At 35.5% G+C, this 72,089-nt stretch overlaps 2 protein-coding genes, 3 long non-coding RNA genes and 2 pseudogenes across 5 annotated transcripts; 4 read left to right on the top strand and 3 right to left on the bottom strand.

The window, feature by feature from the left end:
• Positions 1-12,858: 12,858 nt before the first annotated feature.
• On the top strand, positions 12,859-15,651 carry LOC113303941. Its single transcript, XR_003337923.1, has 2 exons — positions 12,859-14,374; positions 15,184-15,651. It is a non-coding gene; the product is annotated as an uncharacterized LOC113303941 (long non-coding RNA).
• Positions 15,652-25,782: 10,131 nt separating this feature from the next.
• On the top strand, positions 25,783-28,591 carry LOC113306450. Its single transcript, XM_026555385.1, has 10 exons — positions 25,783-25,892; positions 25,974-26,198; positions 26,388-26,407; positions 26,855-26,922; positions 27,017-27,094; positions 27,183-27,263; positions 27,381-27,446; positions 27,546-27,696; positions 27,999-28,092; positions 28,216-28,591. Exons 1-8 carry the CDS (start codon positions 25,783-25,785, stop codon positions 27,672-27,674), a joined length of 777 nt encoding a protein of 258 aa, XP_026411170.1. The 3' UTR covers positions 27,675-27,696; positions 27,999-28,092; positions 28,216-28,591.
• Positions 28,592-32,063: 3,472 nt separating this feature from the next.
• On the bottom strand, positions 32,064-44,534 carry LOC113306449 (annotated as a pseudogene).
• Positions 44,535-47,089: 2,555 nt separating this feature from the next.
• Positions 47,090-48,911, bottom strand: LOC113303940 (methionine gamma-lyase-like). The gene is made up of 2 exons (XM_026553025.1): positions 47,999-48,911; positions 47,090-47,897 (listed from the first exon to the last, which is right to left on the bottom strand). The coding sequence occupies exons 1-2, from the start codon at positions 48,798-48,800 to the stop codon at positions 47,332-47,334; spliced, it is 1,368 nt and encodes a 455-aa protein (XP_026408810.1). The 5' UTR covers positions 48,801-48,911; the 3' UTR covers positions 47,090-47,331.
• A 1,114-nt stretch (positions 48,912-50,025) lies between these two features.
• Positions 50,026-53,289, bottom strand: LOC113302683. The gene is made up of 3 exons (XR_003337020.1): positions 52,812-53,289; positions 50,692-50,838; positions 50,026-50,409 (listed from the first exon to the last, which is right to left on the bottom strand). It is a non-coding gene; the product is annotated as an uncharacterized LOC113302683 (long non-coding RNA).
• Positions 53,290-53,689: 400 nt separating this feature from the next.
• LOC113301634 lies at positions 53,690-55,221 on the top strand. Its single transcript, XR_003336399.1, has 5 exons — positions 53,690-53,841; positions 54,062-54,275; positions 54,381-54,486; positions 54,590-54,793; positions 54,907-55,221. It is a non-coding gene; the product is annotated as an uncharacterized LOC113301634 (long non-coding RNA).
• A 6,882-nt stretch (positions 55,222-62,103) lies between these two features.
• On the top strand, positions 62,104-62,222 carry LOC113306998 (annotated as a pseudogene).
• The last annotated feature ends 9,867 nt before the right edge of the window (positions 62,223-72,089 follow it).

Here is a 72,089-nt window from a genome sequence, read left to right as displayed (position 1 = left end):
AAATCCCTAGTATCACCGGATACGGAAGTTCTCGACTATCGGATTCTATTCACCAAACCACCTAGTAGTAGCTCACTCAAGATGTAATTTAGTTAAACGCATTAAGATTTATGAATTTATTAGGTTGATATTAGTAGTTAGACTCTTAGCTCAAGGTCTACTTGCTAACGTTGTTTTCACACACAATTGCTCCACGGAATCCCTCCGCAAGGTCTCGTGTTTGCCACTTGTGTAAGCAGTCAAGAAACGATTACTTATCCCCTAACTTTCACTAGCTTTAGATCAATTAACAAATCAATTTAGTATGCATCCTAAACGACCTATCAATCAACCATGAATGTATAAACATTCCTATTAGTAAAAACAAACGATAATCATGTGAAAACTTCAAAGTAGATTTAAAACAAAACTCAAAACATGTTAAGAACTAGGAATTCATTCTCAATCAATAAAATTAGCTACTCATGCTAAGGAGTTCACACAAAAAATAAAGAAAAGAGAAGTGTTGTGTGTGTAAAAGGTGTGTAAAAGTTGTGTAGAGAACTTCTCTATTTAGAGGCTTCAATTTCCTAGCAGTCCTCTTAGGAATAGAATCCTCATTCCATAATAACACCACTTTCCCAATTTGAGCCTAATTCCAATTTTAAGTCCAATTCTCCAAATCTTCCATCTTCTCTTTCCATATCCAAGCCCAATTCTTCATCTAATTTCAAGTCTAAGTCTTCACACCCATGAGAAGAATCCACACAAAAAAGCTACAATTTTGGGTCGCCGGAATAGTTCTTAGGATCACCGGAAACCGGACTGAAATGGCACCGGAATAGTGCTGCCGGTCGCCAGAATCTTCTTCTCAGTCACGGAATATTCCGTCAGAGGACGTTAAAGTTAACAGCTGACCTAACGGTCTTCTGTTAGTCAACTTGGTCAAAGAAAGGGGAAGTCAGACACCGAGTCAGCATCTTACTCGGTCTTACTGGATACTAACTCAACTGAGCCACAAGCTGGATCGGTCATCGCCGGTCTGAGTTGACTCGCCGGAGGAAAGATTTAGACAAAGTTTCCTCTGTTTTCTGGACATTTCCAGGCAAGTTTCAGGCCATTACTTCTGGTCTTCATCCTGTGACAATCCGAACATTCATCTAGTTAGTTTCAAACTGTATTCAATCATTCCCTGTAACAGCAACACCATGACAAACCCAATTCCGTTCTCTTCATCCTGATTCATTTCAGCACCATCATTTGTCACAGCTAAAGCAGAAGGACCATCCATCAAATCCCAATTCTTCTTCATCTCTTCTTAACAGCAACCACAGGACCCATTTTATCACATATTCAAACCCATCTCAACACTCAGCAAAACCGATGTCTTTGTTGAACACGGCTTCAATTCATCTCAGAGATCACCACCATATCTCATCAATTCACATCTGACTGCAACTCATTCTTCAGAAATCAACAGCAACAACTCATTTCTCTCTACCAGCTTCCATTCCTTCTTCTTATCCGTTCATCTCGATCATCTTCTATGGATCTCAAACACCATCATAGTTCATCCCTTCAATCCACCATCAATAGCAGAATCACTTCTCTCAATTCAACAACAGTATCACGCAAATCTAAACCCATCAATTCAATCGACTATCTTCACTGCAGCCAATTCATCTCCATTTAGTTGCTTTGCCTCTCAAAAACGCCACCATCTTTAATTTCTCGATCTGATTTACCAAAACCCATATGATTCATAGAAACGGCAAACCCTAACTGCAATTTCGAATTTAAACTGAACCCAGCTCCAATTTCATGTTCTTTAAACAGATTCTTTCATCTTCAATTTCTTGTTCTTCTTCCTGAGACCAACAACAACATCACCATCATCTTCTCATCATCTCTGTTTGTCTCTCGAATTCTGAGTTCCTCTTAATTTCTCAGTTTCAGCATCCATAGCTGCTTGCGCAGCTTTTCTCTTTTCTCAATTTCAAGTGAAAATAATGATGATTGAGAGAGAACTCAATTTTAGGTTATACAAATTGGGTCCGAACTTGGGCACTAATATGGGCCGACCAATAACATCCCAAGCTAGCTTTAGGTGCCTTGAGTGTCTAGCCGGGTGCTTTAAACACTTAAGTGGGTTTCCCCTTAACATTGAATGGACTCCAGATAGTGTTCGTCTATGAAATGACAATATTTCCCATTTCGCACAAATTGGGTGATTTTTTCTTCTTTTCCTCCGTGCGACTCCAAAATACCTAATAACTCAAAAACATGCGTAAAATACATAATTTACAAGAAAAATAGCAGAGAAAGCATAAACAATAGATAATAAATAGGATGTATTCTACACCCTATCAGTCTTGTAGGTGCAATCCATCAAAAGAACATCAAAACATGTATTATCCAACTGTGAAAGAAAATGATGTGAAATAAATATTTGAAGGGGCTTATTGTCCAGCCCTCTTTTAATGATACGCGGGTAGTTGTGATCCCAAACTATCTTCTCAAATTCTTGCATAACGGTCCTCCCTTCCTATTCGACCCTTCTAATACTTGATTGTGCGCTATAGATTATACTTAGAGAAGACAGGTTCGTCTCATCCTTTTCCTTGAAGCCTCTGAGAATTTGTCTCGGTTTGATAAGTGTTTTAGTCAATATCTTTACATCCTCCATTTCATTAGGTTTTAGCTTTGCAACTAGGGAGTGACCAACAAAATCTTTCGGATCCCGGTGGTTATGACGGTCGAACCAAACCGCACAATCCCATTCATTTTTCTTGTCATTTAGATGGAATACAAGCTTAATGGGTCAGTTATCCTTCCTCGTATGAGTCTTGTATTCCCTATTATTCTTCTTTGGATATACATAATCCCTTCTCTTGTGGCTATTTTTTTTCTTGTATTCCCCACTTCTCTCGCAAACCATCTCAAAATGGCTTTTTGAACCTCGGGTATTCCTCACCAACACACACATGTTCTTAAGAGCCGTCTCTTTAGCCCAAGGGATTGCTTCATTTGGATCTTTTATTCCCTACATAAGGACAACAGTGGGAGATTAGAAGGTTCACCACAAGCAATCCATTAGTAAAATTCAAGATACTAGGTGAAAAGTATTCCTTGGTAACATACATGAGGCATTTTATAGTATTCCGACGTATCCCGACCAAGGGGCTTTGCATTTGTTGGATCAATATATGTCACCACCTAAGGATCGAATGAAAATAAAATAAATTAGTTCCAAAATAAATCAAAACACTATGCCGGACCACAATTTCGGCATGCTCGACCAATGTTTCGGCATGGTCGAACTGAACCGAAACTTAAAACCAAATTCAAAACTTGTTCTGGCATTCAAATTTCATTTGAACTCAACGCCGGAAACATAGGTGCCGGCATTCTCGTAATCTATGGTTTCACGGAGGTACCTAGTTCTGGCATAACCCATTATTACTATACTACGCCGACATTTAGCTTTGGAGAAAACTCCTTCCTGTATGTTTTTTCTGGAAAGTACCGGCATGGTAACGTTATAATCGAACAATGCTGGTTTTAGTGTTGGCATGCTCGTTTTCTATGATTCCACGCCGGTATACAGTTCCGGCGTCGTTGTTAATTAATTGTCCATGCCGGTATTTGGTTTTGGAAGGCACTGCTTCCTGTATTTTTTTCATGCAGTGCCGGCATGGTAACCTTAGAATAAAACAATGCCGGTAGAATATTTCGTAGGATATTCCTTGGTAGGTAAAAAGTAGTTTTTGTACCGGCATAGTTTTTTGGTTGAATACTATGCCGGAATGATATTCAAAATGGAGGATATCGGGCTGCCGGCATGGCGACAATATGAATACCATGCCGGCATCCTAGCAGCTTTACCTTTGTATTGGGGATGCCTGTATGTTGTGCAAGTTTACTTTCTTGTGTAGGTTCTTCAAAAAACTCTTCATGCTCGTAAGAATCATCATTCAAGGGTGTTGGCTCAACAAAGAGTTGCAATTGTGAGTTGTTGTCATTAGCTGAAGATTCAAGATATGATCCTTGTTTTAGTTGAGTTAAAGATTCAGCAGCAGCAATTCTCTCTTCACAATCATCCTCCATTTTCACCAAAAAAAGTTCCCTCCAAAATATTTATTCCCTCCTTCTACTCTCACCTCACACACCTAAATACAAATAAAAATACACACTAAACTTTTAACAAATACTTAAGATTTTTAATAATTATAATTATGCACTAATCCTGATCAGTGAGGGATAGATTAGGTATTAAGTAAAATACTTAGATAATGAGTGACCCTGATTTGATATTTGGATCCAGTTTTTGTCTTTTTCCTCTATCCCCAACCGTGGGTTCTAAAAAAATCAAAGTATTGAAACTACATATATCGATGATCATATATCCCCAAAATTTGTCTAATACGGTCTTTTGAACTTAATAAAGATCTAAACAACTGAAAAATCCAATTCATGGTTTTAATAAAAATGTTAATCTTTTGGACCCATCATTGTTTCTCATTTTTGCAAAATAATAACTTCCTCTAAATTTTCTATGGTATATCCAACGTCTTTTGATTTACTTTTTCTTTTAATGATGTTATGAAGGATAAAGGATCGCGTCACACATTATAAAAAAATTATAGATAGATAAAAACAAAGGAAAAAAAATAAGGAAATTGAAAGACAATATTATAAAAAGTTTTAATCTTGGAAACAATAAGATTTGATGAAAATAAAGGGTGTGTATATGGGAAGTATGGGATGGATCAACCATAAAAATTTGGGATGATAAAAATTTAGGAACATCAACAACACACATCGAACACTTGTGATGGATCTCATAGATCCAATCACCAAAAATTGGAACTTAACTTTAATTCTCCTATCTTTCCCCTCAAATATCGCATAAAGATTATGTGGAATCAGACTCACTCAACATGTGCAGTGTAGCATTAAATATGATAAGTTAAGATGGCTTCTTACTCCTTCTGGAACATTCTCTGTGAAATCTCTGCATAGGAAATTGAATGAATATACAAAAAATGCTAACAACCTAAATATGCCAGATTCCTTTTGGGGAAAACTTTGGAACCTGAATCCACCACAAAGAATAAAAAAATTTGCTTGGAAATGTCTACAAAATGAAGTTTCAACCAATATCAAACTAGCTAGATTCATGGGATAGGTTTCACCCAAATGTCCCTTTGGCTATAATTCTAATGAAACTATTGAACATCTTTTATTCCATTGCACTTTCTCAAAATATGTATGGGAAACTAGTCTTAATCAAGTACAAGTGAACTTTGACATTTCTGCCACTTTTTTAGATATTTGCAGAACTTGTCTAGAAAATCCTACTGTAGACATTCCTTTAGAGATAATTCTGACAAAAAATTGGTTTATCTGGAAAGAAAGGTGTAACTGGGTTTTAGAAGAAAAAAATAGAAAAGTAGTCCAAAATTAGCTCTAGAAATCCAAAGACTGGCACTTAGAAAAGCAGATGAACATCCAGGCTTAGGATAACTCAGAAAAAAGGACACAAGAATCATGGAAACTACCTTCATTTTCTCGGCTAAAAATTAACGTGGATGCAACATGGACTTGTAAAACTAACCTTGAAGGTGTATCTCTAATTTTAAGAAAGGATACATGTGACTTTGAACAAGGAAGAGCATGACCAATCTCAGCCTCATCCCCAGAATAAGCAGAAGCATTAGGTCTCTTACAAGCAACTCATTGGGCAAAGGAGATGGATTTCACCAACTTCAACATAGAGGGTAATTGCAGGAATCTTTTTGGCTTTCTGAATGGGATCTTCATAGACACATTTTTTGTGTCCGATTTGTCTCGATTCTATATATTGTTAAGGCTCATTTTTGTACTTATTATGGTGTTTTATTTATTTGTAGGTATTTTTGGCTAATAAACATTTTTGGAAAAAAATTGGCTCGAAAAGTTGTCGAAAAGCACCCAGAGGACATTTGATATTCAGACTCTCACTTTGGATAAGGGGTAACCTAATTACTAAGGGGCATCCCATTTCCAGGCAATTGCTAATCGCACCCCTACTCTGGATAAGGGGCAACCATCTTCAACATTCAAAAACCAGGATTTTGGCGGGAAAAAAATGCAGTTAAAGAAAAGTTTTGGAAATCGTGATTTGGAGGAGTTTGAGGTCGATTAAACCTCTGATTTTCATAGGATAGACTCCTTATGGGTCTAGGAATCTGATATGGGTGTTTAAATCGATTAGACTGGGCTCAATCGACGGATTTTTCTCACAACAGAAAATATGGAAAGTCACGTGTTTGACCTGTTTTAGGGAATTTTAGAGAGATTAAAACGTTGTAAACCTTCCCAAAGATTTTTATCTATCTAAGGAAGAGTTTAGAATAAAAAGGAAAGCTCGGAAACGCGTAGAAATCCTAAAACAAGAAATTACCGCAACTTGGCCATGAAGAGAAGGAAAGAGATTTTGGAAGATTTGGGAGAGATTTTATCGGTATTTTTGATATAAATAGATGTCTTGGGTCATATAGAAGAGGTGTCGAGAGTTTGGGAACCTAAGGAGAGCAAGAGAAGAAGAAATCAGAGCTTTACCAAACTCTGTTTTTGTTGCTGCTGCTGCTGAAGAAGAAGAACGCGAAGAGCATTGACGCTCGGTAAACAGTCGCAGAACAGTGTCGTTGTTTAACAACTGAAGAACATTAAGCTGTTCAGGGCAGTCTTATTTTAGGGTCTTAAAATCAGCGACAAAGCAACAGTTTTTCTGTAACAGTTCCATTGTAACAGCTGTTTTGCAACACCAATACACTGTTGCAAACAGTCTGTGTTATTACTTTTCACTCTTTTAATCATCTTTTGAGCAACAAACACACATTTTGAGATCATGATTAATATGAGGAGCTAAACCCCATTGCTGAGGCGATAGAGGAAGCTATTTTTCCAACAAAAAGTGGTATATTCTATTTTATCTTTTTATTTGCAATAATTATATGATTATTTGCCTTGAACTATTATTGAATATGATTTTATTTGAGTGATTGTGATCTATTTTGATAAAGTATGCTTAGTTTTAAGACTTTTGATGCTTCATACTTGGTATTTACAATTATTACTTTTGAAAATCTACTTGTTGCAATATTTTAGAATCAAATTAAACAAGAAAATTGCATAAATATAAGTATTGGTTTAATCACTTTGAACTTGGAAAATAGTGGAATCTTAGCTTCAGTGTTTCTTTTAGTATTGATATCATCTTTGATTGAGTTTGCTATAATTTTTAGTGAGTTTTTTATTTTAATATTATAATTTAAGTCTAATTAATATCCTTCACAAGTCTGAGAATCGAACCCCTTTTACCACTATCTACAAATCACATCATATCTCTACTCCAATCACTTGGCAAAATTAAGCTATAATGGAGGAAGTAAAACATGAAATCAGTTTTTTTTTCCAGACTTTTTAGGTTTCTTTTCAATTTCTAGATCATCAAACAATGCTGCGGATGTCCTAGCTAAAGAGGCAAAACATTTTACTCATTTCCTGTACTGGGAGAACTTCCCACCATTTTGTATTATTAAGTCCTTACAAGTAGATAAATCAACTGTCCGGAACACCTCACAGGCAACAAATGGATCTACTTCTTTTGTACCACGGGTTTTTAACACCCAAAGTTAGTCTTTCTTAATGAAATCAATTTGAAAAAAAAAATGTTTGAAATTATTGTAATATCCGTTGATCGAGTTGTATTCAATAATTACCTTGATGGGTTTCTAGATGATTTATAGAAATATGATTTATCAACTATATATTTATACTTATCAAAAAAATAAATAAAATAATCACAAATTCAATGAAACGTTTGCATGAGCCACAAAAGATTGGGTTAAATTTTTTGAAGGTGCTCAACCCAGAACTATAACAAAAACAGAAAGATAAAGAATCCAGCAAAGAAGATGAGGCTGCCACAAAAATGCTTCATGTTACTTTGGCTGCTTAAGAAATACACATGGTAAATATCAATATAAATTATTATTCTCATCCTGACGGGTATTGAAACTTACTAAAGAGGACTATTCCATATTTAAAAAAATAGTTACACAGTTTCATAAACCATGATCAATGTTTATTATATCTTGTATTATACTTGAAGTCTTTTATACGTAAATAGTTTTTTTTACTAAAACCATGGAAGAACATTTTGAAATTTGGATGTCATGGCTTGATTCCTAATCATAACAATGAACAATTGAGTTACAACATACAAAATTCAGAATATGCATCAAGATAAATAATAGGTATCCTTGTGATCAAATACGATATTAGTTTTATATTTTTCTTACAGAGATGACATCAAAAAAGGGAAATCGTACACCTGATCACTGGTCGTCTTCAATTTAAAAAAGTGTCGTACTATCACCAAATGTTTCATCAACGTATTTGGAGAATATACAAATGGTAGGAATGTATAACTTTGTAAGAGGAACATATCACCTAAAAACTAGCTTCAAGTTCGTCATCGTTCGGGTTTTATTAAAAATTTGACGCTGAAACTGTGAGATAATATGAGAATAACCATGTCAACGTATCCGCTGTCATACATAATTCCATAAAAATAGAAAACATATATTATTTATATTCTTAGAAGTATTATAAAGTGTAAGTCCTAGAAAATGTCTAGTTATGACATTTCCTTGGACATTTTCTAAGAAAAACATCTAATTTTATGTACACATATAAATTTTAATAGATTATCATTACAGTATCTTATATAAAAGAGGGAAAATAGGTATACGGACTTGGAAGAACCATATTGTATACCGCTTCAAAGCCATAGATTTGATCATCTATGAATGGTAAACCTAATCAGAAAAAACACCAAAACCACTAACAATAATCGGTTATGGTTCCTTGTATGAACCTCTTACTATTATTCTAACTCCAACCAGAAGAAAAAGTTTGTCTCCCGTTGTCACTTTCTTTAAAGAAATTCGAAGAAATACCCAAATACTAGAATGAGATTATAAAATGGTTGGTTATTTAATAGGGTAATGGATGAGAAAATACGGATCCAAGAAGTAGCAATCATCATCGTTAATACCCTTTTCCTCCAAATTTCAATCAAACCCCAATTTATTCAAATCCTTATTTTGCGTTAGATTTAACAATGGATTTTTTTTATTTATTTTGATCGATTTTCAAAGATACTTTCACGGTCTGTTAGAGCAATGCTCGGTCAAACTCTCAAGTTTTGTTATTTCTATCAATGTTAGAAGCACAAAACTATATCTTGATTTCTAGTCTACTAAATTCAATTCTCGAACTAGGATTGGAATGTGGTAGTTGAATATCATATATTACTGAATAACCCTCAAAGATTGAAGACTGATGATCAAACGAAGACATTTGAAGATATACATTGACAAAGAGGTACATAAAGACTGAACCATCATATTTAATCAAGACATTTAACATTATATCTTATGAGAGTATGTCGTATGATTTTAGTAGATTTATATTACAAAGAAGAAATTTCAAGTCAAGCTTGTCTTGATAAACCTCTCAAAATACGATTCAAGCAATGTATGTTCTAAATCCTTAACAATCATGGTTAAGAACAATTTATTGTTCATGAACTATTTTTGTTTCAAGTTTATCATTTGGAAATTTCCTAAGAAACAATATCAACTATCCACAACAATTGAGAATGTTTCGAATTGTTTAAGGAGAGTTTTCAGAACTTACAGAAATTCTGGATATAGGGTAGGTATGTATACCCAGTATGTGTACCCTAGTGATCTGAGTTCCGGAAAGGGGTATGTACGCATACCAATTATACGTACCATAAGGTTCTGAGTTCGTGAATGACGTAAACCAGTATGCGTACCCCTGGGATATGAGTTCGTGAATGGCTAAGGGTACATATACCCAGTACGCGTACCCAAAAACCTAAGTTCACGGACTAGTACATGGGTATACGTACCCCTACACATACCTACCCAGTATCGAACTAATAAAATGATCATAAGCTATTTTAAAAATACGTTTGATGTTGTTGAAACTCTGATAAAAAATTCTAAGACACCTTTGTTCACTAAACGACTCTGTGTTTGTGAATCATGGTTTATGTCTTGAGTGTTAATGAACTGACTTTTGCTTGAAAGTTCAGAAGGTATATTTATCAATACGAACTATCTTCATTGTACACGATTTCAGAACCTTGGATCGTAATACATATTATTCTGTGTAACTTTAAGGCGAACTTCTCACATGCTTATATGAATATATAAAAGGATTTCTATCCAAAATGTATTGTTTGAATCTCAAGTTATCTTATCTTGAATTCAAAGTTACCCAGAGCCTTAAAATTTTATAAATAGAGAGACTCATACAACATGTTTGCTTAATCCCTGAAAAATTTATGTCCTAGTTTCTTGCCAGAGTCGTCCTTTAAAAACATAGGTTTCCTTTGAGAAACATAATTAGGTTACAACTTAAATACTTCACTTAGAGATTCATGGAGACTGGTCCGACTATTTTTTTGCATGATAGTTGGTGTATCATGATCTTGTTCTTATTGATCATTGAGGTTCCAAGCGAACACGTTGTGCGTGAAAAATATATTTAACCAAAAATTCCCTTTCTCGTCTGGTAAGGAAAAAATCCAAGCGATGCCGAATCTTAATCGTCTTAGGGATTAACTCAATTGGTGCATAAAACTGAGCCAAATGATGCCCCACAACTTCGTATTAAAATGATGCACATTAGTGCACTTGTTCTCAACCAACATCTCATATATATATATATATATATTTATCTTATTGGCATTCATCTCCTTGATGGGAAATACGTGTTGGCATATGAGTGGTTCGGTTCTTTTGTGCTGGTTGGCTATCCGCTCGGCATGGCGAATGACAAGCCCGATTACCTCTTCATTCCCATCCCATGTTTTCCTTCGGGAAAGACCCATTTGGTTACTGTGTTTCCTACCAACCGAGAAGTTATTGATGATGTACCTCGTTTGTATTGCCTTTTGAATGCTCTTGGGAGGCGCGATATGGTACTCGACATGCGTCTCGTGTTCCCATAGCTTGGTGATATTTTTTTATCTCGCTCTCATAACGCACGAGATTTTATTGTTTCCTTGGGTACCGATGATTCCGTTAGGATCTCGGAGTATATCTGATCCAAAAAAAAAAACGATTTCCGAAATCGACTGCTGTCTTCTTCTGACTAATGTAAGGTAAAATTCTGACGACAGTCTGGGCCAGAAAATGACTTCATTGAGGAATGCTACCTGGTTGATCATGCCGATAGTCATATGCTTGTCTCAAAGATTAAGTCGGCATGCATGTGTAAGTATGAACTAAATAGATAAAAATATGTAGAAATCAGGAACCAAATAGATAGAAATCACAAAGTTCTCTTCGTATCAGATTATGTGATTCCTCAATATAGATATTTAAACTCTTCTTTGATTTGTTTGAATTGTTCTTGAGAGGTAGTTAGTTATCCAAGCTTCTTAGCTAACTCAGTATAAGTTTTCCAGATTCATGAGGTTTGATGGACTTTGTCTATTGTAAACAGATTTCCAAACCTAGATCGAAAGATCAAAAGTGAAATTAAATAGACTTATCTATCAGAGGCATATTGGTATCAAAATTTTTCACTTAGGTTAAAGAAACTCTTAGGCTGTAAAGGATGTCAGCTAAGGAAATCAATTGTGTAGAGCCTTGTGAGGTCCAAAAGATGTAATTAGCACGACTGCAGCTGAATTAGTTAGAGGGTAATTTGGTTTTGATTACATTCTAGTTCGAAGTCTGATAGTAGGCTAGTGTTTGTAACGGCTTAATACAATTTGGTGTTCAAAGATCAACGAGGTCTTGGGGTTTTCTGCAGGCGCAGTTTTCCTCGCTAATAGAACTTCTAGTATCTTATGTTTTCCTTTTTCACATTATATTATTTTATCTGTATAATAGGAAAAGCACAAGTAGTACGTATTCAATCTAAGTAGTTTAAGTCCTTATTAATTGTGATGATCAACGAGACTTGTTCTTATTGAGTTCGTATCTTGAAAGATGGATCACAAGTTTCATACTTATTAGAATTTGGATCCTCTTGATTTGGATATGACTATATTGATTTTTGAGATCGTCCAAAAACTCTTCTACGCTCAGATTCATGGACTTCTTAGTCTGAACATAATAATTGTGGAAGAGATTAGAGAAAAACTCTATATACATATAGTTCAGAATCTCTAATTTAGATCTACTTATAATTATATTATGTTTTGTCTATACAGGTTGCCAATTGAAAAAGTTGGTGGTATACTTGGTACAATTTATAAATGGTTTTCCTAGATCTGAAATTTGGGTAAATCATATCATGGTTATTTTTCTTGGGGTTGATTTGGATGGTCAATCTTGTTTTGCTATGTTGATAAATGTTATTTTTCCTTTATTGGATGAAAATGATGATATATTTGTTATTTTTGATAAGAAAATGAAAAAAAAACATGAAATTGATTGAGGTTTGTTTGTCTCATATCTTGTTCATGAAATTGGGGAAGACAATAGAATGGGTTAGGGAGGTTTTGGTAAATGTCAATGGTTTTAACCAAGCAAAAAAATATGTTGATGGTTTTGGTATTTCTTTCTGATCATCTCAACTATTCGTAGATACTTAAATCTACGGCTTTGAAATGGTGTACAAAATTGTCCGTACAATTTTTTTTTTGTGTGTTTTATATATATGTCACTTTTATTTTAGGATACAATTTAAGTCATCCACCTCTTCTAAAGATGCTCTAATAATAAATATTGAGTATATAATGAATACGAGAACCGGGCAATGTTACTCGACTTTTTATTTTTCATCTCCTTCCCTTTTTTTACGCCTCTGAGGATCGGGCGAAAACTGAGCCGACCCGAAATCCTCCCGATTCAATTTTCTTACCATTTTGATCTCCTGCTTGTTCATAGATCAATCCTAAAAACGTCAATCGAACTCTTTTTTTTCTTTAATCCTACCTAGTTTCATCGTTCAGCTTTCCGATTTCCTAATTAATCCCAATTTTTTCATCCTAAATTTTTGGCCATGAGAGGCTAATTCCTTTTTTCATAGTCTCTGATGGCTTAATAATACACAAGTTTCTTGGTCCGCTGCAATAATAAGGAGATGATTTTAAGGTTTTTTGAAGTTGGAAGAGCAATAATAAGGAGATGATTTTAAGGTTTTTGGAGTTGGAAGAAAATCTCAGTCCTTGCAACACCTAAACCCTAAACACGCCGCAAACCCTATGAGATAATGATTAGCAAGGTATTCGGTGGAGCTCAGTTAATTTTTACAGTGGAGAATTTTTGTGTAATTCAATTCACCCCTATCTGATTCTGTTTGATAGCCTCATCCCATTTTCTTTTGAGTTTGGCGGTTAATTGAGTCTGTCTTCTATCCTTTTGGTTCCTTTGAATGATTTCTCCTAAACCCATGAATTGAAATTGGTTTTTTATTCTTTAATCAGTAATAATAGTTATCATTTTAGTTCCGTGGTATTTCTATTGGAGTTCTTCTTCTTTTTGAATATATCAACTATCAAGCTTTCTTCTAATAAACTCTGTGAATTTGACTTCAGTTTTTATGTTGTGCATCTCCTTTTTCTCTATAATTTTCTAGTCCCTTTCAACCTCAAGAAAAACTATCAATCTTTGTAGCTTTGCGTATGTGCTCTTGTATCACCAGGTCTGTTGTTAGGCACGGTGATGTTTATTGATTTTACTTTTAGATTCAAACTCAGTGAACTTGAGTATTGGTTTTAAGTTGGTTTCTAGATGAGATATTGCATATATCTCATGAGGATAGAATTGCTTTCGTTGTCAGAAATGCTTTTCTTTTATTGAAAGTTCTGAGGATTTTGTCTTATGTCCTTATCTTCCGTCATGAGGTTTCTGGTTTAAGTTTATAGTTAATTTTGAGAGGCATAGGATCCATTCCTCTGGATTAGTAGAGTATTTGGAGTTAACTTCTTGTTAAGTGTGGGATTTTTTGATATTCTCTTACTTTGAATTCCATAATCCGAAAAGTTTTCTTTTCTCCTTTATCCTTTTTCTCATGCCTAATCAAGTTTCGGATAGGCTAATTTGTATCCTAACCAATTTTCAGTTATTAAAAGGTAGATTTCCTTTTAATCCCAAGCCAAACTCAGCTTTGGAAGCATTGCGGGTTTTTATCTTTATTGGAAATGTTCTAGGTCAGTTTAGGGGTGAATTCTGAATTGTATACCTTTCCTTGGTTTTTTTTTTGTGGTTTGTGGTTTTTGGTTTGCTTGAGCACAAGATAGCGGGGTAGCGGGGTACATATACAGCTGAACAGAAGATCATTGTTATTAATCCTGGTAAAAACTCCAACTTTTTTCAATTGACATCTCCAAAAGAAGCAGTGGATCATTGAAACTTTGTTGTAAAATGGCACCATCAGAGAATATGAGGTTTAGTTTTCGGCTTTCTTTCGTTATAGTGTAGTTGGAATTGGTCTTTGGTATTCAGTGACATTTATTGCGTGTTTTTTTAACGGCAGTAGTATCCTCTGGTGGATTTTAATCTTTTCTTAGCTTGTTCAGTTTCAATTATTTCAATTCATTCTATTCCAGCTAGTTACTTCTAATTTTTCTTGTATCCCATCATCATATATAGAGACGTATCTTTTCCTTACTTTTTCACTTCTCTAATGCTAAAATTCACACTGAATTTAGTAGAGTAGCTTTGTTTAGCAAGATGAAACTTTTTTTGTGGAACGTATAGGGTATAGGTACTCCTCTCACTAAGGACCATTTACAATACCTCTGCCAGTTTTATAACCCTGATATAGTGTTCCTTGCCAATACAAAATCTCCACTGTCTCTGATGGATTTATTCTTTAAAAAATCCAAGTTTCATGACTGGTTTATCATTCCATCTATGGGTATAGAAAAAGGGTTAGAAATCGCCTGGCATGCTAATATCGATATGAAATTAGTATCAGCAAAATATAACGTGTGTCATTTTGAAGCAAGTATAGGAGATGAGAAGATCTTCATCACTTTTGTTTATGGAGTTATTGATACTGATGAAAAAGTCAGGATATGGAATTATATTTCAGAAATGGCCCAGCAAGTGAATAAGCCTTGGGCTCTAATTGGCGACTTAAACATCATTCTTGACTCAGATGAAAAGCAACGGGGAAATAAGGCTAGCTCTAGCAGCAAGGATATCATCATCCAGACAATCGACTTCATAGGAATACAAGACGCGGGATATGAAGGCGCTCCATTCACATGGTCAAACAACAGAAAAGGAGAAGCAAACATATGCGAAAGAATTGACAGAGCATTGACCTCATTTCTATGGTATCAAAAATTCCCGGACACCAAGGTAATTCATCTACCTAGATTTGGGTCAGATCATACACCTATCTTATTAGATACAAACCCTGAAAATTGAAACTTCAGAAACCTTTTAGATGTATTAGATCTTGGCAATCACATTCCACTCTTCATGAGGTAGTCAAAGCATCCTGGGAATTACACTCCAATACCACAACAAATGAAAACTGAAAAAGCGGGGGTCTAACAACACCACCCAATATTTCGCTTAGCAATCTGTATGGAAAAACTCGAATATACTTTTAAGAGAATCAACTAGACTCAATCAATTAAAAGTATATCAACGAGTTTATATATCTCTTCTTGATTTGATTTACTCAAGCAAGAACTGCGAGTTCTAATCAAATACAAGGAATAACTTGGATGGTACCAAAGACCAATATCCAAGAATCAATCAATATCAATTAACAACCGAATCTTGGATTTCCAGTTGATTGATTCAAACGCACAACCTGTATTATTTAAATTATATAAAAAAATATAATGCGAAAATAAAAATAACACAGACACCAGAAATTTTGTCAACGAGGAAATCACAAATGCAGAAAAACCTCGGGACCTAGTCCAGATTGAACACACACTTTATTAATCCGCTAAATACACTATCCTACTCCAAGCTAACTTCGGACTGGACTGTAGTTGAACCCCAATCAGTCTCCCACTGATCCAAGGTACAATTGTACTCCATACGCCTCTGATCCCAGCAGGATACTGCGCACTTGATTCCCTTAGCTGATCTCACCCACAACTAAGAGTTGCTACGAACCAAAGTCGAAGACTTGACAACAAACAAATCTGTCTCACACAGACAAGTCTATCAAAGGATCAACATGTCTCCCACAGATAAACCCTAAAAGGTATTGTTCCGAATTTTGATAATAATCAAGGTGAACAAAAACCAATTTATAATCCGGTCTTATATTCCCGAAGAACAGCCTAGAGTTATCAATCACCTCACAACAATCTTAATCGTATGGTAGCGAAACAAGATGTTGCGGAATCACAAACAATGAGACGAAGATGTTTCGGATTACTTTAAATATCTTGCCAATCGGAGATATCAATCTCAAGCCAATCAATCTTATTGTACTCGTACGATAGAAGATGCAAGATTAGATCACACAACTATGATAAAAGTAGTATCGGCCTGGCTTCACAATCCCAATGAAGTCTTTAAGTCGTTAACCTGGTTTTAGAAGAAGAAAACCAAAGGTTAAAGGAGAACCGACTCTAGTATGCAAACTAGTATCACACGTGAGGTGTGGGGATTAGTTTTGCATAGACACTAGAGTTCCCCTTATACAGTCTTTCAAATCATGGTTTGCATTTAAGTTAGCTTGGTAACAAAGAAATCAATATCCATCGTTAGATGAAAACCTGATTTAGATTCAAGCTAATATTTCTCAACCGTTAGATCAAGAACTTAGCTTGTTACACACACTTGACAATGCACGCTTCTAGGTTTGTTAACCGTACCCAAACGTATGCACTTGTTGGTTCAACAATAGTTAACCAAAAGGTTAGCCATATGAGCATTCCATATCAACCACGTTCTTCTTCACCATAACTAGTTCAAATGATTTCAAATGAACTAGTTAGAGAGTTGTTCAATTGCAAGGAAATCTCATATACTACACAAGACACAATTGAAGTAAAGATGATTTGATTCACTCGAATTGGTTCATGAACTTTTATATCCGCGGTTTGAAAACTGCATTCCTTAGTCTTTTTAAGTTTGAGTTCAGAAATCATCTTCAGATATATAACCTTCTCAAGTTCGCAGACTAGGTTCGCGGACTTAAGTTACAGGGCAGAGTTTACAAACTCCAGCAGAAAATCTCGGGTATGAGAACTTCGCCGGTTCGCGGACTGGGTTCGCGGACTTAGTTTCACGCAAGTAGTTTGTCAACTCCAGCAAAAATAATCTGGCTTGAGAACTTCGACAGTTCGCGAACTTGGATCACGCCATTCTTCCGGTTCTCTTGATCAACAAAGTTCGCAAACTTTAGTTCAAGGAATAGGACTTATACATAAATGTGTTTCCACAACAATGCTTATGTCCACCATTGGTTATGTAATCTAAACTCTCATTTCAATCATTGAAACATTCTTAGAGGACGTTATACATTTGTTACACCATTTCTCGTCAAAGAAATTTTCAAGATGATGAAAACATGTCATGACTTTCGTCACATGGTAAAGATAAACTTGGTTAAAGCGAAAAGCTTACCAACTCATATTTCGAGATATAGATAGGCGAGGTAGACTCGGCTCGAAATACCAAATGCGTATAATCAAAGTCTATATATATAGCATACGACTTATTATCTCAAAGAGTAGGATATAGAGAAGATAGACTTTTGAGTGATAGATAATTTCAAGTATTCACATACCTTTTTGTCGAGAAGTTCCACCAGTTCCTTGAGTAGTTCTTCTACTTGTATGATGAATCGCCATGAAGTCCTTGAGCTCAACTACACTTTCTATCCTAGTCCGAGACTTAGCTATAATAGACTAGAAATCAATACTTATAGTTTTGATCACTAACATTGACAAACATGCTTGAGATAGCAACGCATGCGAGTTCGACCGAGCAATGCTCTAACAATCTCCCCCTTTGTCAATTTTAGTGACAAAACTCTCAATACGTATTGAATACAAAAAAGATAAAGAAACTTTAGTAGCTCCTATTCCACATGTCTAATCTTCAACATTCCTCGAAATCTTCGTCACTTCCAAGTACTCCAATGATCCCAAAGGTTTTAAGTTTAGCATCACCGTTGTTGAAGATCCGTAGCTATAACAATGAGAAAACATAGTTCTCGATCATTGTTATACGGTGTCATAGTATTATTACACAACATCAAATTTCAATGGTATCACAACTTCAACAATAATACTATGGTGATATGTATCACTCCCCCTTAGTCAATACTCCATCTCACATGGAAACCACTCTCCCTTACACAATGATCCAAAAACTATATGTATTTGTAGTATGAACTACATATTAATTCTCCCCATTTTTTCAGTAAAATTGGCAAAGGTACAAGAACGGGATCATAATGAAATTTTCGAGAGAGACATTTCATGACAAAAGGAAAAAAAAATACATACCAACTAATTTAGATGCAATTATAAAGCCGAAGCTAAATGCATTCATCAAGGACTTTAAAGATACAAGATAACCCCTCTAAAATTCCACAGCCGCACACCCCTCAACATATGACCATTAAGCACAAGTTCAAAAGTACTCTCCCTCATTTGATGTCTTTCCTGAAGGAACAACAAGAAAGACCTTAATTTCGGAAGAAAAGAAGGATTTTTATTGGACACAAAAAACCATGAGAATGATTTCCTATATCCAAAAACTCAATCAAATTAATCACAAGTAAACCCATGATTAATTTAATCGGAATACACAATCAAATTAAACACAAAAGTGATCAATTCAATTGATTATGCTCAACATAAGAGAACTTATGGAGACACGAAAATACTCAACTAGATTAATTACAAGATAACCCATAATTAATCTAACTGGAATACACAACCAAACTAATCAATTTAATTGTCATTTGTTTTGCTCGACATAAGAAAACTTACGGAGCAATAACTAATTAACCAAACAAGATGATTAATTTAGTTCAATATGCTCGACATAAAATATCTCACGGAACAACAACTAAGCTAAAAATAATCAACTCGGTTGTATAGTGCTCAACATGAGATACATTACGGAGCCTCACAGTAATACATAAAATATGGATCAGGGATGATCAATACTGTGGAATACACAAGGATTCATTCTATTTTCCATCACTATTTGCATAACGATATTTTATAGACATAATCCTTGAAAACAAAAGATTTTAACCTATCTTCCATCAAGTATTTGACAATATAGGCTTAACTTTTGTATTTGTCAAAATTCCATTCATTCTTTTACCAATACGTGAATACCGATCACGAACGACTTTACTTTTGACAAAGTATGGGACGAACATAGTTCACGGACGTAAACACCAATATCCCATAAAAAATTGCAATATAACAAATCATAAAGATTAATACTGCATTTTTTTTTAGAATTTAAACCAATAAACCTAAAATAAAACAAAGATGAACAAATAATAGCTATGTGTAGTCACAATCATTGCTATTAAAAGCACTAGTTATTCTTCCAACTAAACCAAAAAGAAGACATACTAGGCGACAATATCTTTGAAGAATTCTTTATCATTCCCGAACTCTTTGTCGTCAACAACCATTGGAACATAAGGTTCGTGGAGATAGGAGTTAATATCAACAAACCATCATGGCCGTCTTGGCTGATGATGTCGAACCAGGGCTTTATGAATTTCCAAAGATCTTAAAACGCAAGCCTTTATTTCACGAATCTCCTTTCTTACTTCCTTCAACTCATCAAGAATATCAGAAAACTTCTGAGTGTTGGAAGGAATAGCCCTTGGTTTTCTTGTATTCCTCCTCTTTCTTTTCAAGGACGGAGTTACTGGAGATTTCTCTTTTTCCTTGATTGAAGGCTTAACAATCATGTTGACATCTTTTCCATCCAAAGACATGATGCTCTGAGAAAAAGTTATAAACAACTGGTTTTTGTGAGTGGAATTCACAATCTCATCAAGCAGTCTTAAGATATAAAGGATATCAGATAGGAAAAGGAATATTGGGTTCGCAACCTTTAAGCAAGTTCGTGGACGACCAACTCTAAACCCTATAAAGAGTGGAATTGTCGATAATAACCCTTTATTTGATAGACAGGAAAAACAAACTTAAGAAAAAAACTTTTCCTAAAGCCTGAGCGGTACACAATCTTATCTCTTTTGAATAGGCACATGAGACAAGATTTACCAATCAACACAATTAATTTGTGTTGTGGTGAACGACAAAGTCCACCATTTTCCTCTTGAGAGGAATCCTCTGACTTCTGTCTATCAAAGCGATTTGACCATACCTTTTTTTCTAATGGCCTCATTTTGTCTTTGGAAACCATCCTCTCAGACGAAGATAAAATCTTACATACCTCAACAGTCTTCTGAGCAAGTTTAAGCTTCCTTGCCAATCGATTTTCTCTTCGTTGAAGTTTGTTGGCGTGCCTCACTTGATGTTTGTACTTGTAACATCTTGATAGTTCATGACCTCTCTGAAACAAAATGAGCACGTCAACCTTGGATAGTTTTCAGGCATCTGTGGTGTGAAAGCAGCTAGACACATAGTAGATCCTGAAACATTACAGACAGAGTTTCCAAAGGATGAGTCAATTGATTCTTCCAGCTTGATTGGATTCTTTTCTTCACCTAAACCATCACGGTTGATATATGTATTGCTACAATTATCAAAATAAATGTTTTCACATAGAAGACCAACACTTGATTTCCTATATTCATCAGAATCATAGTTCTCAGACATCTCATCAAGTGTTACAGCAATACCTTTGTTCCCAGTGTATTTTCTGCGATTTGGGAACTCGTTTGCAAAATGACCAAAACCTTTACACTTAAAGCACTGTGGAATATCCTCGTCATCAGCCTCGTCAGCATCCCTATTTTTAGGAGGAACGCGATTGTGAGGTTTATCTGATGACCTAGGTTTGTCTCTTGAAAACCGTTTAATTCTCTTCAATAGAAGATCCCTAAACTGTCTTGTGATCAAGGAGACTGATTTTTCAAGATCTTCATCCGAAAAATCACCCTCCGACTGATCATCCTCAGATACATAAACACTTTTACTTTTATCAAGTAATTTCGTGTTCTTTTGTGCTTTGAAGGCAACATCCTTTCCGATTTTGGATGTATGCTCATGATCAAAGATCTTGAACTTTGCAACCAAAGTATTTCTGGAAAGATTATCAAGGTTATTTTCCTCAACGATGGCATGCTTCTTAGACTCGTATCTAGATGGCAGCGATCTGAGAATTTTCATCGCAATGTCCTTTTCAAGAATAGTCTTACCCAATGCAAAAGATGCATTAAAAATTTCATACACTCTGTGATTAAACTCATCAAATGTATCTTCATCTGCCATACGAAGGTTCTCTCAATCATAATTAAGGTTTTGAAGCCTAGCTTCCTTTTCACTAGAGTTACCTTCAAATACGGTTTCTAAGATATCCCAAACATCTTTAGACCTGGTGCAATTTGACACATGGTGCTGAAGATTTGGGGTAATGGCATGTATGATGGCATTCAAACCGTCAGAATTTTTCTTTGCAGCAAGTATCTCGGCAGGTTTATATTCACCAATATTCTTGGGAACGTTTACATCTCCAACTGCCACAACGGGAGCATCATAGCCATTAACAACATCTACCCATGATTGAAAATCACGCGCTTGAAGAAAAGCTTGCATGGCAATTTTCCACCATAAGTAATTAGAGCCATCAAATACCGGTGGTACGTTAATTGAGATAGCACCTCTGTCCATAAATTCAGATCGCTATAAACACAGACTTGTAAGGTCTTGAACGTGTTTGCCTGCTCTGATACCAATTGAAAAAGCGGGGGTCTAACAACACCACCCAATATTTCGCTTAGGAATCTGTATGGACAAACTCGAATATACTTTTAAGAGAATCAACTAGACTCAATCAATTAAAAGTATATCAACGAGTTTATATCTCTCTTAATAAAATATAAGGAATAACTTGGATGGTACCAAATACCAATATCCAAGGATCAATCAATACCAATCAACAACCGAAGTTTGGATATCCAATTGATTAAGTCAAACACACAGACTATATCATTTCAATTATATAAACAAATATAATGCGGAAATAGAAATAACACAGACACCAGAAATTTTGTTAACGAGGAAACAGCAAATGCAGACTAACCCCGGGACCTAGTCCATATTGAACACACACTTTATTAAGCCGCTACAGACACTAGACTACTTCAAGCTAACTTCAGACTGGACTGTAGTTGAACCCCAATCAGTCTCCCACTGATCCAAGGTACAGTTGTACTCCCTACGCCTCTGATCCCAGCAGGATACTGCACACTTGATTCCCGTAGATGATCTCACCCACAACTAAGAGTTGCTACGACCCAAAGTCGAAGACTTGACAATAAACAAATATTTCTCACACAGACAAGTCTATCAAAGGATCAATCTGTCTCCCACAGATAAACCCTAAAAGGTTTTGTTCCGTCTTTTGATAATAATCAAGGTGAACATGAACCAATTGATAATCCGGTCTTATATTCCCGAAGAACAGCCTAGAGTTATCAATCACCTCACAACAATCTTAATCGTATGGTAGCGAAACAAGATGTTGCGGAATCACAAACAATGAGACGAAGATGTTTGTGATTACTTTTTGTATCTTGCCTATCGGAGATATCAGTCTCAAGCCAATCAATCTGATTGTAATCGTACGATAGAAGATGCAAGATTAGATCACACAACTACGATAAAAATAGTATCGGTCTGGCTTCACAATCCCAATGAAGTCTTTAAGTCGTTAACCTGGTTTTAGAAGAAGAAAACCAAAGGTTAAAGGAGAACCGACTCTAGTATCCAAACTAGTATCACACGTGAGGTGTGGGTATTAGTTTTGCACAGATACTAGAGTTCCCCTTATATAGTCTTTCAAATCAGGGTTTGCATTTAAGTTACCTTGGTAACAAAGCAATCAATATCCACCGTTAGATGAAAACCTGTTTTAGAGTCAAGCTAATATTTCTCAACCGTTAGATCGAAAACTTAGCTTGTTACACACACTTGACAATGCACGCTTCTAGGTTTGTTAACCGTACCTAAACATGTGCACTTGTTGGTTCAACAATAGTTAAGCAAAAGGTTAGCCATACGAGCTTTCCATATCAATCACGTTCTTCTTCACCATAACTAGTTCAAATGATTTCAAATGAACTAGTTAGTGAGTTGTTCAATTGCAAGGAAATCTCATGTACTACACAAGACACAATTGAAGCATAGATGATTTGATTCACTCGAATTGGTTCATGAAATTTTATATCCACGGTTTGCAAACTGCATTCCTTAGTCTTTTTAAGTTTAAGTTCAGAAATCATCTTTAGATATATAACCTTCTCAAGTTCGCAGACTAGGTTCACGGACTTAAGTTACAGGGCAGAGTTTACAAACTCCAACAGAAATTCTCGGGTATGAGAACTTCTCCGGTTCACGAACTGGGTTCGCGGACTTAGTTTCACGCAAGTAGTTTGTCAACTCCAGTAGAAATTCTCGAGTTTGAGAACTTCGGCAGTTCGCGGACTTGGCTCACGCCATTCTTCCGATTCTCTTGATCAACAAAGTTCGCAAACTTTGGTTGAAGGAATAAGACTTATATATAAATGTGTTTCCACAACAATGCTTATGTCCACCATTTTTTATGTAATCTGAACTCTCATTTAAATCATTGAAACATTCTTAAAGGACGTTATATAGTTGCTACACCATTTCTTGTCAAAGCAATTTTCAAGATGATTCAAACATATCATGACTTTCGTCACATGGTAAAGATGACTTGGTTAAAGCGAAAAGCTTACCAACTCATATTTCGAGATATAGATAGGCAAGGTATACTCGGCTCTAAATACCAAATGTGTATAATCAAAGTCTATACATATAACATACGACTTCTTATCTCAAAGAGTAGGAGATATAGTAGATAAACTTATTAGTGATAGATAAGTTCAAGTCTTCACATACCTTTTTGTCGAAAAGTTCCACCGGTCCCTTGAGTAGTTCCTCTACTTGTATGATGAATCGCCATGAAGTCCTTGAGCTCAACTACACTTTCTATCCTAGTCCGAGACATAACTATAATTGACTAGAAATAAAGACTTATAGTTTTGATCACTAACATTGACAAACATGCTTGAGATAGCAACGCATGCGAGTTGGACCGTGCAATGCTCTAACAAAAACATCTCCTTGAAACTCCAACTCATATCCTCAGATCTTTCCTAATGGAATTCAGACATCTTTGGAAATATTCATAAAAATATAAAGAACTTAAATAATAAAATCGAGAGCATCCACAAATTAGGAAATATCTCCAGAGACATAGACAAGCTAAAAAATATCCAAACAGAATTAGGAAAGTGGTACGGAATTAAAAACGATTTCTACCGTCAGCTGTATAGAGATAAATTCTTCAAGGAATACGACTGAAATACATAATATTTTCATGCCACCGCCTCCAGTAAGAAAAGAATAAATTCCATCAATACCCTGAGAGAACCTTTTGGCCTTTGGCTCTCGGATAGAGATCAAATCTATTCTCTTATGTTAAACCACTTTACCTACATTGGTACAACCCAAATAAAAAATTGTAGCTTTGACCTATCCAGCATCATAAAGCTTTGTATATCTGATGAGGAAAATCTATCTCTCCTAGAAATTCCAACCAAAAATGAAATTTGGCTCACATTATCCAATATGAATCAATGGGGCGTCCCAAGACCCGATGATTTTCAACCAGGTTTTTTCAAGGCTAATTGGGAACTCACTACACCAAATTCCCGGAATCGTAACAGAAATTCGTAATGGCTTATGGCCCGGTACGAATTTCCCGTTACATATGCCCGTTACAAAAAATTCAAAACAGGCATAAGCCGTTACTAATTTTCTAAATATTCGTAATACTGTTAAGCCGTTACGAATATTTTTTAGGCGTGCCAGTCACACGCTTGGTCACACCAGGGTGGTAACACCTTTAGAATGTGCGTGTGCAATTCACATGCGTGGTATTATGTTTCATCTTACACCATATATGCCCTTCATTTTAGTCTCGAGATGCATCTCAATAATAAAACCCTATAATTTATTCCTACACCATATTTTTTCATCTCTTTCTCTATCTGTTTAACTCCGCCTCTTCGTCCCTCTTCCTCTCTCTCGATCTCTCTACACAGTGAGGAGATACAGATACTCAAAATCCTGAAAAAAACAAGATCGAAGGAATCTCAGTTCTCTTATTCTTCTTCTTCGTTTTCCTTATTCTTCTTATGTTCTTTGTTTTTATTCTTCTCAGAATGAAATTTTTTTCATATCAATTAAGAAGAAATCTAGGGTTTCAGTCGAAGAACGAGAAGATTCAGATGAGGTTTGAATGGATCTGAAATTGAAAATGGGTTTGATCCAGATGAGGTTTTCGGTTTTATGGATTGTGAAATGAAGTTGAGGATCTGAAATTAGGGTTCTCGTGGTGCTTCTGGTGTGAACAGTGGAGACAAATTAGAAGATTGAAATGGGTTGAACAGGTTGAAGGTTGTTGTTGAAGATGAATGACTAGATGTATGCTTTGTTTTGCTTTTTTCCAAAACACGAGAGAAATGGATTTTAAAAGAGGAATAAGGAAATTTATATAAAATTAAGAAATCAAGAGAGAAATGGATTTTAAAAGAGTAGATAGAGTAGAAGTATCTTCAAAAGAAGAGGGTTTTGTTGGTTCATACTACTCAGCAACAATCTTAGCGAAACTAGCACCAACAAATGAGCTGTGGGTTGAGTATGAAACGTTATGTCAAGAAGAAGATGAAACGAAGCTGTTGAGATAAATAGTTTATGTGAAGAATGTAAGGCCTTTTCTGCCTGAGATTAAGTTATCTGAGTATTCACTTCTTGATAAGGTTGATGCTTATGATAATGATGGGTGGTGGATTGGGAGAATTAGTGCTGTTCTTGATGATTCTATGTATTATGTCTATTTTGAAAATTCTAGGGATGAAATTGCTTACCCTGTCGATAAACTGAGGATTCATCAGGAGTTCGATAATGGGAAATGGTTTGTTACTAATCACAAATGGTGAGTCTCATTTCTTCTTCTTTTCTATTTTCACATCAATTTTGTCTTCTAGGGTTTCATTTTTAGATTTGTGATTTGGATTTTTCCTAATTTTTTGGTCTTTCATGGGTTTCTTCGCCTCCTGTTATGTTCGTTAATAGATCCTGAAATTTGGGGTTTTTTTTCTGTAATCTAAATGGTAATCTCCAGGTTCCTGGATGATAAAACAGGTCCTAATTGATAAGGATTTTGGCCCTAAATCTCAAATTTGTACCCCTTTTTGGAAACCCTTTTCAAGATTTTCAATGTTAGACTAGTTATATCTGTATATTATAATCTTATGGTCTAATTCTGTAATGGGTTTGTTCCCATGTTGAAAATTGAACAGTAGATTCATAGTTTTTCTATGTCATTGTTAGAAACTATAAAGTCTTAATGATGTGTATTTGTATCAATTTCTGCAAACAAACTTCAATTTTTAACTGGATTCATAGTTTTTCTATGTTTGTCTCTTTGTTTAGAAGTTATAGTCTCTAAGTTACGTTTACTTGGATCAATTTCGGCAACCAAACTTCAATTTGTTTACTTTTTTCTTGATTTTCAAATCTGATGCAATGGTACTCAGATTGTGTTTCAGGTCTTGAATCCACATTGCTGATGGTAGTGTTTATGGTGCTGACTCTATAATCTTGTGTTGGTATCTTTAATCGCCACTCTAGTGACGGGTTCAAGGGCTGACGAACAAGTACTATCACCTCTCCTCTTAATAATCTGTTACTTCTAAGTTGTTGCAATTTCGTATGTATTAACGTATCCCGATGTCGTTGGATATCCTACAGACAATTGACCAATTGATCGTGACTGGAGACAGTGATCAAATCTTGCAGAAAGCTATTCAGCAACACGGGCGAGGCCAGGTCTGTTTAATTGTGCCTATCTTCTGTTATGTATTTGTGTAATGAAAATTCTTTGCAGTTTTAAGATAGAATATCCCACTGTTTGCAGGTAATGAACACCCTGACAGAAATTCAGGAACGTCATGGGGCTGTTAGAGACGTCGAGAGTAAGCTTCTTGAGTTGCAGCAGGTATTGCTTCTCTTTCCCATTAGATCTCAGACAATGGTACAACGACTATAGTCATCTATTTCTTCAGTTGCTGCTGGTGGGTTAGACTATTTATGGTTTGTGCATATTCATTTGTAGATTTTCATGGACATGGCAGTGTTGGTGGAGACACAAGGTGACATGCTGGACAACATAGAATCACAGGTATGTAAACCCTGAACACCAATAAAGATAAGTTTTTTAAGCAGCACGTAGATGTAGAAACGACAGATACTTGTTCTTATTGCGTTTCAATATGGCTAGGATTTAAGTGCTGTGGACCATGTTCAATCTGGAGCTGCTGCTCTTCAGAAAGAAAAGAAGCTTGAACGGAATTCTCGAAAATGGATTCTATTGAAAGGCCTCGTGAATCCAAGTAATGAAGAACTTTGACGAATTTCTGCCTACTTAGAAGGTATAAGTTTCAAAATATGAATTGATTGGGTTTTATGTTAATTTCTGTTTTAGAGTTTGGAAATATGAACTGATTCTAGGGTTTGTTGTGTATTTGTTTTATGATTTTATAGGGTTTATGTTGCTCATCGGAATTAGAACTTTGAAGATCGAATTACTTCATACTAGGATACCACAAATAAAAAGTTTGTGCTTGGATGTAAAGCCAGATGTGGCCTTAGAACAAAATTTGTGCTTGAATAAAAAGTTTGTGCTTCTTTTTAGCTTTACAGGTTTGTTTTAACAAAATTTGTCAATGTACAGCCTGAAGATTGGGATGACAAGGAGTACATAGATGATCCTGAAGATAAGAAGCCAGAGGTGTTCACCCACCTTCAGACTTTGTAGTGATAAACATGTGAGTTGCAGGTTACAACACATAATTTCATGTGCATTTAAGGAATGTAGTCCTATAGTTGCTCCATCTTGTTACCAAATGCATCACCCCAAGTGTTTTAAGTCATCTTCTTTGTTCATACAGGTTGAGCAGTTAAGAAAGAGGTTTATCCACTCTATTGCTCCAAGAGGGCTTGCCGGTGATAGACAGTATGTAGTCCCTGCTTCAGGATTTAGTTTTAGCGCACAACAGATATGTTAAAGTTATCCTAGACAACACCTTAACCTTCCTTCTCATAAGGTCTATAAATTTTTCTGTAGGGAATCAATTTTTTGTTTCATTTTTGATTTCAGTTTCTTCAACATATTTTTCTTTTTGCTCCTAAGGTGTCATCCTAGACAACACCTTAACCTTCCTACTCAGCAAGTTTTTTAACTTAGAATTTGATACTTACAAGAATTTGGTACTTAAGAAGATTTTATGTTCTTCTTTGATTGAAAGTTATATGAATAAATTGAAAAGTTATATGAACTGACTGAATGTGATGGAATGAAAAGAGTAGGCAGGCTACTGGAATTCCGGCATATTTCTGGCTGAAAATGAACTGCTGGTTAATATTGACCAGGTCAAAACTGGTCGTATTGACTGATTTTGTCCAGGTCAATGTTGACTAGCAGTAATTTTTTGCTGTTACAAAAAAGTTCTCAACGACTGTTGACTGTTTCAACTTGACACGTAGTAACGGCTAGAGCACGTTACTAATTTGCCACGTAGTAACGGCTAATTCATGTTACGACCTCGTCGTAACAAAAAATTCGTAACATCCACAGCTTTTACTAATCCGAAAATTTGGTGTAGTGAATATTTGGTCCGGATATTGTTGATACAGTTCAGGAGTTCTTTAAAACTGGTATTCTTGACACTGATATAAACCACTCCTTCATTGCTCTTATCCCAAAAATTTCAACTCCTCAACTCCGGGTGATTTTAGACCAATAAGTCTAAGTAACACCATTTACAAACTAATCTCGAAAATTCTTGCCAATAGATTAAAGCCTATTCTCAACAAAATCATTTCTCCCAACCAATCTGCATTTCTTCCGGGAAGACAAATCATCGACAATATTATAATCGCACATGAGCTCATCCATTCTATGAAAACTTAAAAAGTGACAAAAGGGTATCTGGCCCTTAAATTAGATCTCTCCAAAGCGTTTGATAGAGTGGAGTGGAATTTTATTGAAAGGGCCCTTCTTAGCTTTGGATTTGATGAAAAGTGGATAGATCTCATATTTCAATGCATTTCCACTGCCTCTTTCTCAATCCTTCTCAATGGTTCTCCAGGGTCAAAATTTAAAATTTCGAGAGGTCTAAGACAAGGGGACCCCCTCTCACCATACTTTTTTCTGATTTGCATGGAAATTCTATCTAGGCTTCTAGAAAACGCGACAATGGAGAAAAAAATTCCGGCTTTCGACAATAAAAATTCTCCAAATATTTCCCATCTTTTCTTCACAGACGACCGTTTCCTTTTCACTAAAGCTGAACTGGGGGAAGCGAAAAATCTCCTGGAAATTCTATCCTATTCTGAGAAATAACGAGCCAAATGATAAACCTACAAAAATCCGGTGTCTACTTCAGCCCAAAAATTCATCCTAAACATGGAAAAATAATAGACAGAATTCTTAAAGTCCCCCTGATGACAAAAAATGATAAATACCTTGGAACTCCTCTATTTTTTGATAAAAATAGGAAAGCAAATTTCGAGCCGCTTCCACAAAAATATTATTCCACTCTACAAGGATGGAAATCGAAACTCCTTTCCCAAGCAGGGAGGACAGTTCTGATAAAATCTATACTTCAAGCTTTCCCAACGTACCAAATGCAGGTGCTTGCCCTACTGAAATAAACCTTGAATCAATTGGATCGTATCCAAATAAATTTCTGGTGGAATAAAGAAGTTCAAAAAAGACAAGGAGGATTCATTAGAGCTTGGAAGTACATATGCAAGCCCATTGCTCAAGGCGGTTTAGGTATTAAAAATCCTCATCAATTTAATATAGCGTTTCTCACTAAACTAGCCAGCAGATTAATAATAGAAAAAGATCAACTATGGGAAAAAATTCTCAAAGCAAAATATTTCCCAAAATCCCATCCTCTTGAGGCTTCTAAAGTCTCCAAATTATCGTGGATTTGGACAACCATCCGAAAAGGTCTAGAGTTAATTAAAGGAAACTTCATCTGGAAAGTTAAAATTGGAAACTCGGTTAAAATATGGGAAGATAGATGGATTCCAAATTCGGAAATAATACCGCAATCTCAAGATTTGCAAGATATAGCTCCAACAAGAGTTCAAGAGATCATTACTGAAAATAATAAGTGGGACCAAGGAAAACTGGACAACTACTTTAGCCCGGAAGTTAGAAAGAAGCTATAACACCGAAAAAAGAAGAAGAAGACAAAATCCAATGGTTACACCATCATTCAGGACTATTCTCGGCAAGAAACATCTAAAATTTCCTGGAAAATCAATCTCAATAAGATGATAATTCGTTAATAGATTTCCCATGGAAAAGTATATGGAAAATTCATGCAATTCCAAGAATTAAACTTTTTGTGTGGAAGCTAGCTGGAAAAGCTTTGCCTACATCTTCGAGACTAGGGGCACATAACCCAGAAATCGACCCAAACTTCCAGCTATGCAATGCTCAAGTTCAGGAAACCGAGAATCACCTATTTCGATCTTTCCCTTTTGCCAGAGCCATTTGGTTCTGTTTTTCTCTAGGAAACTTAACTTCTTCAGCTATTATGAATCATATCACATCATGGGTTAACAGGTGGCTTCTAAACCCAGATTTGGATAATTTGGTTGGAAAAATCGCGACCATTTTATGGTTCATCTGGAAATACCGGTGTTCGGTGGTTTTTGAAAAGATAATCCCAAATCCAATGCAACTAATTGATCAGATCAACATATTTTTGCAGTCCATCCCTCAAAAGAATAAAACAAAGGGAATGGATAATAATAAGCTAATGATAAACTCCAACTGGATAATATTTATTGATGCTTCTTTCAAGGAAGAAGACCTTTCAATGGGATACACTCATATCATATATTCAATAGATCACCAGACATTTATGCACATTTCAGCGGGTTCAGAGACAACCACTTCAACATTTCATGCGGAAGCGAAATCTTTACAAACAACGATCATCTGGCTAAGAGACAATGTCCTATCCAGTGTTACAATAGTAACTGATTATAAAGTCTTGGAAGATAGCATCAACAAGGACAACACAAGTCCCTCTTGGACAGCCGAAAACACCTTTCAAGAAGCAAAGACAATCTTAAAAGATCTTCCTCAAGCTCAGGTAAAGTTTACAAACAGAAAATACAATTCAGCAGTGGGCCTAATTGCCAAGGAAGCAAGAATTAAGAGCCTTCAAAATTTGTCTACGAAATTACATCAAAAAATTAAGCCTTCTAGCATTATCTCTAATGTTTTTGATAGAAGTGAAATTATAAATCTGTTGTACTATATTTGCTAGTGAATATATTTCATCTTTCCATAAAAAAGAAAAGAATATATAATGAATACTTTCTTAGCATTGGAAAAAATCAAAATCATTACATACGAAGAATACTACGAAAAACTAAAATTGTTCAATATTTTTTCAAGTCGTATATAAACTACTATTCTGAAAAACAATCATCTGCAAAAGCCAATTTTAAAAATCTAATATGTATGAATATTTGTTACGTTGTAGAAATACTCTTTTATTTAATGTCAGGGGAATATCATTTTAATATTAATAATTATCCTTAAAAAAAGCATCGAAAAAACAATAACAATGACCATAAAATTATACCAAGTATGACACATTATAATCAAGTGAAAAAAAAATTAAGATTCTAAACAGATAAAGAAGAAAGAAGGAATCATATTGAACCGAAATCTAACTCGATTGAACAAGCATCATTGAGCATATTTTCACATCTTTCTATCTGACATGACAGCTTTCTCAAGATGGCTCCGTCTTTGTTCTAATGTTCCAGTATATCCCATCGACATTCTAATCAACCCTGGAGATATCCCCGCCATTGCTTTCTTCTCGTTATTCAGCTCGCTACTAATACTACTTTACTTGAGGAACATGACATGGGTGTTTCATAATAACCCAAACTCACTTCTATCAAACCGAACTGGGTACAATTCTGCAATTGGTTAATTAAATGGTTCCCTCGATCCTAGGTTTCCATGTCCAAACAAAGGATTCCACCATATCAATAGCCAGGGTTGGCCATTGGTTTCAAAAGTTTGTGATTGGGGTGTTCTTCAAGCCCTGGACATTTGACTTTCAAGCCCATTTTCTTCATTCTTGTTGCATATGTTAAGGCTCTTTGACGATGAGCTTTCATTCTTAAGCTCAAATGAGGAATCATTTAGAACCCTGATTTTTGGCATACCTAAATTTTTCTAGGCATAAAAAGAAATAGTCCTAACTTGGATGACCTTATAAGGGGTACTCTATGGTAGTTCAATTAATTATATATCCTTAAATCTTTTAGATTAGTAATCTATCCCTAACCCTAATACAAAAACCTAAAATCAATAATCACAAAAATCAGTTTCATTCACCTTCTCCTTCCTCTCCACGGCAGCAGGCGAACTTCTTCTCCATCATTTTTTTTTCATCGATTCATCGCCGAAATTTAATCGTCGATTCGTGAAAAGTTAATCGACGATTAAACTCATCTATATAATGGGTCGTCGTAAGAACGTAACTCGTTCTAATCGATCAATTGAACAACCTATTGAAGAACAAGAATATTTAGAGAGTGAAGAAGAAACTGAAAATCAACCCCGAAGAAGAGATTAAAGAAGAACCAACTCCTGAAATGAGAATAAGAAGGTTAGTTCTACAAAACCATCTCGTATTTGATGTTTTTGATTGCTTTAATAGGTTTAATTCGTCAAAAAACTGTTTGTGTGGCGGTTACAAGGTTTGGTTCGGCGTAAAACTAATTTGAGATGTGCGCCGGGCTGTTCTTAAAACTGAACCCTGAAAGTGCATATGAACGGCTCGACTTAAAATGCATATTAGTTTTGAGCCGAACTTAATGACACAGAGCCTTATTTTTAGGATCGGCTTATTCGATGGTGTTAATTTGAGTCGAATTTATGTTGTGTGAATTCTATAAATTTTGAATGTCTATAGGGTCGGCTTATATGGTAATATTAGTTTTGCGCCGAATAAATGGTTTTTGAATTTTAGAAATTTTGCATGTGTTTAGGATCGACTTATATGGTAGTATTAATTTTGCGCCGATTAATGCTGTTTTAATTTCATGAATTCTACATGTGTAGGATCGGCTTATTTGTATGACACCAATTTGCGCCGAATATATGTTTCAATCATAATTCTAGATTCGGCTTATTCGATAGCATTAGGATTGAGCCGAATATCATTGTTAAAATTCAAAAATTTTATAAGTGTAAAGGATCGTCTTATTTATATGATATCATGTTGCGCCGAATACATGTTTCAATTCATAATTATAGGTTTGGCTTATTCGATAGTTTTGGTTGTGAGCCGAATATGTAGAATCGGCTTATAAGTCTTTGGTACTTATGTGCCGAACCACTCTCTGTGTAAGGTAAGAAAAATGTTAAGACGTAGTTCGGCGTATATGTGCTATTTCGGATAAGCCGAACATTCTTATTTTCTTACAAGTATTTGGCATTAAAAATCTCTTGTTGTTCGAATTAGTCTTATAACTTTCATATTTAAGTCAGGACCAATGCAGCTACAAAGAGGAAGAAGATGGAGGTAACACCTTCTACTTCTAAAACTCCTGATCCTAGAGGAGGAGGTAATAAAAAATTGGGAGGTAGAGGAGGCATTTTAGAAGAAGAAGCTGAACAAGTAAGAATTGAAATACAAGAAGAAAGAATAACTGAAGATGAAGAAGTTGATGATAATCAAGAAGTTCATCAAGAAACACAACCCCAAGGAAAACCCAAGAAAGACAAGAAAGGTAAGAAGGTGGCAGAACCCGAGAAAGAGAAGGACGATACTGATCGACGGATCACTGGTTTATACATTCCTGATGAAGATGACCTAATTACACCTTGATCAGATGGTTTGCCTCATGGTCTTCCGGAAGATGGAGGAAATGTGTTGATTGGTTATGCCGAATCTTGGGCGAAGAGAATTTATGAGACTCCTGATCACAACCGTGCAGTCCGAGTATTGAGACACCAGAGGGCAGCGAAATGGAAACTTTCTGAAGAGGTTCCTGAGGTGATTGAAAATTATTAATTTTCTTACTCTTCCTACCTTTAGGGTCACTCTTCTCCGGTTCCAAAATATTTTCTTGGGTGAAAGGATACATGACCGACATCATGTTGTCCCGTAGGAATTTCTTTTTACCTCGGCCCATATTCCTATACATCTCCGCCAACTTTTCGCCATTTGTCATGTCCCATATCTCTAGATAATCCTCGTCGTCTTCGGTTGGGAGAGGATCGACGCTTAATTGTTTCCAAAAATGATCAATATCCTCAAATGGTATGATACCATCCTTGTACCGAAGTAGGTCGTGGCGGCATGGAAGTCCCATAGATGTCTTCATTTTACAAACATACTCTTCCTCCAAGTTGGCGCCTAATGTCTAAATCAAATCCACTTCTTCCATCAACAAGTCGATGCATAGATGTGAGACTCTATAAGTTAATTCCCGTAGCCATTTACTACCATAATTCTTGTGTCTTAACATAAGGTTATGCTCGAAGGCGGATATAATTCTCACAACATCACTTTTGAAATATTCATCAATTGCATCAAAAACCGTGACAGAAGTGTCAACACATCCAAAAAGTTTCTTCTTTAACCGATAATGAGCCGACTCTACCATACTTGTGGCTTGGTTTTTGAAGTGTTTGTGCCGATTTGTGAAACAAAATACGAACCTTTCTTTATTAGGTTCCAACACATCTTTTGACCAAGTAAGTAATGACATCGGGGTAGCCGGTCTTCCAATGCTTAATAAGCATTTTAAAAATTTTCTTCGTAGGCATCCTCGGTGATTGACCATACCAAAGCTTCCCATTCGCCTTGGAAAGAATCCCACAACATCTCATTATGTTCATATTCTTTCAAGAATTCCTTCTTTTTCTTTACTCGTGTCTCCACCGGTTGGATTTTAGCAATATTCTCTAATTCCTTCAACATAAGTAGTTGAATTTTCGATTGGCATTTTTTCCTCACATTGCACCATATGTGAAATGTACAAATAAAATTGAATGCATCCGGAAATACCTTCTTAATACCATATATCAACGATGAATCGTGATCGGAAACGAAAACTTTAGGAAGAGCACCCTCCCGGAAGTTTAACTTCAATTGTTCTAACGCCCAAACATAATTCTCTTTCTTATCGTTTTTCAAGAAACAAAAAGCCACGGTGAACGGTGCCTTTGTCGAAGTATGCCTCACAATGTTCATCAACGACATCTCATATTTATTAGTCTTGTACGTGCAATCCAATATAATAACTTTGTAAGTTCATCAACTATCTCATATTTATTATTCTTCACCCGTAACCACATTACTTGTTGCATCACCATCCTACCTTGCAAATTGAGTCTTCTAATCTTTTGTCTTGCATTGTAGATAGTTTACATAGTCGACTTGTTATTCTTGTTGTCTTCCTTCAATTTTCTAAGAATCCTAGACGGTGGAAAACGTGCCCGTGTCATAAAATCCACTTCTAGCATCTCATCGGGGTTGAGTCGCGCTACTTTCGCATGTCCATGAAGGTCTTTGGGACGTGGGTGGTTATGACGGCAATCCATATCTTTATTCATTATCCAATATTGATCTTCTTTGTTCAAGGACTTATTCTTGAAGTTGAAAACGATCTTGAAAGGACAATTTCTTTTCTTCGTCTTCGTCCTATTATTTCTCCCGGTCTTCCCAACGTATACAGTACCCTTTTTAACCTTGATAGCGCCGGTTCCACTACGCTCACAAATGATTTCAAACCGATCCCATCGGCTTTGTTTTCCTTTAACTAGTACACAATTTGTCTTCATCGCGTGTTCCTCAAGCCAATCCAGAACTTCGGGTTTAGTTTTTCCATCTCTACATTCATTCCAAAACAAGTAATTAGTAAGAAAAACTTTGGAATATTCCGATAACGTTAAGGTAAACAAAAGGTTCTTACATACCAAATCATTTTGGAAGTGATCCTTGGTATCCTCATGAATTATGTCTACTGGATCAGGTTGATCTTCCATGGGTACGATCTACAAAGAATATCACAAGGTTCAAATACTTGAAAGGGAAAATAATAGAAATGTTCGGCTAATATGATAATCATATTATGTGCCGAACCCTGAACATTTAAAGATTTCGTCTTATACGATGTTCTCAATATGTGCCGAACTAATAACAATATTTCAACCCAAAAATTAAAAATTTATGTTCGGCTCATACAATAATCATATTATGTGCCGAACCATGAACATTTAGAGGTTTCGGCTTATACGATATTCTCAATATGTGCCGAACCAATAACAATATTTAAACCAAAAAATAACAAATTGATGTTCGACTCATAAGATTTTCGAAATATAAGCCGAACCAGTAATTATTTTTTTCCGGGCTATTGAGGATGTTGTTCGGTTTACTATGAAACTTTTATATAAGCCGAACTAGTGTCTAGCAAAAGGGTTGGAATTGAAAATTATAGATTCGGCGCATGCTGCAAACAGATTCAGTGAGCCGAACCGTTCATCAATTGGTAGATTCGGCTCATACATGTAAGCCGAACCTCAACCTGTTTCGCCGAACCATGATCCAAAAAACCTAAATTTTGTTAATTGAGAGCTATAGAAGTGAGATTAAGCATAGGATAGAAGTGTACCTGTGTATCAGAAGCATTGGATTCCTCATCAATGTCTTCATCATCAGGATTTGTCTCATAAAAATCATCATCTTGAGTTTGAGTGGGTGTAAAATCATTCTCATAATCTAAGAAATCAACCATTTGGGAATTATTGGTGTAGTTGATGTGTATTTTCCTAGGTTTTTTAGATGAATTATGACCTTCCTCATCCTCCATTGAATCAAGAATTAAATTTTTCTCACTTTCTCCTTCTCTTTCTCTCTTTCTTAATAAAAACTTTGATTTTTTTCCCCAAATTTTTTCATCTAAACAACCTTTATTATTCTGAAAATTATCTTAATCACTAAACAAAATATTTAATTAATAATCACCATTACTAACACTAATACGTAAAGGGCATATTTTCCATTAAAATTATTTTGGGTTAAGGGATTATCTGATTTTGCTATTTCACAACCTTTTTTTGTCTTTATTAAATATGCCTAGAAAGATTTCAGTATGCCCAAAATCAGGGTTCATCATTTATGACAACTCAAATGCTACTTTAGCATTCATTATCGGTCCCAATAACATCAGTGCTCCTTGATGAAGGTCCATCATAGAGTTTACAACACTTGTCGGTCCACATATTGCACCTGTTAAATGTTATGAGAAAAAAATAATCCAATTAACCAAAAAGTTAATCTCAAACCGCAGAGGGGAAGCATGAAAAAACTACAATGGTTATGACATATACCACTGGATAAGCTTTTTTTTTTTTGAAAAAAATGAGTCAACCCAGGTGATAGCGATTCAAAATTCTGATGACCTAATCCCATCCATGATCTGATTTTTATCATCATAATCTTCTATTTCCTCCTCAAATCTTACCATATCTTTTATGAAATCAGACCCCTTAATGAAATCCAGAAACCAATCTTTCTCATAAACCGATTAACTCAAAACCCATACTTAAACTTCGAAATCAAATCCAAAAAAAGATTTCCATGGCGACCAATCTCAATCGAGAGTAATCCTTAGGACTCATGGGGGCTAAAGGAACGATTAAGAGCTGGGGATTGTGGAATTGAGGAACTGATGAATGACACAGTATTTGAAAGGTATTTTGGTTTCGTTCCGTATAGCTTTGTTTAGATCTGATTTCGTTATAGGGGTTAATCTCACTTTTGATGTTTAGAAAAGTTCTGTTTTCAATTTATCATGTTCTAGTTCTTTTTTAGCTTCTTGTTTGGTGATTTTTATTGTCTCCTTTTGAATTACCACTTATGGGGTATACATTTGGAGTTCTTAATTGGTTTTCTGTTTACTTGATACATGTTTCCTTGCTAAGGTGTTAGTAAAATTGGTTCATGGAATGTTTGTTTAAGCTTCTTGATTATTTGGGTTTAACCTTTTTTTGGTAAATGGTGATCCAATTGGTGTTTCCAAATTGTTTTTCTTTGTATTAATGCGAAATTAAAAATTATGTTATGTGATTTCAATGAATTGGGGTTTAATTAAATTTTTTGGGGATTAAAAGGTGTTTTGAAGCAAAGTTTTAAAATAGATTTTAGGGATTCTTAGCTTTTGAAGGAAAATGAAAACCTTCCTAATAGTCCTAAGCTTCTTCTTATTGTGTTTGTTGTTCATATTGGCCTTTTGGCAAGTGCCTTCTGTTTTATGCTGGTGTAGCAGTTGCCTGATGTATGTTGGCTGGTTTAATCTGCTGTCTAATGTTATTTAATAATTAAAACAGATTCTTGGGGATTCTTAGATTTTAATGGAAAATGAAATCGTTCCTAACAGTCCTTTGCTATTTCTTATTGTGTTTGTTGTTCATGTTGGCCTTTTGGCCAGTGCCTTCTATTTCATATGCTGGTGTAACAGTCCCCTCTTGTATGTTGGCTAGTTTATTCTGCTGACTGATCTTATGTTAGTATAAAAAAGATTCTACTGCTTTGAGACATTGTTCATATAAGGAATTTGCTAGCTGAATAATTGCTTCATATGTGTTTGTAGCCTTGTTTTTGTAATCCTCCCATGCTTTATGGTTTATTTTAGATCCCAATTCCTTTATATAGGTTTCTGCTTATTTGTTTCAAGTTATTTACCTGACCTTCCTCTTGTCTCCTCTCTTTCCATGAAAGTATTTCCATGATATAGTTTGAATTTGTAAATTATAGAATTGTGCGCACATTGCCTGTTCTGAAGTTGGTTTGAGCTTCTGCTCCTTTTTCTCCCTTTTGTTATTTCCCTTCGTCTCTTCTCATGGTTTGAATCTTAAATTTTATTTCTGTTTTATGTGGTCTGTCTTCTGGTTTTAGTTTATACTTAAAAGTGAGAACCTCTTATAAACATCTGCTTTACTTTTTGGGTTCTTTATATGCAAAATATGTGTGTCCAAATGAAGGTTTCATCCTCAGCTCCCAACCATAAACTCCTCTGATCCGTCCAAGTCCCCAGGTAAGTCCATATAAACTATTTTTTATATCCCTTTTCTATTCTGTCAGTGTTACTTATCCTTTTTGTATCTTGTAATCTTCCATGTAAGTGCTGTATTATAAAGCACACCTTTTAAGTTGTAGTTGTTCATTAATTTTGCAAGTGCTGTCTTAATGAGAACACACTCTAGGTTATAATTTTAAAGTGCACCTTACTTCAAAAGATATTTCATATTTCTTGTAAATGTTGTGTTATAAAGCACACCCTCTAGTATTTTTTTTCTCATAAGTGCTGGTAGTTGACTAGTTTTGCTTTCTTTGAAGCTATCTACATATGCCTCTAAAAAATATTCTTGCACAAATTTCTCACCCTATAGAATCTGTTCCTTTTCGATAAGCAACAATGACTATTCTAGCTTGGAATTGTCAAGGTATAAACCATCCATCGCCTATTCAACATTTAAGAGGGATGGTCTCCCTTCATAAACCCAGCATTTTGTTTTTATCAGAAATCTTAGCTTCCGATCATCATATAAGAAGCTTAGCACAATCCCTTCGGTTCCATAATCACTTCTCCGTCCCAAAAATGGGAAGGAGAGGCGGTCTTTGTCTATTGTGGGATGATAACCTCAACATCCAAATATTACTTCATTCACAAAATTACATCCATGCAAGGGTTACTCCACCACCCCCAGAACAACCTTGGTTCTGCACAGGCGTTTATGGCCCACCGCATCCGGATATAAGGAAAATCCTATGGCAAGACTTCCCAACAATCTTCAGCAACACCAATCCGTATATACCTTGGCTTTTACTAGGAGACTTCAACGACGTCTTGGATTAATCAGAGAAAAAAAAAGAAGACAAGTAACTTATGCTCAATCTCAACCACTCCTTACAATGATGGACCAGATGGGGTTTATATATTTGGGATTTCGAGGCGACCCGTACACTTGGAAAAACAACCAAATGGGACAAGATAACATTCTAGAAAGATTAGATAGAGCAATGGCAACCAACATTGGCGTACTGCGAACCCACATGCAGCAGTTACACATCTTACAAGAATAGAATCTGATCATGCCCCAATACTACTACAAAAGAAAGCAATAGATTGGCAAGGATCAAAAAATTACAAATTTGAACACCTATGACTCTCTCATCCGCAACTCAGGGAAGTGGTGAATCAGCTTGGGTACAACAACAAGATACGGAGCCTACCCTTGACCTTCAATTAAAACTCATAATAACTGGTCAAACTCTTCTGGAATGGAACAAGGAAACATTTGGTCACCTGCCAACTGTGATCAAGAAATCGACAGCCAAAATAAAACTTGCTCAACATCAGTGTGCTACCCAATCTGGAAGAGATCTGGAATTTTGGTTGACTCGGGAAAAACAACTAAAAATCGGTCATGCAGAGATGCTACAATGTCATGCGACATACTGACAGCAAAGATCTCGAATTCAGTGGCTACAATCGGGCGATCTTAACTCAACTTTTTTCCATACTAAAGCAACCATTCATAGGGCTTGTAACAATATTCAACAACTCCAAGATACACAAAACAACTGGGTTAACAAGAAGGAGGACGTAGTTCAACTATTTCTTGATTATTACACTCAACAATACACGGCCCCACCAACGATCATCGATGAAAATCTCTTTACAAATATCAACTCAAGGTTAACTCCCCGACAGTCAGAGCTACTCATCAAGGAAGTAACTGCGGTGGAAATCAAACAATCCCTTTTGTCCATAAATTCTGAGAGTGCTCCTGGTCCAGATGGTTACACAAGTAAGTTCTTCAAAGTTTTCTGGGAAACAACTCACTGCCAATTGATAGCCATGGTTCAAAGTTTTTTCAATAATCTTAATATGCATCCTCTCATGATCCACACAAACATAACACTAACACCTAAAGTGGATCACCCATCAAAACCATCACAATTCAGACCCATTGGGCTATGTAATGTCACTTATAAGATCATAGAAAAGATACTAGTTAACCGAATTAGACCACTAATCCCCTTCTTAATAAGCCCCTATCAAAGTGACTTTGTTCCACAAAGATCAATCCATGATAATATTGCGATTGCTGGAGAACTATTCCACCATATCAGAACCTCAAGCCTCACCAAAGATCCAAAAATAGCTCTGAAACTGGATATACAGAAAGCCTATGACAGCTTAGATTAGGGGTTCATCAAAACTGCATTTACCAAATTAGTATTTCCTTCAACCTTCATAGACTATATTATGTTATGTGTCATAACTGTTACATATTCCATCAACATAAATGGTACTCCACATGGATATATCAACCCAACAAGAGGTATCAGACAAGGAGACCCACTTTCATCCTATATTTTCATAGTATGTGCAGAAATCCTGTCCACAAATCTAGGAAATCTTCAAAACCAAAAGATAGTTCGAGGACTCAACATATCCAAAAAAGCACCACCCATTATTCATTTAATATATGTTGATGACCTTTTAATCACATAAAAAGCCTCCGATCAGAGTAACCTTCAACTCAAGAATCTACTCCATTCATATGGTAATTAATAACTCCAAATCTATAATTATTCACCTTCCGAGATTAAATCGAAGCAAGGTGAGAAGTATACAACAAGTTTTCGATATGCCAGCCACATCAAATCCTCCTATTTACCTAGGAGTTCAATTCAAGCAAGGAAGAGCATCTAATCGCACTTTCGAACCCCTACTTCAAATACTAGCAAGAAAAGCAAATAGTTGGATGACAAAATGTCTAACACAGGAGGGAAGAACAATGCTCATTAAAACCTCCCTAACCCCCACTTCAAACCACATTATGCAAACCCAATACCTACCCACCAATGTTCACAAACAAATAGATCGTATCACCAGGAATTTCTTCTGGGGACATGATTCGTCAGTTAGAAATCTTCACCCTATCGGTTGGGATAAAGTGACAAAACCAATATCCGAAGGCGGGCTAGGCATAAGAAAAAGCAGTGACCATAACAAGGCTCTTATAATGAAACGAATTTGGAGCCTTCATGAGCAATCTAATTCCATTTGTGGAAGTCTATTTAATGAAAAATATCTTAATCACCAACCAATTATACAAGGCATTGATACCATACCATCTTCCTCCAGTGCACAATGGAGACAACTGGCATCAGTTTTTCCTACCATGCAACAACTGATTTTTCATCATATTGGAAATGAATTATCAACACCAATAGAATTCAATTGGATCCAAAACTCCTCAAACCTAGACCCAGCACAATGTTATCCTATCTGCAAGGTGGCCGATATCATTGATCGGATTTCTCATAATTGGAATCAGGAAAAATTAGACAATCTACCCAATCTTATAACCCAAAAAATCATAAACATCCACCTTCTTCAGGATAGCCCAGAAGACAAAATTACTTGGCCACATTCAAAATCTGGAAAATACACTACTTCATCGGGATACAAATGTCTAACCCATGATCAACCTACTCAAACCCCCCTCCCACCTACCAAATTCCTGCGGACTTTACCATGTCCACCAAAAATTCAGCTTTTATTGTGTAAAGCAATCAATGAAGGTCTAGCAACCTTCTCTGTCTTACATCACATCCATCTTACCAACTCTGATATTTGTCCCAAATGCAACAATCTTCCAGAAACAGCGACCCACCTACTAATTCACTGCCCAATCGCGACTTCTTCATGGAACACCTTGCTCACTCATCTCACAACCACACCAAACTTTATTATACCCCAACAGTTGTTTTAACACCTCAAACAACAATTTCCCAACTCATACAACATTCAACACCAATATCTGTCATATCCTCCTTCTGTTTTCTATTTTGGACTCTATGGTTGGCAAGGAATGAACTAATATACCGCCAAAAGAAAACAACATCAGAAGAAATCTTAACATGGGCTCAAAAACAACATCAAGAATATTATACGGCACAAAACTCCTTGCTTCTGGTGTTACCAGGAGATTCCCCGACATTTAACCATTCAAGAGGTACAAAAAGGATATTGACAATATGGGTAGGATGGTCCACCCCGAATATGAATTGGATTAAAATTAACACAGATGGGGCAGCAAGGGGTCACCAGGTTTCGCAGGTGCAGGTTTCATTTGTAGGGACTCGGACGCACCAACTATAATGGCTTTGGCTCAACCTTTGGGAATTATGAATTCCTTAATTGCAGAAACTTGGGCTCTTCTTTTGGCAACAGATCAGCAACAGAAAGACAATGGTCAAAAGTTATATTTGAAACGGATTCAGAGAACCTCCTTCGATTCATCACATCCTCAGCTTCCCCTCCCCTGGTACATATTAGGGATGATTGAGGAAATAAATAATAGAATGCGACAGATCCCGCATGCTGCAATCAACCACAACTACATAGAAGGGAATCAGGCAACAGATGGCTTGTCCAATCATGCGGCAGATGGAAGTCAACTAAGGAATTTCTCTACCAAAATTTGTGACCACACAATACCTGACTTTATTAGTCAAATTATCTACCATGACTCCGTGGGTACCACATACCCACGTCAAATTGTAACTTGATCTTTTCTTTAATAAATGCATGCTTCAAAAAAAAAAAATATATACCACTGGACTAGGAATGAATGATAAATGGATTTCCATTCTAAAATTTATTGGTTCTCTTAGGAAAAGTTCATCAAGTTATGGTGACGTTTACATCGACTTACAAACAAAAACAAGGCGAACAATACCATGTGATACTAAAACAATTTTGTGAGCTTAGATCATTAACCCCAACAAAATGGGAATTCACTACGTGACCTTAAAGCACCTTGTGCAAATTGGTTAGGCTCTAGCCATTTTGAAAAATAATAATTTGCCGGAAAGAATAAAAGTATCGAACCTGCGATGATATCAACTCCCCCGCTGATATATTTGGAAATACTATGAACAACAACATCAGCACCGAGTCGAGCCGAAGACAGAACCATAGGTGCAAAAATATTATCATCAACAACTATAACACCATTATCATGAGTTATCCTACAAATCTCAGGTATATTAGAAACATCCAGAGTAGGGTTAAAGAGAGTTCCAGAATTTACTAAAATTCTTGACACATGGTAGGTACGCATACCGAGTATGCGGACCCTAGTGATCTGAGTTCCGAAATGGGATAGGTACGTATACCCAGTACGCATTCCCTAAGTTCCCGAGTTCATGAATGGATACAATACGCGTAACCAAAAAACTAAAGTTCACGGGCTAGTCCATAGGTATTCGTACTCCTAAACATACCTACCCAGTATCAACTAAGTAGATGCTCATAAACTGTTTCACAAATACGCTTGGTGCTGCTGCAGATCTCATAAACACTTCTAATTAAAACAAATTTGTTCACTAAATCATTCTGTGTTTGTGAATCATGGTTTAAGTCTTGAGTGTTAATGAACACAACTTTTGCTTGAAAGTTCAAAATGAATATTTGTCAATACGAAATATCATCATTGTAAATGGTTCCAGAACCCTGGATCATATATAGTGTATATTCTTTTATGTAATTTTAGGGAGAACTTCTCACATGTTTATACATCCAAACTGAGAAAGTGTTTTCTTGAATCTCAAGTTATATTATCTTGAGTTCAAATTAGTTACCTAGAGCCTTAAAAATATATAAATAGAGAGACTCATGCAAATGATTTCTTAATCCCTGACACTTTTATGTCCTAGTTTCTTGCTAGAGTCGTCCTCTAAAAAACTAGGTTTCCTTTGAGAAGCATAATGACGTTACAACTTAAAGACTTCACTTCGGGATTCATGAAGTCAGGTATGACTATATTTTACATGATAGTTGGTGTATCCCGATCTAATTCCTATTGATATTTGAGGTTTTTGTTATCTCAGATCAGGAACTAGATATATAAAAATCACAAAGTTTTATTCGTCCCAGACTTTGTGATTCCCCAAGATAGATAAACTCTTCTTTGATTTGTTTGAATTGTTCTTGAGGTATTTAATCCAGGTTTCTCAGCTAACTGAGTGTAAATGTTCCAGATTCATGAAATTTTCTTGATTTGGTCTATTGCAAATATATTTTCAAACCTAGGTCAAAAGATCAAAAGGGAAATCAAATAGACTTATTTGTTAGAGGCAGATTGGTATCAAAAGTCTTCACTGAGGTTGAAGAAACTCTTATGCTGTAAAGGACGTCAGCTAAGGGAATCCATTGCGTAGAGCCTTTCAAGGTTCAAGAGACGTAAGGAGCACGACTGCAGTTGAATTACTTGGAGGGTTAATTTGGTTTTAATTACATTCCAGTCCGAAGTCTGATAGTAAGATAATGTATGTAGCATGGACTAATACAGTTTAATGTTCAAATATGAACGAGGTACCAGGGTTTTCTACATGCGTAGTTTTCCTCGTTAATGAAACTTCTGGTATCTTGTGTTTTTCCTTTTTTCACATCATATTGTTTTATCTTTTTTAGGAATAACACAGGTAGTACGTATTCAATCCAAGTAGTATAATTCCTTATTAATTGAGATGAATAACGAGACTTGTTCTTATTGAATTTGCATCTTGAAAGATGGATCACAAGATTCATACTTGTTAGAATTCGAATCACATAGATTCAGATACGACTAGATTGATCTTGGATATTGATTTGTGAGATTGTTTAAGATCTCTTATACACTATCTTAGTCTTAGACATAATGATTGTGGAAGAGATAATATAAAAACTCTCTATACATATTGTCCAAAGATAATTTAGATCTACTTGCAATTGTATTACGTTTTATCCATACAGGCTCCCGAACGAAAAAGTTGGTGGTGTACTTGGTACCCTCTAATTTTCTTGGTCTATAAATGGTTTTCCTATATCTAAAAATTTGGGGAAATCAAATCATTGATATTTTTCTTGGGGTTGATTTGGATGGTCAATCTTGTTTCGTTATGTTGATAAATGTTGTTCTTACTTTTATTCGATTATTAAGATGCTATATTTGTTCTTTTTCGCTAAAAAACTGGAAAAAAAAACTATCAAGGAATCGATTGAAGTTCGTTTGTCTGATATCAGTGAAATTGGGGACTATAATAGAATGAGTTAAGGAGGTTTTGATAATTACCAATGGTTTTGTCCGAGCAAAAAAATGTTAATGGTTTTGGTAGTTCTTTCTAAACATCTCAACCACTCGTAGACGCTCAAATTTACGGCTTTGAAATGGTGTACAATGTTGTCAGCACAAAAATGATTCTTAGTGTTTTCTATATGTGTCACCCTTATTTTAGAAAAAAATTTAAGACATCCTCCTCTACCGAAAATGCCCTAATAGCAAGTATTGAATATATTCTAAATTGGTCCGACGGTTCGAATCCTTATAATTCCTAAAATTCCTAAATGGATAGAAGTTAGGAGTAGTCCAGAGACCAGTGTACGAAGTTATCAGTACGAAGTTATCACAAAAAGATATATATTCCGAATAATTTCTCTACATTGAAAAATATCAAAATCATTAGATATGTATTTTTCGATGAAGAATCACTAAATATGTAGAATATTACGGATTTTGCATAAAAAAGAAAACAAATATTTTTTTCAAATTTTAAATATATTATTATTTTGAAAAAACAATCATGTGTAGAAGTCAATTTCAAAAATCTAATATGGATAAGTACCTATTGCGTCTAAAAAAATACTCTTTTATTTAATTTTGGGGGAATATCATTTTAATATTAATAATTGTCCTTAAACAATAAACAAAGCATAAAAGAAAAAATAGCAACGACCTTGAAATTGTACCAAGTATGACACGTTACAATCAAGTGAAAACAATACAAGATTCTAAACAAACTTCAAAGAAGTGAAAAGGAATCAGATTGAACCGAAACTCGATTGAACAACCATCGTTCAGCATATCTTTTAGCATATTTTCACATCTTTCCATCTGACATCCTAGTGATAGCTTTTTCAAACTGGTTCCATCTTTGTTCTAATGTTCCAGTATATCCAACCGACATTCTAATCAACCCTGGAGATATCCCCGCTAACTCTTTCTCCTCGTTATTCAGCTCACTGCTAGTACTACTCGAGGAACATGACATAAGTGTTTCATAATAACCCAAACTCACTGCCATCAAACCAAACTGACTACAATTTTGCAACTGATTCATCAAACGATTCGCTCGATCCTCAGTTTCCATGTCCAGGCAAAGGATTCCACCAAATCCATAGTCAGGGTTGGCCATTGATTTCAAAAGTTTGTGATCAGGGTGTTCTTCAAGCCCCGGGTATATGACTTTCAAGCCCATTTTCTTCATTCTTGTTGCATATGTTAAGGCTCTATGACAATGAGCTTTCATTCTTAAGCTCAAATGAGGGATCCTTTCTGACAACTCAAATGCTACTTTGGCATTCATTGTCGGTCCCAATAACATCAGTGCCCCTTGATGAAGATCCATCATAGAGTTCACTACACTTGCCGGTCCACATATCGCACCTGCATCGTTAAATTATGAAGAAAAGAAATCTTTTGAGAAAAAATATCCAATTAAAAAAAAAAAGACAATTCTTGAATAACAGATGAATGAAAGGACGTACCTGCGATGATATCGGCTCCGCCGCTGATATATTTGGAAATACTATGAACAACAACATCAGCACCCAGTCGAGCCGGAGACAAAACCATAGGTGCAAAAGTATTATCAACAACAACCATAACACCATTATCATGAGCTATCCTACAAAGCTCAGGCACATTAGCAACATCCAGAGTAGGGTTAGAAATTGATTCAAAATACAACACTTTCGTCTTCCCTTCCACGACCGCATTTCGAACACTCTCCAAATCTTTCACGTCAACAAAGGTAGTTGTAATATTACAAACTCTAGGCAGAAAATGTGTTAGCAGAGCATGCGTACCACCATATAAGCATTGAGAAGCAACCACATGTCCACCACTGGAACACAACTGCATCAAAACAGATGATATAGCTGACATACCACTTGAAGTACAATAAGCAGCTTCCGTACCTTCCATTGCTGCCATTGAACGACTAAGATTTAAAACCGTTGGATTGAAATGTCGGCTATAGATGAAAAAATCCTGATTAGCTCCTAATTCGCCATTAAACATTCTTCTCATAGTGTCAGGTTCCATCACTGTAAATGTCGCTGACGCTTCGATTGACATGTTTACCCCTCCATGCTCACCGAATTCGTGCCTCGCGTTTGCTAACGCCGACGCTGGATCTATCCGATCAACACCGTCCTTAAATAATAGGGACGCTTTCTTCGACGTGATAAAGGTTTCTTTATCAGCATCGTTTTCGTTACTCATAGATCTTTTCTTGCTAACGGGATGAGCAACAACAGCTTTGATATTGTTTTCCACCTCCGCCATGGATGAAGTATAAAAACTATACAAAATAACTTGATTGAAGCGGCTTAAGGTTTAGAAGAACGAAAGGGAAGGCAAAGGGAAAATTGTGTAGTATGGTAATGAAGGTGTATGGCGTATATATAGGGAGAGAGTAATTAATTAGAAAAAAATACGTTTCAACGTAGAATTAGGTTATATAGATACATCGTATGTGGACATTTTTAGTATATACGAGACCTACACGAGTTTGGGACTGTGAAAAAACGAAAGTAGATATGAGTTCATTCACGGGTGTAAAGTGTAAACCGGGAAATAAAGAGAGAAAGATTCTGAAACGATTCTGGATTGAAAGAAAAAACAAGATGAGAACTGACACTTCACAGAAAGTTTCACGGACTGGAATGCAAACCCATGCTTGCGTATAGGTTCACGTTGTTCATGGGCGCGCGGGAAGATGAGAGCCAAAATTTTGCATGTCATCATCTACGTTTACCAAACACTTTTGTCCTTGATGTCCCGGGATAGGTGGAGAGAAATGGTACACCTCTTTATGTGCGGTGTGCTTGACATTTCCACGCGTGTACTTGTACGCGTTGGATGCTTATCGTGTAGCCAATTGCTGAGAATTCCAACTCGACACGAAGTTGGAGAGAAAAAGGACTACTTTTCTCAATTCTCTGCTTTCTGGTAACAAATCACGTGTAAGGTACGTGAACGCTTTTTATCGTTATCTTATGCCAACGTCCACGTGTATAAGATGACCATTTTAAGCCGCACGACGTGTTCCATAAGTGGTGGAATCCTTATCTCGGGTCACAGTCATTTGCTTAGTTCCAAAGTGTGTTCAGTTCACACCATTATCCAAGGTACTGATATTGTCTTCCGTTGAGTATGGAGGATGGGGAAAGTGTACTTTCTTTTTACTTGTTTTGTTTGATTCTCATCTGAATCTAGTCATGTGATCACAATCAATCACCACAGTTGTACAGCCCCAACTTTTGCGAATGTGGTAAAACTCCGCATTATTGATTTTTAATCTAGAGACCACCTGGAAACATAGTGATGAAATAACTCTTTGAATAGAGCCTTATTTAGCCTACAGTATTGTAAACATGTAAATTTGACTAAGAAACGGGGATGATGATGGGGGCTTTCGGTATAAGCCAAAGCCACCATTCCCAAGACCGGGATCGTCAGAGACGATAATGGGGTTCTGGGAATAAGCCAAAGCCATCATTGTCAAAACCGGGGTCGCCATGTGCGCTTGTGGGTTGTACCAGAGGGAGGCTGCCCTGAAGATAATAACTGATGGGTGCTCAAATAGTCCCAGATGTGATAATACATGTGTACGGCTAATAATGGAAGACTTACTAGAAAATGCATTAAGGTACACGTGTACGGTATCCACATGTAGGACTTTGCCTATAAAAGCAAGGAATCCTCCCAAAAAGAGTAGAGTTCTCCAGATAATTGTATTCTGTATTGGGATTAGTCTCCTCATTACCCTAAGATAATTTAAGAGTGTTTACATTCGACGACTTCACTGGGACTAGTCCTCAGTACCAATATAATTTCAACTTTGATGGAGTCCTCGGCCACATGCAACCTAAACAATGCAGGCCCGGAATCCCTGTTAAAGAAACAGGAGGGTCAACCTAAAATACCCAGACAAGCAACGTAATCCACAATGACAAATAAATAAGCAAGACATCAAGCAACATAATGAAGTAATGACATTTGTATTGCACTGTGCATAACCGGTGTACAATCAAATACACTTTGTGTAGGAAGTACAAAACAAAAAAAAGTAAATGCATGTAATTGGTGTACAAGAAAATACACCTTGTAGAGCTAGTAAAATAATATGTAGTACACATGAAATACACCTTGTAGAGACAGTACAAAAATTTACCTTGCCTTAGTAGAAGTTTCCAACAAACTTCCTCTAAACCTTCTTGCATTCTCCACCACTGTCAGATTCACTATCCTTAAACTGTGCTACAGATTTCTCCTAAGAAACACTAGAAATCCTCCTTAATTCACCAGGGCTAGTACATTTCTGATCATCAAAATTCAAAAAAAAAAAAAGAACAAAAATTCAAAGAGTTTCAATGAAAGTATAGGTACCACAGGGCATTATACATAAATTCCTTACAAATGCAAGTATAGCTAACAACGTTCATAACGTATTCAGACACAACTAAGAAACCATGTGTACACAAAAAATGAGTTAAAATGTCCTAACAGTTGAAAGCATCACTTGATTCCCTGATTATGAAATTGCAGCTACATGTTACTATTGAATGCCGCTATTAACATAATCTGATACTTTATGCAAAACTGAACTTGAATAAAAAACTCTTAATAATTAGCATGTGTACAATTATGTACACATTAACAATCTACAGGTGTATAATTATGTACACTCTTCAACAGGTGTACAACTACGTACACATTGAAAATAAACTGGTGTATAACTATGTACACGTTAATAATATATGACGTGCACGTCCCTACAAGGGGAATGAACACAAACTAATACTTCAGAGAGAGAGGTACTTGAAGTATATTCGCCTGAAATTGTTCCCTCCCCCAGGCTTAGAAACAAAATGGAAGGCTCTATAAAATCAGGCACTGTGTCTAAACATAAGCCTGGGTTAAACTTCTGTTCTTGTAATTAAATTTGGATCTTTTACTTCAGTAATTCCCAAGTAAAAGAAATAACGATTAAAATCTTTGCTGGAAAAACTCAAAACTGGTCTGCTCGTATATTTTATCTAGTATCTATTCGCAAAACTCGTTTACTGCTGAAAGTTATTGATTCTTCCAAGTAAAAGAACTATCTTTATCAAAGAAGTTAGAATCAGAAGTTAGACAAACATGTGTTTTCATTAACATCTCCCTCCTCGCTTAAACTATGAGATGGATCAAGTAAATTCCAAAAGCATACACAAAGAACCAAATTGACTGTAGCTAGAAAAGAGAGAAGAAAGATGTTATTTCCGCTATTTAGCGTGGTATCTGCTAGTATATCCGCATATTATGATGATATTTCCACAAAAGATTGAACATTTCCAGCAACAAGGTTTTGATGATTTTAGGCATGTCTCTGCGTATTTCCGGCGAGCCTTTTTTATTTATGTTCTTAAGAAATACGAGTAAAAGCGACCGTCTTAGCGTTAAAATATGTATCATATTCTAAATGTTTCAACTTGTTTTCTAGTAATCTACTACAAGTAGATAGCTAAATAATTTTTCAAACAAGTAGAAATGTAAATTAAAAATAGTGACACGGCAACATATGTCTATCTGATCTTAATAGAGTCTTCGATAAAACCGACTTATATCAAAATGAAAATATAAAGTTTCTCTTGATGATATAAAATCAAGATGCCTTCTAAGTGTTCAAAAGGACAAGATGTACACATCCAAACATTTTACATACGTGTGGAATCTTATTAGCTAGTTATCATGTTGCAGAGATGTAGTACTCCCAAACAAAAATAAAATGTCATCTCATTCCCTCTTTTGAAAAGATTCATTTTCACTGCAAATAGCTAGCTCATAATCCAATGAGCCTAGAGATTTAATACATTTTTGCTTGCATTTGCGTGGATTCTGCACCCTTAGCTAGGGGTTTAGTATACATTTTAAAACTGTGCCTAATTGTCATCAACTTTGGTGTATATATATATATATGTATCCTATTTTATATAGAAATTATAGGTTGTTTCTTAAAATGATCATGCTAGAGTTCTGTACAAACAGTTTCATAAGATATATGCAAATTCGCGGTGTCGGAATACTTATTGATTGATCGATCGATCTTAATCTAGCATGGTTTGTTATCCTAATCTACTACCAACACATCCACAATTAAACAACACCAACCAAATTACAAAAAAAGTCAACATGCTAATACAAATGCAACGAAATCCATAACAAATTTAGATCGAATGCATAAAAATCAAAACCAAAAATCAAATTAAAGAAATCTAATATCAAAATTTGGTTAGTACCACTACTACTTACATTTTTGAATGAAAGGAGTCCAATATCTCATAGATAAGAAACGACTCTATGAGCAGATTCGACGGGAAATATAAGCAGAACAAATGACATCTTCTCATGATGCGTTAGATCCATGCTTCGCAATCTGTCTGTGACCTCCATTTTCCATTAACCAAAACAAAAATTATTTCTCTAGATCTTCAGATTTGATGAAAAAGAAGAAGAGTTTAAAGAGTTTATCTCTCTATTTTTTCTGAGGGACTGAGAGTAATTCAAATTAAATGACAAAAACATGTTGTCATCTTCCAAATCGCTTCTAAAGGACGAAATTATCTTCAATTTTGATCTGCTAAAATTTATCGATTTTGAAATAATCTTCAAGAAAAGGATCTGAGACGACGATTTAGGTTTTTTAAAAATGAATCTAGTGTTGTTCGATTATCATAATTAGGTTTGAAGATTGGAATTTTATTGAAACGTTGATATTTGATTTTATGATTTTTTTCTTCTCTTGTTTTGATGAAATGAAAATGAAAAAAATGGAAACTCAATTATGAAGAAGTGATATTACGCTTAGGTGCGGGCTATTTTTGTCTACGAAGAAAATTAGTTTTGAACTGAATCGTTCAACAAATGATTAATCCGTATGAAATTTGGTGAATTTGGATCCCTGATACTAGGCTTGAAATGGCAGGACTAGAAAATCTAAAGCCGATTAACTTTGGGACTAAACGTCATTTTCTACAATTTTTTCTCGTATTTGCCACTTGCATCTTAGACCAAATAGGGCCTCACTGAACGGAAAGAGGGAGAATGGGACCCATACTAAACTCACCCTCTTCGAAACCACAAGGTTGGAAGGGTCCCACCCCACTAAATTTATTAGGTACTAGGTAAAGTTGTTCGATCGAGGGAGAGGAGGTAAAAGTTAAAACGATGGCGGTTCTGCGTTCGGGACGGAACATTAGTTCTTCATCTAACTCCAAAGTTTGCGTTCGTCTGATCCTGCACTTGGTGGCTCTAGACGTTTGCGAAGTGTTCTTCCCACCTGGTAATTCTATTTGCTTAATTTTTCCGACGATTATCTAATCGGTCTGGGCTGGGGTTTTGAAATCCCTAATTGAGTTACACATTGCGAAATGCTTGATTTAACTCGTACTATTATACAATGTTTGTTGTTGTTTCCATGTTTGCTTACATTGTCTTACACATGTCATATCCATCCTAAACACTTCCCATTCGCTTTGATATTATAATGAACTTCTCCACAGCCGCCAGCGTTCATCATGAGACAATATTGCTTTTCTAGAGTGCCAAATATTTGTTCTGCATCCTCTTGTCCGGTATTGCTTACAAGAATGATTCACGTAAAGAGGCTGAGTAAAGTAGGCGTATTGGTGCATTTTCTTCTTCCATGGCATGGTCAGTTGACCTCATATGTAAGCAGGGGTTGTAATTTCCGAAGAGAATGTTAACTTAGACATGGTAACTGGTTATTGACACATCTATCTATCTATCGCTAACTCAATTGAATGCTTTTGATTTGCTCAAACTTTTGAGTGATTTTGGTTTTAATCTTGGCAATTTCAGGCTACCTAAACATCCTGAACCCATCAAGGGGTGCACAACTAAAGAACGTCATGATGGAGTAAGGCCGTATGCAACGGATGCCATAAGTGCCTATAATAAAACAACAGTCAGTTTTCTTCTGAATCTTTCTTTTCTTGAAATTGGGCCATTTTTGTTGGATTCCCTTAATCTTTCTTTTTTGTTCTGCTGCCTCGGCCTAAAATTCTTAGGGTACAAAATATGAGCTGGTGGAGCCTAGTTTCCTTACAACTGTGTATATTGGGAAATGCATTCTTCACCATATCGACTTCACGGCTAAAAAGACTGATGTTGCTATGCTCCAGAGGAGATGTTTTTTGCCGAACTGACATCTATCATGGGGGTTCGTTGTGTCAAGTTTTGCAAATGCATGGGGCCAAAAGATTCAATTTCAGGTTTGTATTTATCATGTTTGTTTTGTTTGTTAATTGATTTGTTTGTGAATCGGGGGATCACTATTATGATATATGACAACTTGTAATGTCGACTCTAAGAATTCGTCTTACAGGAGATAAAAACAATGGCTGCCTTTATTGCAACACTCGCAATGTTCAGCATCCCGCGGATGGAGGATTCAAAACTGGCCGTGCTGGATGAATAAAAACTTCAATTCCATGGCTTGTTGACAGTGAACTTTTCATGAACATAAGAAGTGTAGTGAAACTTAATTTAGAGTCCGACTATGTTTGAGGCTTGCATAGTTTCCTTTTGAAATTTGTTCCTACGAATGAAAGTCTGGCCTCTGTGTGAAAGGCATTGTACATACGTATTCAAAAGTTTTTGAGCAACTTAGAAGTCGATCTAGTGTATCTTACATCATTCATCTTTTGGTAGTTGCTTTTTTGTTTCTTTGACGTCTGAAAAACTCAAAAAAAATAATTACAATATATATTTGAACATTTTCCTGGTTTCTCCTGCTATCTCATGCGTTGGAGTGCAGCTTTCCATCCCTTTGTCATTCCTGGTTTTTCCATGGATGATTTCACACGGTGCTAAAGAACCTTTTTGTGTTAGACCCATAGTTCCTTGAAGTAAATCCTTGACCACTGTTTAAGTGAGTCAGCCTGATCATATTTACCATGTGATCCTTGAAGTCCCATCCTCCAAATGTTATTTGCGAGCTGACAATGTCGAAAAATCAATGATTCAACTCTCTTCGTCATGGTGTTCTCGTGAGATGGTGGTTTGAAGGTTGGTAGTTATTGTGTTCAGTGAGGTAAATATTAGCTTGGATATATGCGAATTTAGATGTTTCTGGCCGTAACTCAAATTCAGTGGGGGAAATATTATTATCTTCAACTTTCCATCGTTATCTTATGCCGACGTCCACGTGTATAAGATAACAATGGTAAGCAGTACGACGTGTTCCATAAGTGGTGGAATCCTTATCCCAGGTCGTAGTCATTCGCTCAGTTCCAATGTGTGTTCAGTTCACACCATTATCCAAGGTACTGATATTGTCTTCCATTGAGTATGGAGGATGGGGAAAGTGTACTTTCTTTTTACTTGTTTTGTTTGATTCTCATCTGAATCTGGTCATGTGATCACAATCAATCACCACAGTTGTACAGCCCCAACTTTTGCGAATGTGGTAAAATTCCGCATTATTGATTTTTAATCTAGAGACCACCTCGAAACATAGTGATGAAATAACTCTTTGAATAGAGCCTTATTTAGCATACAGTATCAAGAGATTATAGGTCTGTGTCACTGCCATGAACCTTGGGCACCCTTGGTTGGATCTTGTACGCAGAGTTGAACCGTAGGAATCCCCCATATTCCCAGCCATGAAAACTCATCTCTATGCTTATTACCTAAAACAGATGTTCATGCATCAGATAGGGGAAAAAGAAAATCACAATTAATGGAGTTATGGTTTCAATGATTCCCATACATATTTCCTAATTTGTTAAGGAAAATAAAATTAAAAATTATAGAGAATAATAAATAACGTGAGAGAAATGTGAGCTAATCAGGGAGGGAGGAATGTGCACCCCGGTTAAACGCGGGTGCACGTAAATGGACTCCTGAAAAAAAAAATTAATACGAAAAGAGAGAATTTTTATTTCTTAAGAATTGTTTGACAGACTAACATTATCAGAATGGATAGCATTAGATAACCATATTGGCTTATCATGCTGCCATTCCTGAGTACTAGTAAAAGAAAGAACTTTCTTAGTTATAGTATCTGCCACATTATTGCCATCATGATGGATAAAACTACATTTCCATGTGGTAAAACTATTAAATAAATGAATTGTATCATGTATTATGCTCGCATTGGTCCACTTTACTGCTCCCTTTTTCCCATTGATTGCGTTCACCACCCTTTGGCTATCCCCCTTCAGATGAAGATCCACAATTCCTTTCTCCTTTGCCAAAGCTACTGCTTCCAAAGCTTCCAATGCTTCTGCTTGTTGCGAATCTACAACTTTTGTGCAGTGTCTCCTAGCTCCATTGCTTGCACCTGTAAAATTGCGACAAATCAGTTCTATTCCTGTCAGTTTATTAAATTTACACCATGCTGCATCAAAATTAACTTTGATAAAATAAATATCAGGTTTCCTCCAGATTTTTTGTCTAGGAGGAGCCCTTGATTCTCTTCTTCTATTTGTTAAAGTAATTTGGGTTCTTGTCCAGTCAGCAATATGAGTTTTCACACTGTTGGCTATTTCTTCAATCTGCACCTGAGAATTTTCAAACACCACATTGCATCTGGTTTTCCAAGCGTGCCACATAGTAAAACAAATGCAATTAAATTGTGTCATATTTTTGGGTCTATTACCAATATCATTGTCAAACCAAGAGGAAATTCATTCATGAACATTCTTCCCTTGCAAAACCTGTACACAATTAGAATCAATTCTACCAAAAACAGATATAAAAATATTACATTCAACAAAGAGATTCTGTTGGGATTCATCATGGTCACTACAAAGGGGACATTCATAAGTAGAGTAATGAGTATATTTAGTTATTTTATCTCTAGTTGGCAGACATTTTTGGAGCACTTTCCAAATGAAATGTTGAATCTTAATGGGGAGGTTAGCTTTCCAAAGTGCCTTTCAATCAATCATATTGCTATTGACAGGTTTATCCAAGATAGCCCTATAAGCACTTTTTACATAGAAAAATCCATCACTAGATGGTTTTCATCTAATAATGTCCCTAACTGACATTGGGATTCTTATCTCTTGAATTGATCTAACAGTAGCATTATCAAACAAGGCTTCTAGTATATCTAATTTCCAAGTTTTGGTACTGCTATCCATTAGATCTGACACCTTACTAATAGCAGTAGAAACAAAGTTGGACTTTGGAGGACCCTCCATGCTAGGGATCCAGTTGTCCTTCCAGATGGAAATATTATTGCCATCACCTACCTGCCAATAATAAAACTGTTTTATCATATCAATCCCATCACAAACTCCCTTCCACACCCATGAACCATTTCAAGAGAGAGCAAAATTTATAGGATTTTGACCATTAAAATACTTATGGCTGAGAAGAACAGACCAAGGAGCATCTGGTTCCTCAATCATTCTCCAAGCTAATTTAGCTAGTAGAGCTTGGTTGAGGATAGCAGACTGTCTGATATTTAGTCCTCCGAATTCTTTAGGAATGGATATATGGTTCCATTTTTTTAGTGAAAACACCTCTTTCTCCTTGTTTTTTATTCCACCAAAAATTTCTTTCGGCAGTATCCATCTTATCAGTAATGGTTTTTGGCATGGGAAAAACATCCATATGATGACTGGCTAATGTTCCTAAGACAGATTGTGTGAGAGTGAACTTACCAGGTTAGGCTACAAGCTTAGATTGCCAAGGAGCTAGCCTGTCATTGAATCTTTCTAACAGAGGAGTAAAGGACTCAACTTTATTCTTTTGAAGCAATAAAGGGACACCAAGATATTTATCCTGCAAGGATAACTTTTTAATATTCAAAATATTTGAGACTTTAGTTTTGATGTTACCTGGAACTTTAGGGATAAAAGCAATTCCATATTTGTCAAAGTTGACTGACTGACCCGAGAATTTGCTAAAATCAGCAATAATCTTAGCTATATAAGCAGCTTCATTACTGTTTTCTCTAGCAAAGAGGAGGCAGTCATCTGCAAAAAATAAGTGACTCACAAGAGGATCAGTTTTGGTAATAGTGCAACCATGAATATAGTTATTAGATTCAGCAGTAAAGAGAGCTATAGACATAGATTCCATGCAAGGGATAAACAGGTAAGGTGATAAAGGGTCACCTTGCCTCGGGACTCTTTGAGGTTTGTACAATATTCAGCAGCATTTGGAGGAATAGTAGACCTACTCATATCAAATAAGTGATCCTTAAGATTATTAGATATATCATTTCTATCAGTGAGCCAGGTACCCATAGAGTTTTGCAAGGTGTCTATGTTTATTTTTTTCCTCATAAAATTGACTTTTTGATGATAGTAAGCTGTGTTTCTATCCCCATTTCTAAGATCTCCATATTTATTTCTTTGTTTCCAAAAGTCCTCCTCATTGTCATACAACTGATTTAACTTTCAATTGAGTTCTTCTATCAAATGGATATTGTCATTATTATTGGTCTTATATAAGACCTCTAATTGGGACTTGATCTTATTAATCTAAGTTGTTATATTTTCAAAACTTATATAATTCCATTTTCTAAGTTCTTGCCTAGTGTTAAACAAAGATTTGGTCAATCTAAAAGCATGCGAACCATTACTGTTCACTTACCAACTATTTTCAATAACAAATTTACAAGAGTTATCTTTAAACCAAGCTTTGTTTAACCTAAAAGCTTTGTAGGTATCATTCTGAGTTTTGGAAGTAGTAAGCATGATGGGGAAGTGGTCAGAAGCGAAGGGAATAAGATGATAAACAACACATGAAGGGTAAAAATTAAGCCAACTGTCATTAGCTAGAAATCTATCCAACCTTTCTAAGATCAAAGTATGGCATTTTCTCCTATTTGTCCAAGTATAAGGATTACCTATATAATTTATGCTGTGAAGACCATTAACATCTAAAAGGTTATTGTTCTCATCTAAAATGTTTTGACTGATCCTGTTTCCACCATCCTTTTCATCCTGAGAAATAACAAAGTTCAAGTCTGCAGCCACTATCCAAGGAAGGTTCATATGAGTTGAGAAAGCATTTATGTAATTCCATAGTTCAGTTCTAATGATAGGATCTAGAGCTCCATATATAAGAGTTACCAGGGATTTTTTAGTTCTAGCATCCATTTCAATAGTACAATGAATTATATTTAGCTTAGCTTCTATAATTTTAATGTTAATACCATCCTTCCAAAGAAGACATAATCCTCCGGATGTACCTATTGGGTATTGAAAGAATCTATTATTATAATGCAGGCTAGAGGTGTATTGCTTCATCTTTTTTGTGCTATTCTTAGTTTCGATTAGGAAAATAATATCAGGATTATTAGACCTAATCAAATCCTTCAAATGCTTCCTAGTGTCTTTATTTCCAAAACCACAAACATTCCAAGACTGGATTTTCATATTTTTTTGTTTTTTGAAAAAACTCACTATTAGGAAAGAAATTATAATGATTGGTTTGTGTAAAAAAAATAAGTAAGGTTTTTAGGCAGTTTAGAAAGTACCTCATTCTCCCATGTCATGTTGTCAAATTGCTTGTCTCTTTGTGTATTTCTATTTGTTGCTTGTTTCCCAGAAATGACCACGTTGTTGACTGCGGATGCTTCTTCCTTAGTGCTTATCCTTCCTTTGTCAGCATGGGGTTCAATAAATCTCTGTCTTTTCTGTAGTCTAGCTTGAGCCTCTTCACTATCGTTTTCAGTTTGGATCTTGACAGGCTTTCCATCTTGAGGAGGAGTAAAGGGAGTGGCTCTTGCAGGCTTTCTAGAGATAGGCTTAGGGGTTATAGTAGCGGCATTGCGAGTTACAGCATTCTTCCTTAATCTTCCCACACCTCCAAATGGATAAGGCTTAGCATGTATAGATTTCACATATTCAGCTGCATCCTTACAGGCATCCTTGCAATGATTTATGATAAAACAATCTTTACATAATTTATGAGGTTGTTTTTCATAGTAAAATTTGACCCATTTTGTTACTCCAGCATCAGTGATTGCTAGTGCACCTCTTTTTAGGTGGGGTAGTTAACTCAATTCTTACACAAACTTTGACAGGGACTCCTTCTTCTGGGATTGCATTCTTTGGTTCAATAGCTAAAACCTCTCCTAAAAATTTCCCCATGTCTTCAACTGACTTGACATTCATGTGCTCTGGTTGCAGGTTTTTTAATTGTATCTAGTAGACTTGTTTGGTCCAATCAAGGTTTTGGTGTACCATACCATGAAAGTAATCATACAAGATGCATAAATATCCATCTATATTCCAGGGACCTTCATCAATTAACTTATCCACCACTTCTTTGCTCTTAAGCTTAAAGATCATGATATTTGTGTCAACTTCAATAATCTTCACTTCTTCTAGAGGGATAAAGTTTCAAGTGAACTGAATGTTCTGCTCAACACCACCATAACCCATTTTCCCTTCAATGATAACTTTTCCTATGAGATAGAAATCCCATTCTCCTTCTTCTTAATCTTCAATATCAAAATCAGATTGATTGAAAACAATATTATCTTCTTCATCCTTCAATTCCAATATTGCTTGTCTGAATTTTGCCGCTAAATAAGAAACCTCAACACTTGGGTTGGAATTCGTTTTACCAGAAACCCTAGTTTCATCCATTAGATAATTATGCAGAAGGTAGCTTTCTATGTTTATGTTTTGTGATATGTGGTTCATATATACATAATACATATTAGGGCTACTGCAAATAGCTGGGATATTTGATTCCTGAGTATTAGGGATAGAGAGATTTTTGGGTTTGTTTGAAACAGGAAAGGAAACAGAATGAGCTGTGTTTGACCAAAACAAGAGAAGGGGAAAAACGATTTGCAATTTGTATCGGGATTTATTCCTTGCACACGTTCGGTTTACACGATTAGATTTATCTGTTCTTGGATCGGAAATGAATCAGACTATCTTCGAGAAGCAGAAGATAACAATGGGGATTTCAGGGAAAACATTAGCTTCAACAAGCAGGATAACAACAGCAGCAAACGCTATAAACACCACATGATACTCCGCCAACGCCATTTTTGAAACAAGCAATCTGTAAACACAAGGGAAGAAAGTCGGGAGTTAGTTTTCCATTAAAGGAAAAAACTTTTCAAAAATTCAAATCTAAAATTTTGTTTTAAAAACACAAAAACAAATGTTTTTCAAGACAACATTAAAAGGATTCAATAAAAGATTATATTTCAAAAGGTTGGATTCACTGTTTGAGCATTTGAGATAGGGAAAAAGGAATTTGAAATTTGCTGAGTCGACTCAGCAATCGCCTGATTTGCAGAGCTTATTGGAATTTCTACAAACTAATATCAATCACGGACTCCTGAAAATTGACACATATTATAAATGATAATAATATTGTAATATAGAGAAAGAGGAGAAGAAGATACAAAGTAAAGGGAGAAAGAAGAAGAGTTCTCATTAGATGTGCGTGTCTATAATACAATGTTTAAGCCTCTATTTATATAGATAGATGACTTGGTGTCCAAGATATGTAAACTCTAAGCTTAGACACGAAGGGCATCTTAGTAAATAAACAATGGTTTATAACAATCCCCCTGATGACCACTGTGGCTAAAGCAATCGATCATACCAGCAGTAATGCACCAGAACCCATCATAACTCTGTAGTTAAGAGTGCTTGGGTGAGAGTAGTACTAAGATGGGTGACCTCTTGGGAAGTCCTCATGTTGATAACGTATTGTAATATAGAGAAAAAGGAGAAGAAGATACGAAGTAAAGGGAGAAATAAGAAGAGTTCTCATTAGATGTATGTGTCTATAATACAATGTTTAAGCCTCTATTTATATAGATAAAAGACTTGGTGTCCAAGATATGTAAACTCTAAACTTAGACAAGAAGGGCATCTTAGTAAATAAATAATGGTTTATAACAAATGAAAGACTTTTTACCAAAAATTGTAGGAAAATAAAATGATTTGATATAAATGAAGTATATACACAAAATACTCAACAAAAGATAGGTGGCTCAGTGATTGCATATCTAGCCTAAAAAGCGTGTAGTCAAGGTTTCGACGTTCGACTTCCTTTATAAACAAATCGAATAAAAATAGTCTAACATAGTTAAAATGTCGATGAGGACTTTCAAACAACGCCCAACGCGATATGTAGTCAAGGGTTAGACTTCCTTTGTGGGTATGGCTTTCAGGGACATTGAAAAATTGAAGGCGAAATGGAGAACATAGAACTTTTTTGCCCGAGAAATGGTGGTTCTCTATATCGCTATCTACAAAATTAAACCTTTTCCCGAAACCATTACCATTAAATCACAAGTTATCACAATATGCTTTTTGAGGGTCTTTGGTAGTTACAACTCCGAGATGACAAAGAGTAAGAAGTTGGTATGGAAATAAAACAAATCAACTTCAAAAATTTGCTTATAAGTTAAACCGTATCTTAACCTCCAAAGAAACAAAATATTTTTTATTTTTAATGAGAAGAAAAGTTACAAGGTGTTAAGATACATCTTAAGAAGTAACTTTTCAAAAAATAAAAAAACTTGAGAGTAAAGGTGAAATACCATAGAAAATAAGAAACTTCATATGATATGTCTAATGTTGTCCTAGTATCATTTCAGGACAGTCCCTGGTACGAGCTTTGCACAACAAAACGGTATTACTACTTCCTTCAAAAGAAATACTAATTTTATCTAATACAATAAACTTATTTAAGAAAGCCGGTAATTCTTCTTTCCAACCGTTGAAAACTGAAGATTTCCTAGCTTCCACCGCTAATTTATCAGCAACATAATCGCCAGATCTATGGACGAATTTGAACACACAAAAGTTGTTGCATTCTGCCAACTTCTTCATGGCTTCCTTCACTAAATTTCGATTCCTCCAGTCCATCATTGTTTCCTTGTCTTTAATGAACCTCACCATTCTTTTGAAGTCCCCCTCAATCCAGAAAATTTTCATACCTTCCTCCCCTGCCCATTTACCTCCCTGTAAAAGAGCTAACGCTTCAGATTTTTTTGCACCCGAAGCTTTGAGTATTCCTGACTTACATCCTCTTCCATCACCTGCATCATTCGTAAAGTCAGACCATAACCTGCATTCATTGTCTTCGAAACCCAAGAAACATCATAGTTGAGTTTAAAGCAATGTATGTCAAGTGATTTCCGTATTAGGTCTAAAAGATTATAACTTGCTACTAGAGTTAGTGTTCCTATCCCTATTAGTCTTGCATCAGAAATCAGATGTCTTTGAATTATAATTGAAGTTTGCAAAGAAGAATTATCCTTTTGTTCAAAGATTCTATTGCATCTTCTTTCCAAATGAACCAACACTTGGTTGCACAGATTTCAGTTACCTTGTTCCTTGCTGCATGCCACAAATCATAGCTACAATATTATTATTACTCCAGTAAACACTTGGTGGTAGCATCCAAATTATTTTAGCATACCAACATTCAAAAAATAAGTGTTGTAAGGATTCATTGCCATTATTACAGAATGTGCAGTTACTGTATACATCATGCATGTATCTGCTAAGAATCCGAGTAACAGGTAAAGCATCATTTAAGCATTTCAAAAGAAAAAGTTTTACCCTTTGAGGCAGTCCAACTTTCCAATTTTTTTTCCAAAATAGTTCCTATTCAGTATCTACATTCTGGATTCCGCACAATCTATCATACAAAGACTTAACCGTGAACATGTCATTCCTAGTTAGTTTCCATCTAGGTTTGTCATGTTCTAAGGTATCATTCCTATCTGCATATAGTTTGATATTTAAAATAGGGCAATTATATGAGGGAAATAAATTTTGATAAGTTCTTGCTTCCGCTTACTGGTATCTGGATTATTCAAGTACGATACAAGTGTTAACATATTATTCTTTTCAGAACACAAAATATCCAAAGTAAAGTCTGGATCTGGTATCCATTGATCACTTCATATATTGGTGGAATTTCCATCTCTTACTTCCCAACAAATACGTTTGTGGATCAGATTTATTTCCTGCAAGACACACTTCCACATCTAAGAGGAGTTAACACTTTTTTCAGTTTGAAAACAGATTTTTGTTGAACTATTTTTTCTTGAACGTCTTAACCCACCAGGAGTATGGTTTAGAGACGATTATCCAGGAAATTCTAGTCATCATTACTTGATTCATTTTATCAGCATCCCTAAAACCCAAGTCTCCCATGGTTAAGGGTTTTCACATGAACTTCCACGACTTTATATAGTGATCATTTTTATTTGCTTCCTTGCCCCACCAGAAGTTTCTCTGGATAGCATCAATTTTAGCTGTGATTTTTTTGGGTAACTTAAAGCATCCCATTTAACACACAGGTAAGATAGAGAGTACTAATTTATTTAGAATCAGTTTGCTAGGTTGCTTCAAAATCATACTTTTCCAACCTTTCACCCTCTCTTCCATTCTGCTTACAATGAAATCAAAGGTTTTACGCATTGATTTATCAATAAAAAGTGGTACTCTTAAGTAGGAATATTTAATGTCAATTTTCTTTATTTTTAAGAGTCTTGACATCATTTTTTTGAGTTTGTGTTGAATTTTCTTCAAGAAGAAAATCCCTAACTTTTCAAAGTTTACTATTTGACCAGAGACTAAATTAAATTCATATAAAGCATTAAACAAATTCTTACGCTTTAGCAGATTTGCCTTTGTAAATATCAGACAATTGTCCGCAAAAAAACAAATGAGAGACCGGTGAGTTATTGTTACTTATTTTTAGGCCCCGAATCTCTTTCGAGACTTCCTTGGCAATTAGAATCTTGAAAAAACTTCTACACAAATTGGAAATAGACACGGGGGTAGTGGATCCCCATGTCTCAATCCTCTTGTTGGCTTGAAGAACTCTCCCACATTTCCATTTAACAAGACTGCAATTGATGCAGTTGAAATGCATTGATGAATTAACTGACACCACTCCTTACAAAGGCCTAGACTTTGCATAACTTTTATTAGGAATTCCCAACTGACCCTGTCGAAATATTTCGACATGTCTATATTAACACCCAAACCCTCCACTTTTGACTTGTTACGATTCATTGTATAGATCAGTTCATGAGCTATTATGACATTATCAGACACCTGCTATTAGATAAAAAAAAGCCGATTGAAAAGGTTGTGTCAGTTTGTCTAGCAGAACTTTAATTTTGTTAGCTAAAAATTTTGAGATTACCTTGTAAGGTATGTTACACATCCAAAGGGTATTTTAGGTTCATTACATTTTGGTATTAAGAATAATTTTTTTTGTTGATCTCAGAATTAAGTTTTTTTGTTAGCCGAATAACTTCTATTAGCCCTACCAGTTGGTTTCCTACCAGAGACCAGTTACACTTGAAGAAGCATACTGGAAACCCATCAGGTCCGGGAGATTTATTAGGTTTCATATTCTTAACCACCTCCCAAATATCCTCATGAGTGGGTAAGGCCATTAAGGACACGTTATCCAATTCAGTTACTCATATTGATAGGAGAGAGTGAATGGTTTCATTATCAACTGTTGGCATAGCTGTAAAAAGGTTTTAAAAGTAGTTTTTTAGTTCATAAGCTATTTCCTTCTTGTATTTTCATTTCTTTCAAATCAACATTTAACAAACCGTCTATCTTTCATCACCCACTGAAGATACATTTGTTGGTCTTAAATCCAACATCATTTGAGCCATTACATATGCATTGTGACGGAATGTTTTAGATTTAGATTGTAAACAAGAGAAACTTTTCAACTTAGTTAAGTTGAAAGTAAGAAATTAAGTTGGCAATGAAATTTCAGAATGATTTGTAGAAGCATAAATTTTATTTTTTGTGAGATGATTTTTTCTAAGAAAGCATATTTTATGTGGAGCAATTTTTTTTCTTACTTCTGACTTTCGAGAACAACTACTGCTCCTGATCGAAAAACAAGTGATTGACCACCTGGCCAAAGTTGTTGTTTCTTTTATGCAACAGACACTGATCAAAGTTGTCAAAGTTGTTGTTAACATTTATATCCTGAAACTTCCTAAACCGTATCAAGTATACGAAAGGAATTCCAATATATTTTTATCTATTTTTTGATACGATCGAAGCGGGAATCGAACCTCCAACCTATAACTTCAAAGTTCAACCCCTGCCCAACTGGGTTAATTCCAGTTGGTTGAATTCCAATATACATGGGGGTTGTTTTATCGCCTCTTTCTTTTGATAACTATCTTACCATATTATAAGTCTTGGGTGTCTCAAAACCCAACATGAGTTGGTATAGTGCCCCAAACCTTGGTAGAGGTGGAGCGTTTTTCGAGTTGTTATATCCGCGAGGCTTGGGATTTAGTACTGTCTTTGTCCCCTTCAACATTATCTTTAAGAGAAGGGGTAGGTGCTGCGACTCAATAAGACATTATCGGTCATTTTACATTCATTGTAAAATAGATTAAAAAAATGGAAATTGAACTATTGTCCCTCATTTTGATGGGACTTCATTAAAATCCCTAACAGACTTTATGAATGTCCTAGTGACATAATTGAAATTTTATCAAAAAAAGTTATTTTCATGGTTTCCATTTTTATCCTTTATGTATTATATACTCGATTTCACACCCTTCCTTCTTTACTTCTCAGCAAAACACGAACACATCATCTTCATCTCGTCGCCATCACCATCTTCATCTCTGTCGCCACCACCATCTTCATCATTCCCATCACCACCACCATCTCGATCGCCTCTACTACAACCAGCACCACCACCTCCGTTACCTCCGCCACCGCAGTCAACATATCTATTAAGGTAAATATGTTCTGATGTTGTTAAATTTAAACTGAGAGATTGAAGAACTAAAGGTGAAATTAGGGTTCCTGAGATAAAATTAAGATTGGGATCGAGTTAGATTATCAAAGAATCATCATCATCTCGAGTTCCTCCACCAAAACCAACACCATCACCTCTGTTACCTCCGCAACCGCTATCAACAGATCTATTAAAGTTAATATGTTCTGCTGTTGTGAAATATAAACTAAGAGATTGAAGAACGAAATGTGAAACTAGGGTTCTTAAGATGAAATTAAGATTTGGATAGAGTTAGATTAGCAAAGAAGAATAAGTTTCTGTTTGATTTTGGTCACAGTTGGTGATGGGAACTATTGGTGCTATTTTTAATGGAGGTTTGAATCTGTGTTCGAGATCGAGTTCAATATGTTGATGGTGTTCCAGATATAGAAATTGTCCTTTCAGTAACCTACTTACTTCAGTTTTTATTGGATCAACTACTGCTGTTGATCCCGTTTATTGGATCAACTCTTATTGTTGACCCAATTTTTATTGGATCAACTACTATTGTTGATCCCCTAGATGGGATCAACTACTGTTGTTGACGCCTTTTTTTTTAGGTTGGTGGTAATGACTGTATTATAATTGTATTTGTGTTGGATATTTTTGATGGTGGTGGAAGGTATAGCTGTAGTGGTGGTTGTTTGTGTTTTGCGGCAGTGGTGGTGGATGTTAGGGCTTGGTCTTGAAGTTGTTTTTGTTTATGAAGCTACAGGTGATGATCAATCGTTGTTTGTTTATATGTTTTTATGGGATTAATTTTTGTTGTTGATCCATTTTATGGGATCAACTCCTGTTGTTGACCCAATTTTTTATGGGATCAACTGTGGTTGTTGATCCATCTATGGGATCAACTCCTGTTATTGACTCAATTTTTTATGGGATCAACTATTGTTGTTGATCCTTTCAACTCCTATTGTTGACAATATTTACTTGGATAAGTATAATCATGCTTGTCTTTTAAATCATGCTTTGTAGTTTAAATCATGTAAATTTCTTACAATGTTGAACTTGTAGTGCAATGGTAGCATGACTGACTCCATGTCAGATGATGCATGTTCGACTCACGCCAAGTTCACTCTATTTACATGGATCAACTTTCATTGTTGATCCAATTTAGTGGATCAACTACCATTGTTGATCCACTAAATTGGATCAACTTCTACTGTTGATCGGTTTTTTTTGGATCAACTATCAATGTTGATCCCCTAAACTAGATCAACTTCTACTGTTGGTTCTATTTTTATTTGGATCAACTACTGTTGTTGATACAAAAATATCTGAACTAGTGGTGGCAGTGGCGGCGCTAACGGTGGCGGTGGTGGCGGCGGCGGCGAAAAACTAGTGGTGGTGGCGGCAACGGACTAGTGGTGGTGGAGTAATGGTAGTGGTGTAATGGTGGTGGTTAAGGAGTGGTGGTGAAATATTAGTGGTGGCGGCGGTTGGTAGGTGCTGGTTGTTGAACGAAGGTGGTGGAATGGTAGTTGAATGTTGGTGGTGGTGGTGACGTGGTAGAGAAAGAAATTTGTTCCATTTTGAAATAAAGAAAAATATTATATGGGTGAGGGTATTAAGGTAATTTAAATTTAAATGGATATGATTATTAAAAAGTAGGGACATATTTATTGTTGTATAAGAATATATTTATTGGGGTTCAAAAGTAAGGACGTATAAATAATGTTTCCTTAAAAAAATGGGTTTTCCCTATTTTCCATCCCCACTTTTCCTATTTCCAGTCCTCCATAATTCCTATCCCAAATTATCCTGAGTACCACCCGTACAAAATTTCTAAAATCCTAAATACTATCTCTTGACCTCTTATTTACACCCAATAATAAAACCACACCACAATTAAACAAAAACAAAAAATAAAAAACAAAAAAAGAAAGCCTGGGTAGCAAATCACATTTCCATCTCCATCTCTACCATCGACCATTATCTCTTCTGCTCCATCTCCATGATTAATCATCACTGAATATATGGAAGGAGAAAATTTGGTGTGTGATGTAGGCTAGATATTAAAAATGGTGGAGGAGAGAGACCAGAGCATCATGTATTACTTACGATTATACTATACTGATTGGATTAAAATTAGTTGGAGCATTTGAGTTAACGATTTACACTTTGCTGATTGGATCATGCACTGATGTTTGTTATCTAGAATTTGTAACCATGTGTTAGTAATTGGAGCATCCACTGCCTTTTGCGTTTATTTAACCGTGTGATTTGATTGTATCTTCACGAGTACTTCAAGTCCTAAAGGATGATCACACTTTTAAGACTATCCTGCTGATTAACAAAGTTAATTAATCACCTCTAAACTTTGTTTACAAAATAGGTTCTAGTTAGAATTAACATAATCCGATTGATCTAGCATCCAGATATGTTTTCCTAGTTTTTCAATAATGAGATTTTCCATAATATGGTTTACCGATTAATCGTCGACAAAAAGAATTAAATGACGAAGATAATGAAATAGGTATAGTATGATAATTAATTGAATCTTAATTTAGGGTTTCTAACTTGATCGTTTTTTTTTCCTTTTAATTGAAAAAAGGGATTGATGAAGAAGAAGACAAATAGTAAATGGTATTGGTGAGTCAATTTGACTTTTATGGATAGTATATAGGAAAAACTAAAATCAAAAAGTAAATTGATTTTGGTAATTCTGAAAGGGATGGGAAATAGAAAAAATGGGGTAGGAAATAGGGAAAACCAAAAAATGCGATGCTATTTTTGTATTATAATTCTTTTCCTTTCCTTGGTCAGACGAAAAAAGGAAAAAGCTCAACTAGATCTAGATTCTGACGGGTGAAATAATTCTTACCCTACGTATGGGTACAAAATATCCGACCTCTGCGTGGATGTATCTCGAGGAAGAATACAAGTTAAGAATATGAAATGAGAACCATTGGAGTACAATGCAAAAGCTGATTGCAAGGTATATCTCTACCACGACAACCTCATAAAAACACGTGGAAAGTGTTAAAAGCATCCGGCGGTCAAGATAAAAATATAGTCAGAGCATTTAATGAAGCTAAAATATAAAATGGAATAAACTATGCAAGAAAGGATTTAATGTCAAAGACTCAGAAAATACGTAGTTCGGATCTCTCACCACCAATAAATACCATGCGAGTTACATCGTATGAGCTACCATAAACGAGTTGTACGAGTAATAAAGAGGAGCACCAAAGTATTATAGACGTATAAATGCAGGAACACATCTTGTAACCCATTTCGTTTATTAATACAAAGCTAGTGTAAATGGATAGACACGTTTTGAATGAATCTCACTGAGAACATACCTTAAAGATGGAGAGTTATAAGGAAAAAAGAGTGAGCAAGACCTTCAGATTTGAATGAAAGGGTAAGAGTCTGTAATCCATATCATAATAAAGTGGTCATTCATGTGGACGAAGGTCTTTCACATGGCCGAACCACGTTAAACATTTGTATCTTTCTTCACTTTATACATTTCGTTTAGTTTTATTTTATGTATCTTTGATGTTTTATGGTTTAATAGCCTTTAATTAGATTCTTTGGATGTAATTGTTAGATTTAAGACAACCGCATTTTGGCACTAGAAATGGGGATAATATCTAGATTATTCTACCTATTGCAGATCTTTAAAAGCTTTAAGTTTTTCTCTTATTTTCTTTGAATTTCAGAGTTAATCTTGGACACAGTTTAGTCTTCAAGCCTCCTTAGCTGAAAAGTCTTACGGGATCCTCTAAGAAAATCTCAAGATCGTATTTTGACTATTTAATGAAGGTTTTAAACCTTCTTTTAGCTTCAAAAGGGTGTCTCTTTTCAAAAAGGTATCTTTTTTTTCCTTTTTTTTTTATTTTAATCTTTTCCTTTTCGGGAATCTTCTTTGATCTCACGACTGAGTAAGACCTTTAGATTTGAGTGAAAAGGTAAGAGTGTGTATAAACCATATCATAATAAAGTAGTCGCTCTTGTAGATGTAGGTCTTTCTCATGGAACCACATTAAATCTTTGTGTCTACCTTTAATTTATGCATTTCGTTTAGTGTTATTTGTTGTATCTTTAATGTTTTATAGTTTAATAGCATTTGGATTTCTTTGGGTGTAGTTAATAAATTTCATGCAACTACACTAAGAACCAAAGTAATGATCTCCATTGAGCAAATGAACTAAGAATTTTAAGCAATAATTTACCCAAAAATAATCAAATTATGTGCTCGAGTAATAATTTGAGTATTAACTTGAAAATAATTAATTTCAAAATTTTGTGGAGGAGTCTCTTCCATGTATGCAATTATAATTTGAAATAGAAATATCTCATTAGAACTTTATTAATTGTACTTGCTCACTTTCTCAAGCTCAATAATATTATGAATGTGCTACGTATGATGACGAAGATAAAGATATTACATTTATGTGTGCACAACTATCTCGTACATTAGTATATTAAAAACTTAATATAGAGAACCAATTGAAAATATATTCCTGAAATAAAATAAAATATAGATAAGTATTCACAGGAGGGAAAAATTGGAATATTGTTTGGTTGGGTCAACATGCATACCCGATTATTTATTTTTAACTACAATAATACCCAAAAACCGGGTAAACACATATTGTTTAAAAGTTTTTTGTATAAACTCTAGTTACTAGCTAGTTTCATGCATATATGTTAACACTAATTTCTTAATAACTATTGTATTTTTTGATTTTATAACTTCTCATTTGTATGCCTGATTCTCCAATAGTTTTGGCTCAACAACGTCATAATAATAAATATCTCATT

Source organism: Papaver somniferum, chromosome 8 (genome assembly GCF_003573695.1).
Source record: "Papaver somniferum cultivar HN1 chromosome 8, ASM357369v1, whole genome shotgun sequence".
NCBI classification, from domain to species: domain Eukaryota; kingdom Viridiplantae; phylum Streptophyta; class Magnoliopsida; order Ranunculales; family Papaveraceae; genus Papaver; species Papaver somniferum.
Note: the sequence above shows the minus strand (reverse complement) of the source record. Positions and strands in the feature narration are given on the sequence as shown.

Bases quoted from the DNA above. Each gene is read 5' to 3' on its own strand.
- LOC113306450 (XM_026555385.1), top strand. From the start codon at position 25,783: ATGGATTTTAAAAGAGTAGATAGAGTAGAAGTATCTTCAAAAGAAGAG. The intron at 26,408-26,854 runs GTCCTAATTGAT...GTTTATGGTGCT, and splicing joins GTTCCTGGATGATAAAACAG to GACTCTATAATCTTGTGTTG. The intron at 27,095-27,182 runs GTCTGTTTAATT...CACTGTTTGCAG, and splicing joins AGCAACACGGGCGAGGCCAG to GTAATGAACACCCTGACAGA.
- LOC113303940 (XM_026553025.1), bottom strand. From the start codon at position 48,800: ATGGCGGAGGTGGAAAACAATATCAAAGCTGTTGTTGCTCATCCCGTT. The intron at 47,898-47,998 runs GTACGTCCTTTC...TTAACGATGCAG, and splicing joins CGGAGCCGATATCATCGCAG to GTGCGATATGTGGACCGGCA.